The following is a 72,089-nucleotide window of genomic DNA, read 5'->3' as shown; positions in this document are numbered from 1 at the left end:
AACTTATTGATTATAGCAGGGGAGAACCTTACACACCTTCCTCTCACAAAGACCTTGCAGAATTCTTTGCTATTCTTGTCAGGAATATCCTCTGGGATATTCACCACAAACTCTTTCACTAAGCCTTCAAAACATTAGGGTAAAGCAACAATTGTTTTCATTAAACCTGCAGATTTGATCAACTCCATAACTTCCTTCACTTCCACAACATCTTTCCCTAGCTCCCTCTCAACAACAACTCTCCTTTGTATAACAAACTTCCACTTGGTAGCACCATCTTCCAGATGGAAGGAAATGTTGTTCAAATGTACAGCTGCAACCTTAGCTGGAGACTTTTTAACAGTCTTCCTTTTAGCAGGAGAGATGTCTGGGACATCGTCTTCGACATCATCTTCAGAGTCAGAACTCTCTCGGACCTTCCTCTTCTTGACCTCTACTTTACTTCATGATTTGGAGGGTCCTACACCAGCAACCTTCTTACTTGTTCTGGCTGTCAATATCTCAGCCACAGTCTTCCCTTTCCTGGTCTTCAGTTTCTTTGCAACACTTGGTTTCACATGATGGACCAAGGTGTCATCTTCCTCTTCTGAACTCTCTTCCTCCAAATCAATAACCTTCTCAGCAGTTTCATGAGACACATCTACTGGTTTCTTACTAGGCAAGGTTTTACCTAGAGAGCATAGTCCCTCAGCAGCCATGTCTTTCTCTGATCTAGATGAATCATCATCTTTCTCAGTTTGGGGTTCCACCTCAGGAGAGGGGTCCCTTCTAGACAGAGGGGTCGAAACACCCTTGACTGCATGCCCTTTATTTAGAATCCTAATTACCAGGTTCCTAATGACACGATCTGTATAGTGCATGTCATCCTTAGGAAGAGGGTTATCAGGAATGTTACCTTCATTGTTTCCAGCTGGGATTACAGAAAGTGGAATAACGTCCAACACGTCTTCATCTAGAAACTCCATGGAGGGAGTCCTTGCTTTGTGAGTGGGTTTTGAACCAGAGGATGAGGGATGTTAAGACTTTTTGTTGAACTTTTGAGAAAAATCTTGTTGCCCTAGCAAAGATGGTCTGAGCAGTTTGATGAAGATGGAAGTTGTTGTGATGAGGTAGCGTGTGGAAATGGTGTAGATACTAGTTCCAATACTAGGTAATGATTTATCATAAATGAGGCACTTTCTTTTAAGTGGGCAGACAATATTTTTATTACCTTTTCCAATCCACTTTAATTTCTATAAATTCTCATAAATACAAATCCTCAATTTCCCTCTTAAACATTCAAACTGATTAGCATCCAAAGCTTTTGTGAATATGTCAGCTAATTGCATTTTAGTAATAACATGCTCCAATGCTATGATTTTCTCTTCCACAACTTCTCTAATGAAGTGAAGATCAATATCAATGTGCTTAGTCCTGCTGTGCTGAATAGGATTCTTGGAAATGTTTATTGCACTCGGGTTGTCACAGTATAATGTCATGACATCTTGTGTGGCACTGTATTCAGTCAACATTTGTTTCATCCAAACCAGTTGAGAACAACTACTTCCAACTGCTATATATTCAGCTTTATATCCAGCACAAACACCTACATCAAGTGCAATGTCAGGTCTGCTTGCTGTAAGATATAGCAGACTTCCCATCATGCTTCTGTATAGACTTTGATCTTCATTAACTCCATTTTCATCTTTGGAGACTTTCAAATATGTAGGAGCAGGTGTCCTTTTATGACTTGCTTTCTCCATGCCAAACTTCTTAACATTGTTCTTGGCGTATTTGCTTTGAGATAGAAAGATAGAATCTTCTATCTGTTTGACTTGTAGCCCAGGGAAATAGGTCAGCTCTCCAACAAAGCTCATCTTAACCTTAGACTGCATCTGTCTAACAAAATATTCCACCATCTGATCTGACATCCCATCAAACACAATTATCATCCACGTATATTTGAGCCACCATGAGCTTTCCTCCTTCATTTTTCACAGAGAGGTTCTTGTCAATTCCTCCCCTCCTGTAGCCATTGTTAGTGAGGAACACTATGAGTCTCTCATACCAAGCCCTAGGAGCTTGCTTCAAACCATATATGGCTTTCTTCAATCTGTACCCATGCCTTTTAGGTTGTTCAACATATACTTCCTCTTTCAAGTAGCCATTTAAGAAGACATTCATTTGGAACAGTTTGAACTTTAGAGTACATGCCACTCCATGCAATAATCTAATGGACTCAAGACGAGCTATGACATTTATTCTTTCAGGTCTAGGAACCAGTTCCCACACTTCATTCCTCTTGAATTGACCTAACTCATCCTGTATGACATTGATCCAGAACTCATCGGTCAAGGCTTCCTTGACATTCCTAGGCTTAATCTTGGACACAAAGCAGCCATGTGAGATCACTTCCCTTGATCTAGTTGTGACCCCTTTGTTTGGATCTCCTATAATGAGATCTTTGGGATGATCCTTCTGAACCCTGATGGAGGGTCCCTTGTTGATTTTGTCATCTTCAAGTTCAGCTTGAGAGGGTTCACTCTCCTTATTTTTGTCTGAGAAGTCAGTTGGGGGATCATTCAGAGATGTCTCGACATCGTCTGTGACATCAGTCTGTTGGTCATCAACCACAACATTAATAGATTCCATCATTACTTTAGTTCTAGAATTAAAGACTCTATATGCTCTGCTGTTGCCCAGAAATAATCCTTCATTACTTTTGGGATCCATCTTCCTTCTTTGCTCATTTCTAATTTTGATAACTTGACTTTCCTTTTCTCCTTGAAGTTTTAGACAAAGATCTTTGAAGACTTCAGACACATCAGATTTGTTTCTTATAAAGTTGATCCAGGTGTATCTGGAGAAGTCATCTACCACTACATATGTATACTTCTTCCCACCAAGGCTTTCCACCTGCATGGGTCCCATCAAATCCATATGGAGGAGTTCCAAACCTTTGAAAGTGGTGTCATGTCTGAGTTTCTGGTGTGACATCCTTGTCTGACATTCCCTACAGACTTTTCTTTCATCAATCTTCCAGTTGGAAATTCCTCTAACAGCTTCAACAGATATAATCCTCCTCATACCTTGCAGATGGCTCAATCTTTGATGCCATGTCTTCACTTCTTCTTCTTTGACTAAGGTACACTTTGAAGAATCACCAATTTGAGAACTCCACATGTAACAGTTGTCTTTGGACCTGACTCCTGTCATGATCACTTCACTTTCTTTGTTAGTAATCAGACATTCATTTTTAGTGAAGTTAGCATTTAGACCTTGGTCACACAGTTGACTGATGCTTATTAGATTTGCAGTCAAGCCCTTAACAAGTAGGACATTGTCAAGATCAGGAACTCCAGGGCAATCAAGCTTACCAATCCCCTTGATTTCACCCTTTGCTCCATCACCAAAGGTTACATAGCCTGTGACATGAGGATGAAGGCCAGTTAGCAGGTTTTTGTTTCCAGTCATGTGTTTGGAGCATCCACTGTCAAAATACCAATCTTCTTTGGCTGAAACTCTGAAGGGAGTGTGAGCTATTAGACTTGTAACATTAGTCTTAGGAACCCATTTCTTTTTGTTGACAGGCCTGTGATGTTTGGGTCTAGGTTGATGGTGAGTCTGATGTTGAACAGGACTAGGATAACCATACAACTTATAGCAGAAGGGCTTTATGTGACCAAATTTTCCACAGTAATGACATCTCCATCTTTGGTGTTTCCCTTTATGCTGTCTTCCCTTACGATGTTGTGACATATGATGTGACATCTCAGGTTTGCTTTTAATATGGATGCACTGAGGTTTGGATTTAAGTTTGCCACCAGTGTAACTGCACTCAGGCTTAGATTCATTGAACCCAATGCCAGATTTGTCTCCTGTTATTTGTCCAGTTTGGAGAATCTTGTCTAAGGAGTCAGATCCATTGTTTAGCATTCTTACATACTTGGTCATCTCATCCAGTTTAGAATTCAAGAAAACAACTTCAGTCTTTAACTTGGATATGGTTTCCACATGTTCTGCCTTCTCATTCTCCAGTTGTGCTATCGCTTTCTTCTTGCTGTCAACTGGTTGACTTTTATCTAGTTTGGCATTCAGTAACACAGCTTCAGTTTTTAATTTAGAGATGGTTTCCAAGTGTTCTACCTTCTCATTCTCCAGTTGAGTTATCACCTTCTTCTGTCTTTCAACCTGTTTACACACTTCTGCACTTCTGTGACATAACTTTCTGTAGGTAGTGACCAACTCTTCAAAGGTTACTTCATCATCACTTGAGTCTTCATCAGAACCCCATCTTCCAGTCAAGGCAGTCACCAGATTTGCAGACTCTTCTGTTTCACTTTCATCAGACCAAGTGGCAGCAAGACTCCTCTTCTGTTTCTTGAGGTAGGTTCCACATTCAGTTCTAATGTTCCATACCCATCACATTCATGGCACTGAACTCCTTTTCCTTCCTTGGGCTTTTCATCTGACCTTGTTCTTCTTCCAGCATTGTTGGATTTACTGATGTCAGATGTGATGTTCTTGACATTTGCCTTAGATCTTGCATCCATCTTTTTCAGAATTCTGTTAAATTGTCTTCCCAACATTGCTACATTATTTGCCAGATCTTCATCAACATCCTGACCACTTTCCTCCTCTTCCTCCTCAGTGTTTGACATGAAGGCTATGCCTTTGGCTTTCTTTTCAGATCCGTCACACATTCCCATCTCAAATGTTTGGAGGGAACCAATTAGCTCATTAACTCTCATATTGGAGATGTCTTGAGACTCTTCTATGGCTGTCACCTTCATAGCAAATCTCTTAGGGAGTGACCTGAGTATTTTCCTTACTAATTTTTCATCTGACATCTTCTCTCCCAGGGCTCCTGAGGCATTAGCAATTTCAAGGATACTCATATGAAGTTCATGAATATTTTCATCTTCTTTCATCCTCAAGTTTTCAAACTTGGTGGTGAGCAGCTGCAGTCTAGACATCTTCACTCTAGAGGTGCCTTCATGAGTGGTTTTGAGAATGTCCCAAGCATCTTTAGCCACCTCACAGTTGTTTATCAATCTGAAGATATTCTTGTCTACTCCATTGAATATAGCATTCAATGCCTTAGAATTTCCAACGGCTAGATCATCTTCCTCCTTGGTCCATTGTTCTTCAGGCTTTTTATCAATTGTAGCTTCTCCTTCCTTAGTAACTACTGGATGTTCCCATCCTTTTAACACAGCCTTCCAAGCCTTATTATCCAGAGATTTTAGGAAGGCTACCATTCGAGGTTTCCAGTAGTCATAGTTTGATCCATCCAAAATAGGTGGCCTGTGAACAGATCCTCCATCTCTCTCCATAGTACCAAAAAAGTATCGTCTCTAGATCTCACCCAGAACCAGAGCAAGATGCCTGCTCTGATACCAATTGAAATTCTGGTATCAGATATGAGATGTCGAAGGTAATGTCGCGACACTAATATTTGAATAATACAAACAGGATAAAGATAAAGAACAATACTGCAAGAGACACAAGCAATTGTTAACCCAGTTCGGTGCAACTCACCTACGTCTAGGGGCTACCAGGCCAGGAAGGAAATCCACTAAAATAGAATCAGTTCAAAGACTCTTAGTAAACTACACAAGTTACAGTCTTTTTCACCTAATCTCTACCCGTGTGACTTCTACCTAAGAACTCTTAGATATGAGATCCCACTCACTCCCCCTCAATCACACCAGTGATATTAAACAAGAATTACAATGAAAAGAAGACACTCTTCAAAGACACACACTTGATCTTACTTAGCAGCTTCAATCAAGTAGACACACACTCATGCTTAAAAGCTTTGAGTGACAAATTACAATTCACAAATTAGACCAATTCAATCATCTATGGATGAATTGAATGGCTTACAAGTCACACGACCACACAAGACTTAAACCCTTATTCTCTCTGAATATTTCGCTCTGTATTTCTTGTGTATCAAATCAGGTTTTCCATGTCCTTTTTATAGAAGCATTTGGCTGGGCTTGGACATCATAAAACCCTAAAACTATTTTCCTTTTAAATATTCTCATGACATTTGGTTAGATCTCTTTGGAAAATAAGTTAAATCACGTTGTAATCATTGATTGGTTGCGTTTGCAATTAACTCATCAATCAAACATAGATTGCCATTAAAAGCGCAATCACATAACACATAACATTCAGACTAGATGTTCTGTGTACAGATGTCATGACATCGGGTCTGACATCCTGGAACAATCCTGCATAATTCCATTTTAAATATCCAGCAGGTACATTATATCAGATGTCATGACATCGGGTATGACATCCTGAAACAATCCTGCATAATTATATTTTCAACCTCCAGCAGGTACAAGATATCTTATTGTAAGACATCACATGTAACATCTTGTGAACACTCTTTGTTTTACCAAAATTGCTGCCAACACTTAGAACCAACAAAAATGAAGCCACTCATGAGGTAAAACTTAAAGGTAAGAGATTTAATAACATTTTCATGATTTCCTTAGATGGTTTATCTTTGAAACTAAAATGTCTCATGGTAAACAACAATGACTTATGGCCATGGTATAAAATAGTTTCTCATATTCATATGAAACATTTAAGAAAACTAGTCAAGCATGATCTTGTCATTGGTTTACCTAAGATAAAGTTTGTCAAAGATAAGTTATGTGATGCATGTAAAAAGAGAAAATAAACCAAATCAACTTTAAAAGCCAAGAATTTGGTGTCTACTTCAAAGCCACTACAATTGTTGCATATGGACTTGTTTTGTCCATCAAGAACGAAAAGCTTCAGAGGTAATGTATATGCTTTAGTTATTGTTGATGATTTTTCTAAATATTCTTGGACATTCTTTTTAGTACAGAAAAGTGACGCATTCAAGGCATTCAAGGAGTATGCAAAGAAAATGAAAAATGAAAAATCACTAAAAATTGTCTCTATAAGAAGCAATCATGGTGAAGAGTTGCAAGTGCACCTTTTGAAGAGTTTTGGGAAGAACATGAGATCTTTCACAAATTTTCAGCACCAAGGACTCCATAACAAAATGGAGTGGTGGAAAGAAAGAATCGGTCTCTAGTAGAACTTGTAAGAATAATTCTTAGTGATTCAAATCTACCAAAATATTTTTGTGCGGATGCGGTAAGCATGGTATGCTATGTAAGTAATCGAGTTATTATAAGACCAATTTTGAAAAAGACTCCATATGAACTCCATATAAATGTAACATATTATTAGTAGTATATACATTGTAATGTTTTATATGAATATAATAATTATAACGATATATAATTTGTTGGTGAGGTGGCCTTTGTGAAGTTGCTCCTTAATAGATTTGACAATTATGTCATCCATTATACTTTTACTATCTCGCTGATTTCACCATCAAAAAGTGGGTTCATCATCTTTTGGTATATTGCATTTTCATTTTTTCAATTCTAAGGGCATAGTGTTTTTATCAATAATTGGCGTGATTCATCATGAATGCAATCGTGTCCCTGTCTTTCTTATGCATGAGAATTTGATTATATCTGGAGTATGCATCCATGAAAAACAACAACTTGTATTATGCACATCTGTCAACCAGTTTATGAATGTTAGAAAATGGGTATGAATATTTGGGACACGCCTTGTTAAGGTATGTGTAGTCTACTCACATCTGTCAATCAGCCTACGTTTTCATCACTATAACCATGTTAGACAGCCACTCGGTGTATTTTAGCTTTAAAATAAGGCTTTCTTGAATAAGCCCTTTGTCAATGTTCCTGGTGGCATCAATATTCTCTTGTGACTAACATTGTCTTCTCCTAACAACATGTTAGGCACAAGGTCAATGTTCAATTGTGAAGAGGACATAATTATCAAGGATGCTAATGAAGAAATTCAAGGGCTAGGAGGATCAATGACAAGAGCACACGCCAAGAATCTAAATAGGGCTTAAAAAATAGTTACAACCATTATAGAAGTTAGACAAAATAAGAAGAGTCTAAGGGGGAAACGATCATTTGCATTATTGAAGGAGAATTGCCATCCAAGGCGCAGCGGAATTTAAAAATTTCTCCATTTAGTGATCCTTACGAATGGGCATGATCAGTGATAGAATCGTTACCTCTTGTGGCGATTCAAACCTTTGGGGCAGATCTCTTGTAACGATCAAAACCTTGGATACAAATCCACGGAGCGATCACGAACGTTGAACGATGACAACGTCTCTACTCAGTCCACACGAACGGGTTCCTTCAATCTCAGTGCTAGCTGGTACGAATGAAGGCTTTGAGTGAGGGAGAGAGAGAGGGAAACGAAATTTTAAGTCTTCACTTGAGTGTTAGTCTGAGTGACAATGCTTCTACCCAAGGGTTCTATTTATAGAACCACTTGTGTGGGCTTCAAGCTAAAAAGCCCACTTAAGTGTATTTTGGCCCATATCTCATAATATGCCGAAATCACTTAAGTATTTGGTACCTTACCATATTTCGTATTCCACTTAAGTGCACCGTACCTTACGGTGTTCCTTAGTTACTCTATTTCTCATCAATCCATCCTTTGTGTGTGACCTTGTAGGTTTTCACGACGTTGGCAATTATATTAAATCACGCATTTAACATAATAAACAATGAGCGGTATCTAGCAACACATCACTGCTACCCAAGTCACGAAAATGTCATGTGATCTGACAAGTCCTTCTGTGATAATAATTATGGGTATAATTACCCCTTTGCCCTTATGTCTATATTGAACACAAGGTATAGACCGTGTCATCCTTGTCCAGTTCAATATTGGGCCCATAGACATTTATCCTGTTACGCAGGATGGGCAAATTCCATCTAGGTCACTCATGTCCCTCAGCATGCTTCGTGGAGCACCCATCAACTGTCTTTATGGATATCCAGTTACGGACAACGTTGGATCAGCAACAAAGCACTCGACTCTACATCTAGGGTCCACAGTGGTTTCAGGTCGAAGAGTGGTATACACTATTATCACCATGAGAATAACTTATGACACTTTGCATAACTTTCTATATAGTATTCTCATAGCGGGTCAATCCGGTATAAATATTACTCTTAATATTCATACCTATGTTTAAGACTTGATAACTCTTTATCCATGATCCATGAGATGTGATCATCAGTCTACAAACATAATAGTCTTAATGCTTTAATGTTATCCCACTTCACAATAAAGCTCGACTACGGATACTTTAAGAATAGTGTCCTTATGTTTAATGTGATCTCATGATTAAGTCCTACTTGATACATTAAACGGACTAGCTATTCTAGGGACTTTATTAAACAACCATAATAAAGAAAAAGCCTTAAATAATTCGATACAAGTACCAAAAGTATTGGCCTCCAGGGCTTACACCAACAATTATTACATTGGAAGGTGGATTGGGAGCATACCATACTTCCCATACTTATGTGTGTTTTCTTTTGCAAGGCAATCACAAGCTTCCATCATAATGACTAGGCAAGTGATTTAAATTTCGTTTTTTATCAGTAAATAAAGTTAAAAGACACTAAAATAAATGAAGATAACAAGAAAAAGGAAAAAGGAGAAGCAAGTCAAAGAAAGGGAGAAAAGGAGAAAAGGAGAAAATGTCATTCAATACATTCTGTCCTCCTTGAATTTATAGTCTCCAATATGTAACTCCCACCATTCAAATCTACAATAATCAACCACCTCTCTCTTAATATTTCTTTTATTCCTTTGTGTTATAACCTAAGTAGTGATTAACTTTGCATTAGACGCTTTTGTTCTTTGACCTATCAATTTTTATTTTTTTATTGCTCTTGTTGACTTTCTACATGTATAGCAAGACAAGAATCCTATGTACAAGTCTATACATATTGCAGAAATAAATAAGTAAAAAAAAATGAATTTTAATAAAATAATTCTCTTTGAGAATAGTGAGTGAACCTCATATATGTTTTTGGATTTAACCAACATTGGTATTATCCAGAATTCACAATTATTATGGTGACCATCCTTCCATGAGGCTTATCTCCTTCTAATATTAAAAGAATGGTGCCTCCTTTGTCTAAAATTTCCATCCATTTATTCTTTTCATTTCCTTATTACAAAACTCACTAACACTTCTATTTACCATTAAAATTTTGAAATCCATTTAATTATTCATCCTAAACTATGAATGTATCTAAGGAAATCACAAAAACACATAAAAGAAGCTTTCATATTCGACCTTAATCAAAACAGATCAAAAAGTCTCAATTTAGGAGCCATGAAATTGATGGCATGCAACACTATGGTCGATTTCAGGCATCTCGTCATGAGAAATGGAGAATTCCAGCATTGTCCTTAAGACATTTGATAAGTTTCTCCTCTGCATAATTAGGAAGGTTGACTTTAATCTTAACTATTCTAGTTGGATTCTCGTCAAGTTAGATGGTTATAAAATCACCGACAGGGACTCGTGTTGGAATCTTAATTCTAGATTTGATCATAATGGGGGCTTCTGGATTGTGCGCGATGTCCGACGTGGCATTCTCTAGGTGCACGTCGAAATATGTGATGTTGATGTCTAGGGGGTGTTGTTTGGAAGAGTTGTCCCTTTTCCCCTTTTCTTCTAGTTGTCAAGTGTCGTGATTGGGTTCTTCTATAAAGCTTTCAGTATTCGAAGCTCATGTCAGGTTGGTGCATATAGTTATTGGTCCTCAAAATTTTGGGGGAAGTTTACCTTAGGAGTTAATTCAAAAAGAGTCTTGGAAATAAAGGAGTGATATAAGTTGGACAACATCATCTCCAACTATATGCCAAAATTATTTAAATAAAATACCTTGGTATCCAACTGACCCAAGCACTGTGAAAGGATGCATTTGATTCAATGCATAAGTAACTCCTTCCCTCGTCACCTGCTGAGTCAAAGAGTGTTGGGCTTCTTTAGTAAGGAGCATAGCCATAGTTGAGTCACTCATGCTAGCGGGGAGTATAGGAGATGTAGGGCAAAAAAGACCTTTAAATAAATTCAATGTTTTTTCCCTGAGAATAATGTCATCACTGCATCAAAAAAGACTGGGAAGATGAAGGCCATGGACTATTTCTCTTACGCTTGATTACCGTCTTAGTATGAAAATTTTGGTGTTACAATCTCCCAATTTAATCCAATCATCTCTTTCTTTTTTATATTAATGAGTTTCCTCTTGTGTAAGGATCTCATCATACTTATGTTGAAGCTCCTGTTAGAGATAAACTAGTCTTGTTGAATCTATTCTTTCAAAAGAGCGTTGGATACCCCTGAGTCTCTTATCAATGTTGTGCATATGTTTGCTGATATTGCCAAAAATTTCCTTATTAAAAAGGATAGAATCGTGTTAGACATTTTAGAGACAAGTTATAATACCATACGAGGATTTACCCCAAGCAATCTAGACTATATTGGAGTATTTCGGATGAGTGATCCAAGTTGCCTCAAACCTAAAATGACGCAGCCTATGGTATTGGAGGGGAAGGTCACACCTAAGGACAATGGAGTTGAGATCATAATGAAATTTACATAACACATCAACATATGCATCATGGAAGACCATGCGCCATGCAACGTCAATCAAAGCCCTATCCAACTTGCAATAGACCATTCAATTACTAGTACAAGGCCTATTCCATGTGGATTTCCCACCAATCATGTCGACCTAAACTAAATTATATATATATCAATGGCATTCGACAAAGTAGTTATCCTAGAATGATTAAAATTACCTCCTTTTTGTTCACTCGGATGAATGATGTCGTTAAAGTCTCTAATTAGCATCCAAGAACCATCAATAGTGTTCCTCCAGTCAATTAGGTGGAGCCACAACTCAAGGCGATGAGTGTACATGAGACTAACATAAATCCAGTTACATACCAAGAGGAAGTTCCCAATAATAATTTGACAATATTTGTATCCATAAAGACATCATACACGACAATTACAATGTTACTACCATTGTACTTTAACATCCACATGCCCTCAGATTGACCATGCACATCCATATAGTGAATACTCACATATCCAACTCTATCTCAGAAGGATTTGGTCTTATAAAAACCAATGTGTGTTTCCATAATGGTTAAAAACATTAGAGAGTGTTTTCTAATTACATTCATCATGTGTCTTTTAGCGTTATTAATAAATGCTCCCCAAATATTCCAAGAGAGCAAGTGACTTCTTTGGAACCTAACTAATATAGTTGGTGAAGGTGACAAAGAAAGTCCAGACACATGACGGTTTACATAGCCGAATCCCATACAATAGGAGTTTCACAAACAACTTCCTCTTCTTGAGTAGCACCCTTATCCATAACATATTGGTTATTTCCATTTGTATGAATTTTTGTCGGTTTAAACTACAGAATATTGTATTTTGTGATGGTCTCCAAACCTAAATTTATTATGGGAATAATGAATGTGTATTTAGTAGTGTTAGGAACATCCTTTTAGGTTGGGAAATAATTAAAAGTTGGCCTAGTTTGTGCGAAGGCTCAATAATAGCAAGATATGGTTCCAAAATGGAAGATCTTACCTTGGAGTGTGGGTCCCCTCTTCGTGTCGGCTGATGCACGTCTAGGGTGGGCTCACTCATATCAAATCGTTATTTCTTGGAGACTGTGTCAAATTGATTAGGTCCAACAGTTTTGTTGTTAGCGCTTATTCCTTTTAAGAAAACGTCAATCCCTTTGATTTTTGAACTCCCCAAATCTCTAGGCACATTGTTTGATAAAGATTTCCCTTGACCATAACTGACTCTTTTATTGTATTTTTTCCTCTGTACCACCAGCCAATCACCATGAACTTCATTTGTTTCTCTGTATTATTTTGCTACAATTTTGGTGCTAACATCGCCCACTTTCTAATGCAATTTCGTTAGTCTTTCCTCATGGACAACATTCTTTTTTGGCAGACCTCTTGGTTGCGTCACCGTAGAAATGGCCGACTGCGTCAAATTATCTGGTGTATTCTTGCACACAGGTGTGATGTCCATAACAACCACAACTGGAACAAATAATGTGAAGACCTTCATATTGCATTTTGTACCAGTGGCCATTAACATTGACCTTTCCAACAACCGGCAACGTCAGATCAATCTCCACACAAATTCTCGCAAACCTTCCCCCCTCTACATTCATGGTGTTAATATCTACCTTAACAAGAGTACCCACAACAAATGTCAAACCAAGAATGACACTTTCATCATAATACAATAAGTTAAGCCTTGTAAATCGAATTTAAACCAAATTCTTCTCCACCTTTGCGAGAGGAGATGTAAAGTCGGAAGTCCATCGAGCCATTGCCAAATAATGGTCAAACTGTTGAGAAAAAAACAAAGCATGAAGAAAAATAGGAACACAATCACAACACAAGAACATAACGTGGAAACTCCAAAACCGAAGAAAAAACACGGTAAATGTCAATAGACAACCAGAGAATAACACTATGTGAAAATTGTTACAACACATAATATACTCTCAACTAACCCAGACCCCCAGTACACCCACACTCTCCAAAATAAATATTTAACTACATCTCACAGCACTCTAATACAACAGTATAAGAGAACAAAGAAAGTCAAATACAAGCTTAAAGTGTTTTTGACTAGTGCATCTTGGAATGAAGAACTTGAATCCTATGTATAGCCTTGGACTCCCTCTTTCTTCACAAAACTAAGTGATGTGAGATTTCAAAGAACTTGTATCCTATATATAGCTTTGAACTCTCTCTTCATTTACAAAACTAAGTGATGCGGAACTTCTTCAACATGTATATTTTCAACCAACCCGAACAATCTCCACCTTGATTGAAAATAATACATAAGCTTTCATTGTCTTCACAAACAATCATACTTCACCATAAAGAGTATCAACATGTATATTTTCAACCAACCCCAATAATCTCCACCTTGATTAAAAATAATACATAAACTTTCATTGTCTTCACCGCCAATCATACTCCACCATAAAAAGTATAGTCACTTGAAGTTACACCACTCCAAGAATTTTCACATTATCTTCACCGACAATTATAATTTTAAAAACTATCATACTCTCTCATGATGAATATATTTCAATTGAAGATAAACCACTTCAAAAATTTCACATTGTCATCACCGACAATCATATACTTTATCATGAAGAATAAATTTCACTTGAAGATAAATCACTCCAAGAATTTCACATTGTCTTCACCGATAGTTATAGTTTTAAAAACTATCATACTACATCTAAAGAAGAGTATATTTCACTTGAAGCTAAACCACTTCAAGAATTTTCACATGTCAGAAACCAGGTTGAAACATTATGGTGCAACTTCCTTATTGGCAGGAAGTTCTTCAACCACCGACATAATCTTGCACCTTTTGTAATCTTGATTGTATTAACACATCTTTGACTTGAACTTTCCACAAGTAAAAAAAAGTCTTCCATCAACTTTCTCTAGCCCAAACTGCACAGCAGAATTTGTGACTGCATCTCAACAAGTCTTTCACAATACTACCCTTCTTTTCTGATGTGGAAGACCAGACAAAATTATAACCATATAGCATACTAAGAACAATTATCCCTGGATTGAACCAAAAACTATGATACCCGTTGTTGGGAAAAACAAACAAAGCATAGAGAAAAATAAGAACACATGAACATAACATGGAAACTCCAAAACCAAAGAAAAAAACCACGACCATTGTCAATAGACAACCAGAGAATAACAATATGTAAAAATTGTTACAACATATAATATACTCTCAACTAACCCAGACCCTCAGTACATCCACACCCTCTAAAACAAATATTTAACTACATCTCACAACACTATAATACAAAAGTATAAGAGAACAAAGAAAGTCAAATACAAGCTTAAAGTGCTTTTGACTGGTGCATATCCACCTTGATTAAAACTAATACATAAGCTTTCATTGTTTTCATCGACAATCATACTCCGCAATAAAGAGTATCAACATGTATATTTTCAACCAACCCCAACAATTATGTTGGGGAGTCCGGGAGAGTAGAGGAACACAAATGGGACTAATGCTCTAGGACCACAAGAGAGGGAGACACCACATCTAAATCCAAAATCTTAAGGTGTTAGTAAATTGGTCATTTCTCTTATAAATCCACATTCCACCCATTCATAGGCAATGTGGGACTTTAACCACTCACACTTGCACCCAACACAAACAACATCCATAATCATTTTGACACAATATTCTCTCTATTTGCGAGCAGTTCGCACTTGACCATAAAGAAATCATTTGTCAACATCCATGATCTCAAAGCCTTCGTGAAGTTTCCACATCTTCTTCAACCTATCATTCATTAAATGATAACCCACATTCTTCTCAAGGAGTTTTATGACTAACGCCTCCTTCCAAGAATTGCACAGTTCTTAAAAAAAACTTATCATTCATCGTGACCTTTAACAGCAACCGATTTTCTTCTTTAAGAGAGACTTTCATAAGTCCATTTTCAATTGGGTCCACTCTCTCTTTCACAATGGCTCTTTAGCCTTCAATGAGAATATCTCAATACGAAGATCTCGAAGGCTTAGATGCACCTTCATCCCGTGGCTTGATTGACGACTGCAGTGAAAACAAATAATTCGATGTATAAACTTCTTCGCTATTCAAAAATTATTTCTATTAACGTGGCTATTCAAAAGCTATTCTCTTTCCGTTTTAATTTTTAATTAATTAACATATTCAATTTGCATATAAATAAGATACGTAAAGTATTCAGTAAATTAAAGAACTTTTAATTTATAATAATAATAAAGGAAGTGCTTATATGATAGCATTAGCTCTCGGAACACTCAACATGCCTTGCAAGGTGCAGGCAGATCCAGCAGAGTCTTCCATTGACTATATCCGTCGGAAGACTTTCAGATGGACCCTAAAATCCAAAGCAAAATATATCACTATCAATATTTTTCCATTGACTCAGCCTAGGCAATGACTCGTGTGGCTATATGGCATTGACTCAACTTAGGCAAGGACCATAATGGCTATATGCAATTTAAAGCCTAACAAAAAATTAAAATTTCTCCTCTAAGAAAACATATTGACTTAAAAATAATAATTAAATTCTCAATTCTCATGAAACTTTCTATAGTTTAGCCTAGCAAAAGATATAGTATTTATCAACACATTGGTAACATATTCCACAATTTTAATATGTATTATGGAAAAAATGGACCCGTTTATTCTAATTTTAAAAAATAGTTTTTTAAAAAAATAATTTTTATAAAAATATCTTTTAAGATATTACATTTTTTTAAAATTTATTATTTATAAATATAAAAACTAATTTTGATATCATATAACATAAATATACATTATTAAAAAAATTAAATATAATTAAAATCATAATTTTTCAAAAAAAAATCTATGTCAACAATAATTTTTATTATGAAAAATCATTTGAAATAATTTTGAATTTAAGTAATTTTTTTAAAATTTTGATATAAAAAAATTACGGGAAAAAAATGAAATAATAAAATAGTAGTTTAAGAATAAATATTTAAATTAGTTTTTATTTAATTTTTTTAAAAAAAACTTATAAATTCTTGTTTTCAATAAAATACTATCTTTGTCCTAAATTATACTACCTTTATATTTAGAGATAGAAGTAGTATATAACACTAAAGATTATTAAGAAAAACTGAAACAAACCACATGGACAGCAGTGGTTAATTAATATTAAGAAAAATGTGGAGAGAAGTGGCCAGTTAATATGTCTTATGAAGAAGAAGAAAAAATATGCTTTCTTTTCATAATTTTTCTCGAAAATCAATTTCCTTTTCATAAAAGCATGTCCAATATGAACCGATACGACTCCTTGTCTAATCTAGTTAAAAGGATTCCCTCAAATTAAAAAGGACAATAAAAGGAAGTTTAATGGGAATTTTCTTTACCGTCTTTGTTGGACATGTTGGAAATATCCAAGTTGCTTCATTGTCAAGGTATACTAAGTCAAATTTAAATTAAAAAATTGAATCAAATCAAAGAAAATAATCATGTAGTATTTCTATAGTTTTGCTTTAGCCCAATGAGAACTATTGGTAGATAAAATTTATCATCGAATTCATCGATAGCAACTTCAACAAAAAATTTTTTGCCGTGTTGTGAAAGTTCTTAATAGAAAAACGACATATACTTGGAAACAAGGGTGGATAGGACTCTAGCATAATTGTGAACCATGTGTTAAAGAGTTGTTAATTTATGTGTAAGTGAACTTGTGTAAGTGAGAGATGTCAAAATGTGCCAATATATGTATATGTCAATACTTTGTTTATCTTCATATTTTAACCTAATTATACTATGATTTTGTTTTATTGCCTTGCATGCCAAGTATTTTATTGAGATTGTGTACCCTCCTTACTCTTACAAGTGACATCAAGGGTTAATTATTTTCTATGTGCCTTTTATTGGCATCTTTATTGTTGTGTTTTTTAAAAAGTTTGTGGATATGAGAGGTTGGTTCTACACGATTGAAGCAACATATCCTTTTTGAAAACTATCTTTATTATTTTATCATTTTAAGTAAGGGATAAGTCAGGTGTGTGATGTGAAATTGAAAGGTTCAATTATATCAATATTTTTTCATTGTGAAATATGATAATATATCAATCATATCAAAAATATTAATGTGGAGAACTAAGAACAAATGAGATCGCACTAGATGATTTCAAACAAAAAAAATTAACCTATCAAATAATGTATGCAAATCTATAATAAGAAAGATGAAGATAAAACACAAATACAATAAGAATTTATCTATCCAATTCTATCAAATTGATCCATTCTAGAGGAGAGACTAGCTAACTGACTCACTATACTTCACCAAAATTGATACAAGAGGTTATAAATGAGTTACAAGTAAATAGTCTTTTTTTACTATTTTTTTTACTAAAGTGCTTCTTAATATCTTAAATTCTCTATATATGAATCAATAATATGCTTAAAAGTGTTTCACAACCCCATTAAATACCTCCAAAGGTCTACCGAATTCAAAAGTACAATTCTAGGAACTTTTACCCTTGCGTTTTGGTATATTTGTGAAGGGCTTATAAGGGGTGATTGATGCCCACAACATCTTCCTGATCACCCGTTTATTAGATGGATCGCTTATTTATTGGATGTGATGACCATTCCTCAAATATGTCATTCATTCCTTGGATAAATCGTCTGGAGCATGAGAACGTGGGAGGTGACATGTTGCAATCCTCAACGATATAGAGAGGGAGTCAAGGGAAATTAATCACGTTCTTCTAAATAATAGAGATTTTAACTACCATAATATTCCTACACTTTTGAAAGAGGTTGTTACTTCCCGGGAGTCTACGGTCTAGGCCCATGAGATTTCTATATATACCTCAACGTACAAAGCTTATCACTTTCTTGCGCGAGCTAGCTATCAAAGCAAACGCTAAAAAGCATCTAACAACCCTTAATCATTAAGGATTGTCACATATTGTACTTTTAGCAAGTACATCTTTCCTCTCTAACTACGATTATCACATCTTCCTTTTATCTTTTTCTCTTGTCTAATAAAAGTGATAGAGAACCATATTTATAATATCCTAAAACCTAATGGGTAAGATATCCAAAATGGACCCAGAATCATGACTCATAATCGAAATGATCTTCAAACCTTACTAACCTGAATTGATACCCACCTGGACCGCCAACATCACCTGAGCGACAATGATCCTTCGTCTCCTGATGCCAGTTGACCACCGCCACTTGAATTTTCATCGTCACCATTAATCAGACTTCGAGCAACGCTGATCCACAAATGACTGTTGTTTTGACTGCCTGTCAAAAAGTCTTCCCCACTGAAAACCGATGTTCTGACCGCCTCGTCGAACCGCCACCCCACAACTTCATCTCTTCCACCGACCACAACCGTCGATTCTTGTCAGACCCCAAAAATATGCTTTATTTTTCTCTTCATCACTTGAGATTTTTAGGCATACTTTTACAATTCTACACCTTGACCTAAAATCTAAGTTGGTTCTAATTCACCTACAAATAACCTTGCCACTCTCTCTAAGTTGAATCACCATTCAACAACCTTGATCAAGTCCAATCCATACTTGAACCTTAATCTTACCACTTGCATCCACTGACATAAAACCTCCATTTTTTTGCTTAGGTAGTCAATAAATCTAATAAGTATGATTCTTCAACTATCTTTGACTTCATTTACTTTTGAATGCCTATATTAAATTGCTTAATTCTAAGTTTTGCAAGCCTTCGGCCAATTTCAAAGCATAACGACCAAGGCCAACAAAACAATATCCATGAGATAGCGCAGTCTCCCTCCTTAATTTATAACGAGTCAAATAATAAATAAATACCACTATAAAATTTCACTCACTAATACTAGTATCCCTGCTGAGAATCTCGATCTCAAACTAAGTCTTTTTACCATAGTTTCTGACCTTCGTCTCTATGTATTTACTCTTGATCCCCTTATGGAATCCAGTAAAAGTAATACATTGAAGACACAGTTCACAATCTTACCTTTAGGTCCCATTTCCCACAACTTATAACCCTTCCCACCTTTTGAGTAACCATTGAAGACACACTTCACAATCTTACCATCAAGATGTACTAACTTGATTTACGTAAATAGTAAAGCTTTGAAGTCTTTCAAGTTATAGTAATCTATACACTATTACAGAGTACATATCTTACCACGGTTGGGAGAAAGATTCTACTATGAACGATGGTCTGTGGTAAGGTAGCTTGCCGTTGTATGTGTCCTCTTTACAACCATGGGCTACTAAATATGGTAAAGAGACAGTAGCATATAACATACTGCTACGGTTGTTTAAAACAACTATAGTAAAAGATTGAGGCCAAGTGTTCGATTCCAAGAGCCTGGATTTTTTTTAGATTTCAACATATTTCACCACGGTTCTAGAAACCAACCATAGTGAAAGACTTAGCGCACAACATATCATCATGGTCCTTGATTACGACCATGGTGATATGCTTACTTGATTTTACTATAACTTATGTGGATGTTTATTTCACCAAATACTCACTAAACATATAACTTTTCAATCTGATTTAAAAAATTATAATATGAGATATGAAGTTATATTAGAAGAACAAGTTACACTAATCAATATTGTACAAGCATTATGTAGCCCATAATCCATATTTCCCTCTTTAACGATTAAATATTGTTTCAATGCTTCTAGTTCTTTAACTACCCATTCCTTCACCTCTAGTTCATTTTGCAAAATATTATTTATTTTGAAAATAAAATTAGAGGTGAATGAAGGGGTAGTTGAATAACTAGAAGCATTAAACCAATTTCTAACCGTTAAAGAGCAAAATACGGATAATGGGCTGAAGAAATCTAGTATAACATTGACTAGTGTAATTTGTTTTCTAATATAACTTAATATATCACATTATAATTTTATAATTCAATTCGAAATGTTATACATTTGGTAAGGGGTTGGAAAAACACTCAATCTACATGTGATATAATAAACTCATCATCTATGACATGTTGACTGAACATAATGAAGTTGCAATTTAGAAGGTATATCAATAAACAAATCTTACCAACACCATACATCAACAACAAACTTTAAACAACACATAACATAAAACATACAACTTTTATTAACAAAAAAACCCATTAACAATGTACCTTAAACAACATACAACATACAACTTTTATTATCAATAACATCCAACTTTTATCAAAAAGAACATACATTAACAATAACATACAACATATATCAACAAAAATAAAATCATCAACAACATACCTTAAGAAACATACAACATACATTATCAACAACGTACAACTTTTATCAACAACAATATACTTTAAACAACATACAACATATATCAACAAAAACAAAATCATCAACAATATATCTTAAACAACATACAACATACAACTTTTATTACCAACAACAACATACATTAACAATAACATACAAATATAAACAAAGCCAAAATCATCAACAACATACAACTTTTATCAACAACAACATACCTTAAACAACATACAACAATCAACAAAAACAAAATCAACTACAACATAAAATGTGGATACATCTCACATGCCTGAAATGTGACGAGGAAGTGAAAGAAATTAGTTTCGTGTAACACTGTTGGAATTTTGTGAAGAAGTGGTATGCAGTCGTTCATGGAGTTAGGATGAGGTGTTAGAGAGTGTTAGGGTTTCATTTTGAGAGAGATGATTGCGCTCTGTCTTGAATGCGCGAACTTTTGTTTAAATATATGTTATACTTTTCACCTCAGTTGATATAAACGACCGTGATAACATGCATGTACATTTTAAACTATTTGCTATTATAGATCGTAGTGAAAGGTATTTTAGTTTTAAAATAAATATTATGATTATAAGTGACATGCCCATTTTGTAACAAAAAAAAGGAAAATGACTGGTGTTAGGATTCGAAGTTGTATGCCTTAACATATCAGTACGATTACTAATATGGACCATAGTGAAATATCTTTTAATAAAAGAAAAAATTTACAGGTTCCTAAATAAGAGCTCTTACTGCGGTTGGATTAATGACCGAGGTAATAACATGTTACGTTAGGTGCTTTTTCTTGTAGTGGTAGATTTCCTACTTCAACCTCCTAAGTGTTTGGAAGTCTATTCATCTGAATGTACATCTGTGAATCAGGTTAGGTGCTTTGGCATAAGCCTTACCCCTTAGACTATATACCAACGCATCTTCTAGCACCATGATAAAAGTTGTCAAATATGTTTTTATCTTTTGTCTTCTGCAAAACTCATTAAATTTTCCTAATACAACCTCTAGGAATCTACCACTCCTTGATCTCAAATCCCATAGCTTGTTTCTATCATCAAATTCTTCACCAGTTAATGATGAATGGCCAATAACATTGGAAACATCTAAAATATATAACCTACATTTAGAGCTTTTAGCCAAGATCACATCACCATATGAAATCTTCAATACCCCATGTTCAACTTAAATGCAATAGCCTAGATCATCAAACATACTTATGGATAACAAATTCTTCCTAACCTCGGGAACATATCTCACATTACATAGAAGGAACTCACGATCATCGAACATTTTAAGTTTTACCTTACCAACACCATGAACCTTGCAAGCCTGATTATTAGGAAGTCAGACGAATCCACCATCTTCCAGCTTCAAAGTCTTAAAGTATTATTTTCTTGGGAACTTATGATAAGACCATCCGGAGTCCATGACTCAATTCTTTTCAGCCTTCAAACTCAACACCACTACTCCACCAGTACTCTCATAGTTATCCTTATATGAGGAAACTTCAATTTGAAAAAAATCTTCATTGTCCTCCCTATTGGGTTAACCTCGTGGACCTATGTGCTTTCATGTATGATGTCCTTAATTATCTATTTGGTTTTGATGGTGATAACACTCTAGAGTGAAGTCTTCCTCAAAAGTGTTAACCAAGTCCATATGATTTTATGATGAAAATATTATAAGGTGAAGTCTTCATCAGATGTGGTGATCAAGTTGTGGTGCTTGAAGATCAAGATATCAAAGCCTATATTTGGAGGACAACACCTAATGTCAAGCGGCATTCGATGGATTCAATAAATATTTTTAATCAAGCAGTATGTCTAATGATAATGTCTATTATGAAGACATATCTCTATCCTCATCATAGCAAATATTCAAGGTTCTAGTAAAGTGCTAAAGTTAAAGAAATTTATCAAGGAACCTAACCTAATAAGAGGTATACTTGAAGAGGCAACTGGTGGCCTTTTATAGGGAGCTTGGTTATGTTGGTGGCGTCATTCCTTCTGATGCATCATCAATGAAGCAACTGAAAGGTTTGTTGAGATCGCTTGTAGGTGAACGCTAGAGAGGAAGGATATCTTTGGTAAGTGGAATAGAAATCTTGCCCCTCTTAACTATCTTTTTGAATAATTCGGTTATGTTGGTGGCGTCATTCCTTCTAATGCATCATTAATGAAGCAGCTGAAAGGTTCGTTGAGATCGCTTGTAGGGGAACGCTAGAGAGGAAGGATATATTTGGTAAGTGGAATAGAAATCTTGCCCCTCTTAACTGTTTTTTTGAATAATTCCTTTTTTGGCACCTCTTTTATTAGTTACGCAAATGAGATGAAATGTGAGAAAGCAATGTAGCATATGCAAAATGTTTTCTGAGTTTTATCTCTCCTATCGGGTACCTCAAATACTCTATCTATTAATGGAGCTTTTAACTTAGGGGTATTGAAAAAAATCCTCTAATCGGACCATACCTTCCCCAACACAAATGGAAGTTTAGGGTTTTCTCGCCCGAGCCATGGTGGACAACGAAGAAATTTGAATGGATAAGTCATATATCAAACATCATTGGCTGATTTCCACCCAGAAGCATGTATCGACTCCAACTGGGTTGCCTCCTGTGTTAGTAGCTCGTTTTGGTCCAAGAAAGGTTAGGGGTTTATGGTCTTTCATCTTTGACATAGATTATTTTTTAGTTTTTAAACAAATCTGAAGAAGCTCGCTAGGGAGACTTATCAAAGTTGTCATACCACACATGTCGGGCATCTATCGTCCTAAAATTTGGATTTTTCGGAAGATGGGAAGTCTTCCTACTAGAGCGTCTTTAGAGAGATAATGAGATGCTTAAAGTGTGGGTTGATGCCCTTATTGTCAAGAAAAATTGGTGTTCGGAAGAGATCCAGGAAGCCTTTTAATCATTTCTAGACATTGAGGTTGTCTTGGAACCTTTTGGGTAACTCAACACTCTGATTGAGGAGGTGAAGTTGCTTTCTCAAGAGGTGAATAAGAAGAACGAGGTCTTAGTTTCTTCCCAAGAATCTTTATATAGTGTGATGGTCGCTCTTGGTGAAGCAAATTGATCCTTGTACCCTTCCTGGAAAATGGTAGAAGAGCTTGATGCATCTTTAAAGGAGTCTCAAGAAGGATGATGACGGTCTTCGTGAGATATGTTCCAAGAACCATGTCGTGTTCAAGGAGTGCACGAAGTTGTTCGAAGAGATCCTCGTTATCACTCATGACTCTTTGGAGAGTACTTTCTAGTAGGTGGAGAATTTTATCTGATCGTGCCTATCTCTCAAGAGTAAGTATGTCTTGACTAAGTGATTGAAGACGAGAAGGTGGGTTAATTGGTTATATGCCCCCCCTTTTGTTCTGACGTGCTTGTGGACAACATGTGTGTATTCAGTGAATATGTAAATTTTATGGTTCTTTTCCTGCAATATGTATTTTAGTTTTCGTTACTTACCATTGTTTCTACGTGTTTACACGATATTTCTTTTAGTCAAAAGTATGTTTCCCTAGGATATATTTTGTCCTTCGAGATCATGCTCGATGTTTTGTTGGATGTCTCTAGAGATTATGCTCGGAAAGGACCTTAATACCCTTCCCTTCCCTAAGATGAAAACTTTGTTCGAGGTCGATGTAATGTGAACTCACCACACTACCTTTGGAGTGGCTAGCTACCTAGAGGGGTGAGCCAATATTTATCACTTTGTGGTATATTCTCTTTATATGTGCATTAGTGTTATGGGGATTTGATTGCTTTAGTGTATGCCTTTGGCGTATGTGGCAACACCCTCGAGTCTCTCTAATGGGGTTTTGACCTCTTTGGTCATACGCCGATGGCGTTTTTTATAGCACCCTTGACTCATTGCTATGTTTAATGATCATAGGGAAAAGAGAGATTTTAGTCAAAATTTATTTATTCATTGATGTAATAATATTGTACATCATAATAGTGCATCATACTTATTTTTACATATTAACTAAATTTAAAATTAACTAAGTGGCATAGCCACGACTTATTAATCACTGGGGACATGATAATTTACTTCAACTTTCACCTTGATTGGTTATATGCACATACCCAGCCAGGGTGATCCTTGTTACCTTCTGGGGGCGTGATTAGACATGGCAACATAACCCGTACCATCAGATACCCACTTGAACTCGTTTGAATTTGACGGGGAAACTCTGCTTTGATTGGATTTGAATTCGGGTTTGAGTTTTTCCCGATTATAAAATATGGTGATGGATCAGGTAATGAGGATACTAGTACCCACCTCGAACCTGCCCCAAACCCGCCCCATTTATTTTATTATGTACTTTATTATTTAATTTTGATAATTTAGAATGTTAAATATGTGTCAATATTTTGATATTTTGATTTGTATCAATTATTTAAAATATTTGAAATGTATTTATGGAAATTTTTGAAATTTTATTATTTTATTATTTGTATTTTAATTTGATTTTGGAAAAAATAAATATTTCTATTAAAAATATTGATTTTACTAAATGGATGTTGGTGGGGTGGGGATACCCGAACTCAACCCGAACCTGTTTGGGTCGGATTTGAGTTTTATTTCCCCATCCCCGTTGGAGATCGGGTCAGTGAACGAGGACTGTTTGGAGATTCGGGTTTGCGTTTTGGGAAAGTAAAAATTGTCTCTGACCTGCCCGTTGCCATGTGTGGCGTGATGATAGTCTAATCGGTTGTCCACATGTTCAACGTGTTAGTCTGGGTCATCGATTCCATCATAACTTTAAAGCTTTAGAGGTTTATCTAATGACCTTTGAATCCTTTTATCAAGGATGTGAGTGGATATATGGTTTCTTTTATGCTCTGGGGCCGGAGCGTCTTTGTCATACCTCTCTCCTTCGAGGATGGCGAACCTCTAGGGGAGTATGGTTGTCACCTCCTATTTAGGATCGGGAGGGGAGAGTCACGTGTCTTTGGTGATTGTTGTGACTCAATGACTTCTAGATTTCTCCTCGTGGTGTTGTTGCCCTGATACAAGTCGACTCAAGAATGACATCTTGATTTCTTTTGGAGGTTGCCTCTCACATAATATTATTCTTTGTATTGACATGTTGCATACTCTATTCAATAATGAACAACCATTTTGCCAATAGTTGTGAGTTATGTTGTTGCATTAGATTGTAAACATTATTCAGCATATCAGTAGCTCCTGCACTTTGAGGATAACTTGTAACAGCTGAAGGTTGGGGAGCGTTACTTGTCCAGTTATCATAAATAATTACGGAGGTCAATGCGAAGATTCGCCTTGATGAAATTGAGGTGTGGATCCGAAGAATAGAAAAGTTTGAAATACTCCTTGACTGACTCTCGGTGGAGCAAGATCTTATTGTGAAGGATTGGAAGGACATGCTACTAAGACCGAATCACATTGTGTTTCAGGAAGAGGAAAGGGATCTTTGATAGCTTCAACAGCAACAGCTTGTCATTGAACGACGGGTCGAGTGGCTTTGGATGCCACCGTGGTTGATAAATCGGAAGGATCTATTGAAAAAGGAAGTTGGAATTTCGAGGAAGATCGAGAAATGGAGATATGAACTTCTAAGAGAGGAGATATGAATTTTTGGATCAGAAGATATTTGAACGAGGAAATATGCGGGAATCAAATTTCGATTCCCACAAACGTCGCCATTGTTTCGTGGTGGATGCAGAATCGTTCGATGAATGATGTAATAATGCTCGTTAAAATGGGCTTGAGCTTCTGGTTCGATGGAGAGGGGGGTTGGCCTACAAGATTAACACTCTAACACATAAGTCACTAAGAGAATGAAAAGTGATGTGAGAGTGATAATGAATTTAAATATCGGAGAATGATGCGTTTTTCCTATTAACATCGGATACAATTTAAAATAAAAAGCGTATAATGATACATATCATCCGGATGCAACGACATACACCAATCTTTCGAACTAAAAAGATTATAATAAACAAAACAAAACAAAAATCTTCATAATTTTTTTTTGACAATTTTTGAATTAGTTTGGAATCAGCACGACGAGTTAAGGTAGAAAAGAGCTTTTAGTATGTTATCCAATACATGTTGTTTTGATGTCTTATTTTGTATCATAAACCTTTATGAAACAAAAAAATATTACAATGTCATTGTCAGACGTGTTTCTATATGTGTAGTAGATCCCCTGACTCATTCCACCATCTCCCTCTTCCATTTTACCTATCTTTTCCCTCTCTTTACGTCACAGCTTGATTGTGAAACTCAAACCTCTCCACCTTATTCAAATAACTTAACGAAAAAACAAACTCCCTTCTCTCTCTACTCTCTCTCTCTCTTTATGTAAACTTTCCACTCGTAAACACCAAGACAATTACAAAATCTTTGAGCTACACCTCCTTCTACCTCTGTTTCCTAAACAATGAAACCCTCCACGCTTCATCTTTTTGTCTTGTTCTTTCTTCTAAGCTATGTTCAAGGTCGTTTTGTAGTGGAGAAAAACAGCATAACTGTTCTGTCACCACATAAATTACGAGGTAAAAAAGATGGTGCCATAGGAAACTTTGGAATTCCAAATTATGGAGGCTATATTCTTGGATCACTTGTTTATCCTGATAAAGGCTCTCATGGTTGTCAAGTCTTTGATGGTGATAAGCCCTTCAAGTTTCGGTCTAATCGTCCAACTATTGTTCTTCTTGATCGCGGAGGTATTGATTTTTTCTTCTTCTTTTTGGTCAAACTTTACCAACGTTGACCTTTTCAGTTTATCACGTGCTTCATGTTTCTTTTATCATCTATGCTAATTCAATGTTTTGCCTCTTTAATTCTATATTTTTACTGTTACATAAGTTTACATGTTTTGTTTGTCACCGGTTCGAACCCGCACTCTTGAATCAGATGTCATGCACAAGTGAGATGACTTAATAGAATTATAGGATTTAATTTATATACTAGATCTAAAAAGTAAAAAATCACTCAAATGAGAAAGAGTACCTTCAATCAAAAGTTTCAACCATCTTCAGATTATAATTCTTTGAATCCAAGTTTTATATAGCTTATTGATAAAGTTACTTGCACTTGTAGAGTGTTATTTTGCCTTAAAGGTATGGCATGCACAGCTGGCTGGAGCTGCAGCAGTGTTAGTTACTGACAGTATTGATGAGACACTGATAACTATGGATTCGCCTGAGGAGAGTACCGATGCCGACGGATACATAGAAAAGATTGTAATTCCGTCGGTTCTAGTTGAAAAATCCTTTGGCGATTCATTGAAGGATTCTCTAAGTAACAAAGACGAAGTTTTGCTGAGAATAGACTGGAGGGAATCTGTACCTCACCCTGACGATCGGGTCGAGTATGAGTTCTGGACCAACAGCAATGACGAATGTGGTCCTCGTTGTGATGAACAGATGGATTTTGTGAAGAATTTTAAGGGTCATGCTCAGATTCTTGAGAGAGGTGGGTATACATTGTTCACTCCGCATTATATAACATGGTTTTGTCCAAAGCCGTTTGTTGAAAGCAGCCAGTGCAAGTCTCAATGTATAAACCACGGACGATATTGTGCGCCGGATCCTGAGAAGGATTTTGGTGAGGGATATGAAGGGAAGGATGTAGTGTATGAGAATTTGAGGCAGCTTTGTGTTCATAGAGTAGCGAACGAGAGTAACCGTTCGTGGGTGTGGTGGGATTATGTGACAGATTTTCATGTTAGGTGTTCTATGAAGGAGAAAAAATACAGCAAAGATTGTGCTGAAGTTGTCATGAAATCATTAGGTAAATGCATAATTTTTATACTTCTGTTAATTAGATTATGCTGTTTTTGTTTATTTTTTAAGAGTTTGATCTTAATACTACAGATCTTCCTATTGAGAAAATTAAGAAATGTGTTGGTGACCCTGAAGCTGATGTAGAGAATGAAGTCCTAAAGATTGAACAAACAGCACAGGTTAATATTTAATACTTACTTATATGACTTGTGAAAATTAATCAATTTTCAAACTGTTATCAACAAATAAAGGCTACTATTATATGAAATAAAGCATCAATTGCATATATCTAATAACTTATATGCTTTTGATCAATTTGTGGTATAAAGATTGGTGGAGGATCTCGTGGCGATGTAACCATCTTGCCAACATTGATTTTAAACAATGTCCAATATAGAGGTTAGTTACTAAAATGGACACATATTTTGCTTCTTCGACTTCGATTTCAACTTTGACTATCCTTTTCTTTTCATGGACATGTTTTATATACCAAAATTCTAAATTTTTCGTTTCGTCTAAAGGAAAATTGGAGAGAACATCAGTTTTGAAGGCAATATGTGCAGGATTTAAGGAAACTACAGAACCTCAAGTTTGTTTAAGCGGAGGTCAGTGTGCTTAATATTTCATCATATGAAAATCGAACTAACGATTGGTTCTTTTAGTTCAAAACTTCTACTGTGAGAGTGAGTTTAACTTTATTCTGGTTTCGGTTTATCAGATATTGAAACTAACGAGTGTCTGCAAAGAAGAAATGGAGGATGCTGGCAAGACAGAAGTGCCAATGTAACTGCTTGCAAGGTATAGATAAGCAATTTCTGTTACCAATTTTTCTTACAAAATATAAGAACTATGGACATATATAACGGTCCATAGTGATTCTGTGAGCGGCTGCAAATTGAACATTTTGTTATCTCTTTCTCAGGATACTTTCAGGGGAAGAGTTTGCGAGTGTCCTGTTGTGGAAGGTGTTCAGTATAAGGGTGATGGTTATACCACATGTGAAGGTATCCCTTCTAGAATATAACAAAGTTTCATCTTCATTTTATTTTTCGAATATTAAAATATATGTTCTTGTCTGAGATCATGATTCACTGCAGTCACCGCTTGTTTACTGTAATCAAAATGATAAGCATTTTTCCATGTTGTCGATGATATGCTTACTCTTCCTATTTTTACAGCTTTTGGACCTGCAAGATGTTCTTTAAACAATGGAGGTTGTTGGTCAGAGACTAGAAATAAAATTACTTTCTCTGCTTGTTCAGTTAAGTACTGCTTAACTAAATCTTCATCTTTTCTTCTTTTTTTTCATCCTGATTGTAAAATTTCGGGTAAATAGAGCTTTTGATCCATGTAACATGAGTGCTTTCTGGTTTTAGCCTCTTTGGAAAAAATTATGTTCTCTCCTTATAATTCAAGTTATAGTATTGACGTTTCTTTCTGTCCAAGTTAGATGATATGGCCATATGACAATGCCACATGAATAATCAAACTTGGACGTAAAGATGGTGTCGGCGTCAGATACTAAACTTAAGGGAATCCTTAAATGCATGGACACAATCTTAAAAGCAAAAAATTGCAGCGATTAAAATCAGAAAGTGTTTATATTACAAGGATTGAAAATGCTATTTCGAACAAAATATTTATTGAACTACATTCTCGGACACGGCTGAAGGCTAACGGTTTATCTTTTTTTAATAAAGGAATCCAAGGTAAATGGCTGTCACTGCCCGGTTGGATTTGTTGGAGATGGTATTAAGTGTAAAGGTAATATTTGTTTCCGCAACAATCTCAGACGCTATTGCCTTTACATGATCGATTTTGCAAAACAAATATAACTATTGTAAATCTTTTTCAATCTGATTCAGATGTTGATGAATGTAAGGAAAAAAGTGCTTGTCAGTGTGATGGCTGCAGCTGCAAGGACACTTGGGGAGGTTATGATTGTAAATGCAAAGGAGATCTTCTTTATATCAAGGAACAAGATATTTGTATTGGTAAGACATTCAAATCTTAACTGTTACAAAAGATTTCACATCATAGTTCATAGTCCAAGATTATCATTTTTGTTTTAACATTTGCAGAAAGAAATGGATCTAAATTTGGAAAGATACTCGCGTTTGTGGTCATAGCAGTTGTTGCGATAGCTGGTCTAGCTGGTTACGTATTCTACAAATATAGACTCAGGGTAAGCCGATTTATTCTCAACTATATATAACAAAACAATGTATCGGTAATTTGATTACTTATATCGGTAATTTTATAGTCTTACATGGACTCGGAGATCATGGCTATCATGTCACAATACATGCCACTCGACCAGCAAAGCAATGTAGTTCATGCGGAATCAGAGCCTTTACGACAAGGCAATGTATAAGAAACACAAGGTATTCAATTATTCATGAATCTCTTCATCTTTGGACAATTTTGCATTTATGTTTATCAATGTTCTTATTATGTAACTACTTTCATATTCTGTCTGCAGACATAAAAAGTACAAGACAAGATTGAATGTATATTTGCTGAGTTCATTTCACGGCGCAAAGGAAAAAATTCAGTACTTTTACTATAGGATAATCATGTGAACGATTGTACACATATAGACAGTTCTTTTACAGAATAATATCAAGTTTTTCACAGATTGTAAATAGATATATTGAGTTAGATGTAAATGTACACTATGTTCAAATCTATGCTAATGATGATATTTCACAATCCACTTTTTATATATGGTCAAATCTGCAAAAGGATTTATCAGATAGTGTATTTTTTGACAGAAAATACACTACCAAATAAATTTTGGAGTGGATTTTAGGGGGTGGTTGAGAAATTTCCAATCTCTAACGACAGCTTAGTTTTTTCATCTTCTCAAAGATCCTGACCCTAACTTAACCATTTAAGAAAACATAATCAAATAAAAGATACAGTGTGTCTGTTTACAATTTTCACTCTAACAAAGGATGTGAAGAGAGTTTTAGTTCAAATCCAAGTATTTCTTCTTTCAAAAGAAAGTGTATATATTTTTTATCACTCCATGCTTTGAATAATTTTTTTTTCTTTTTAGTTGAATAAAGCTTGTTCTCTTAAAGTTGCTTTGTGAAATTTCTTTTCTTTTTTCCTTGAGTTCTCACTATCATTATGTCACACTTATTTTTAAGCGAGTCCAAGAATAAATATAACTTTCTTGATTGGTTTATTGGGTGTGGTAATCCTTAGGATTAGAGTTATTGTGGTCTAACATACTATTGCTTAGAAATTTCATACAACTTTGAATTAACTATGTGACTTGCCCCGTATCACTTGTTCCAATGTGTCACACACTACTTTTATTATTGTAATTGTGTACTATTTCAAGAACTTTCTTAAATTTGAATTCTTGAGAAAAATCATTAAATATGTTTTTTTTAGAGTAATTTTTCAAATATTTGTTAACTATATACTGAGGATCAAACTATATACAAAGGATCAAAGTATTGACTATCTATTATATATATATATATATATATATATATATATATATATATATATATATATATATATATATATATATATATATATATAGAGAGAGAGAGAGAGAGAGAGAGAGAGAGAGAGAGAGAGAGAGAGAGAGAGAGAGAGAGAGAGAGAGAGAGAGAGAGAGAGAGAGAGAGAGAGAGAGAGAGAGAGAGAGAGAGAGAGAGAGAGAGAGAGAGAGAGAGAGAGAGAGAGAGATCTCAAAAGGTATATATATATATATTAATTGGGATACAAACAACTAAATAAAAATAATAGAAGAACTGAAATTGTCTTCCAATAACCAGTTACAATTGCTTTTAAAACTAATTTTCAACACTATGGTAATCGGTTACCAAAACGTAGTAACCACTTACAATTGTTTCAAAAGCCAAAAAAAATACAATCTTAACCGATTACCAAAATACAGTAACTGGTTACAGCACTTGGATTATGTGAATTTCATAACATGCAACCTTAATTCAAGTGTTACAAGTCTCTCATGCACATATGATTTTTCAACCTTTTGAAGACTTTACTCGACAATCCTTTTGTCAGCAAATCGACCACTTGCTATTCATATATACAACATCTCAATCTCAATCTTCCTTCACTAACAAGTTCTCTCAAGTAGTGAAATCTCATCTCAATATGTTTGCTCCTCCCATGTGCAATTGGGTTCTTAGCAAGGTTTATAGTAGAAACATCATCAACCAAGAGTGTTGTAACGTCACCCTCTTCACTGCTCAGCTCCTTCAACGGATTCATTAACCACACGGCTTGGCACGCACACAACGGAGTTGTAATGTACTCGACCTCAGAAGAAGAAAGTTCTACTACTGTTTCCTTCTTCAAACACCATGAGATTGACGTTTTAGCGAACATAAAGATGTATCCAGTTGTTGTTAGCCTGAGTTTTTAGCTAAGTGAAAAGTCAACAAATTTATGGTCAAGATACATTGACATTACTAAATGTCTAAAAAGCTCAAGCTCAAAGCTTCAACATAGTGGTCGTATTGACCTGTTGGTTCAACTGAGCTGCAAGTGGAGTTGAGGGGAAAAGGTTTTGAAGGGTCTCTATAACAGATCCACAAGATTAAGATCACTCTCTCTTCCAAACATGTTAAGAATATTGAAATATCACAAAACCACCTTTCGATACGTAGTCGAAGTTGACGCGTTAAGTGTTGAAGACTTAGGATATTTTTAATTCCTAAGACTAAGTGATTTGGAGATACATCCACATTCAAAAAAGGCAAGTAATACTTTTAGAGACGGTTATTGCCAGTTATCGTCATATTTTGGTGGGTTTTCAGCAGTTACATCCTTGAAGACGGGCGGGGGCAAGTTAAAACACGAAAGTCTATATAGTGGGATACATGTCAAATTCATAAGATTCAACTGTGGTCGATGGTTTTCTTTGTAATAGTATATAATGCAAGTTTATGCATTGTTATAGAGGTCTCAAATTCTCACCATGTCTCTTTAGAACCAAAGTACCAGAGTCATAGAGTGAAACAGGTTGTGAGACATGTGAGTCTGCGTCCATCACTTTAACTTTTTGCAAAAAAAATTGTATTCAAAGCATTTACGTTAAATATCATTTAATTCATTTAATTTATTTAATTTATTTATCGTTTACTGCCTTTATTCAAAGTCTATCTTCTGCATTCAATTGGTCAATGTTCAAACTGTAAGACCCCAATTTTGACCCTAAGATCCCTCATGCAATTTCATCATAAGCATTAGCATTGGGATCATACCTTGGCATCCTCCTTACCACTTTTCATTGGGTTTGTTTTGGGAGAGATCACCAAGAACTATGTGATTGTATCATACTTGTATTTTATCATTTTCACTAACCAAAATACCAAAAATATGTCTTTGTATTTGCCTAACTCTTTTGTAGGTAGGGCATGATCCTATTGATCTATCAAGTTCACATCTAGGGTTTGAGACCCTCATGAACAAAGAGCACAACCATGAATTGATCTAAGAATGGTTATGAACATCATATGTGAGTTCCATTGATCCCTACATGTTATATTGATCAAGTGTTCTTCAAGAGTTTGGAAGTGATTTGCCTTGCAAACCCTAGTTTGATTGGGTATCTTGAGTAACTTCTCCAACAAGCTATCTTACCAATTGATCAAATTTCTAAAGGGACACTTCAAAATTCATCATCTTATGCATATATGATCTACCATGAGCCTAGAAAGTCAAGAGAATTGAAGATTAACAAGTTGGTTGATGGTGGTTGGCCAGATAAATTCATCTGATCAAAAACTGGGTCTCCCTAGACCCTATCTCCTACAATTTTCACCATATGAAAATGATTCTAATATAAAACTTACTCTAAATGACATTCCAAACAACTTTCATGTTGAGACCTAGAGCTAGTTTTGCTTGGAAAATCATTTTCTATGTTGAAACATTATAGGTCATTTTGTCTAAACCCTAATTTGAAAGACAACTTCTCAAGGCCATAACTTGCTCAATTTTTATGATATGAAAGATTTCCAAGTTTCACAATCCAATTCAAGATGTATAATTCAACTTTTATATTTTGAGTGAGAGCTAATTCAACTTTTATGAGCATGTGATATGAGGTTACATTATAGGTCACTTTTGACCTATACCATTGAACAAGTGATTTTTCTAAACTTCAAAAATGCATAACTCTATCATTTCAAATCCAAATGACATGAAATTGGTGACCATTTTGAAGGTATTTGAAATATATATAATTTTTATGAAGACATGTTTCTCATTTGAAGCTCACATAAAAAGTTAAGAAAGGTGGAATATGGAGATATATGGCTTGACACTTAGAAAAAATTTCAACATGTTGAAATTTCCAAACTTCCACTTCAAAATTCATCATTATACAAGCTTCAAATGGAAAAGTGTTGAACATGAAAGTTGTTCCTCTTGATCTAACCTTTCAAAAAAGTCCAATTTCATCCATTTTGGACAAGATTTGCTAGGGCTACGTATGGCTTGAACATGGTATCATCATTTGGCAAAGATCAAATTTCAAATCTTCATGTACACTTGCCTTGCAATCCAAGTTGATTTCAGACTCTCTCACACTCAATTGTGGACCTAAAGCAATGATCTCACGGGCCTAATCACGCCCATGCACCCATGTATCATCCATTGCCAATTTTGGAAAGTGATTTAGAAGGTGCAATTATCACTTGATCCAGCTATAAATAAAGCTCCATATGCTCAGAATTCAACACACATTCCCGCCAGCTTTGATCCTAGACCCCTAACCCTTCCATTTGAGAGGATAATCCTGAGAATTTCATCTTGAAATTGAGTTTGAATCTCACTGTTTTGAGATTCAAAACTCCAGGGATCCAAGACCTTTTGTGCATTTCATTCTACTTCTGCAAGCATTCTGAGTGAGATCAAGCACGAGCCAAGGCAAGAACTGTTGAATCCATACTTGCATTGAAGGTATTTTCCAGAAAATTTCATCTCTTCGATTCTCTCTCAATCTTGCTCAATTCTCTTGATTCTTTGGTTGTCTGAAGTCCTACCAATGTAGACAAGAATATTGAGTTGCTTAGAGGTCAAATCGAAGCAACTCAGTTGACATACCTAAAAATTCAACTCCTCATATCTTTCTATATGTGAGGAGTTAGTTAAAATTGAGGTCAGATTCGTGCTCTACGTCATTTTTCTTTCAGATCATGTCCTCCTTTTTCATTTTTTTATGGTGATGAGTGAACCAGTCCGGCCAGGGTCACCGGAGAAGATGATCGGCCTTTGGACGCCGGTGATGTGTTGGCACGGTTCAGAGCCATTGATCTCTTTTAAATTGTTTTAATCTCGTGCATTGTTTTTAATTACCATGTTTGTGCCGCGTTGACTCAAGTCTACCATGGAACGCGTGCTGGTGGCCACTTGATCTTCCACCTCAATTAATGAGGGAGATCAAGTGGTCCACGTTTTTTCTGATTATTTGAATTTCATTTTAATTGCTTTATTTTCATTAATTCATATTAATTTTAATATTGATCCAAAAAATATGAGAGTTTCACCCAAAATTTTCAAATAATTTCCTCTTTCATATTCTGAATTAAAATTATTTTTTGGATCATTATTAATATTTTTCATGATTTAATTGATTTTTCATTTGTTTTTAATTGTTTAAAAATACTTTTAAGTGTTTAAAAATTCTAAAAAATTTTCTTCAAGGTCCTTTGACCTTGTTTGACCTATGATAAATCTCATGGCCATTTATTTGGTGTTTTAATGAGGTTTTAGGAATTTGACAAACCATATTCAATTTAAATGTATTATTTTAGCATTTTTAATTTGAATATATGCCAAATAATTTTGTTTACCAATTGTGATGACTTGTTTGTGTTTGACTCTTGATGTTGGGCCTTGATCAAGGTTGATTTGACTTTGTCAAGTTAATATCATTGGATTTAGGGGATTGATGGAATGTACATTCCATCTCCCAAAATGAATGGATGATATTAATTTGGTAAAAATCCTCCTTTGATCAATTTGAGTTTTCATCTATTCCCCTCCCATTTCATCTCATTCCCTTTCTTTATGCATTCATTTCATTTGGCCTATGATATCTCAAAGTCCTAAAGTTAGTTGATTGAAAAATTAACATGAGTATGGATGAGATTAGGCCACACCTTTTGCACATTCTTTTTGTGTGTGGTATGTTTCATGAGCATAGTCCATAATATTATGTCTCTAACATGCATTAACACCAAAATTCTATTGCCCGACCTCAAATAGTTGTGACTTCTACATAAGTCCAATTATGATTGCTTAACATAGTGCTAAATTTGTGACATAAAAGGCATAACATTCTAGTTAGTGAGATTGTAAGTCTCCCCTCTTTCATGGTATTGTGTGGAAACTTGGCCTTTTTTCCTTCCTTTGGAAGATGCCTTGGCTCAAGGATCCATGCTTGTGATAAGTGGGTTGAGTGTTCTCCAAAGAATGTCTAAAAAATGGAAAGCAAAAACAAAACAATACTAACTTCTAACATATTAACAACTGACTTTTAATTTCAAGCAATTTACTTTAATGTCATTTAATTCTAGCTTTTATACATTTTGCCATTGTTCATATCATTCTAATTGTTTATGTTAATATAATTTTCACTTTGTCCACTTGGACCATATTGTGTGATATTCCTTATGTGTATATAATTTGCTTGTTTGTGTGGTCTTTGACCATTAATGTACATAATAACAACAAAAACCCTAAAAAACTTTTGTGTGGACTGTTGGCTTGATCTTGGACAAATGGACTTAGAACTTAGGCAACATTCCTATGCTAAAGAACTTGGCCAATGCCAACTTATTGAGAAACCAAGTGCTTGCAATTTGAAACTTCATCTGATACATCATTCCAGATCCCTTTGAGTTCATCTCCAACATGATCATTTTGAAGTTGTTATTTTGAACCTGTGACTTGTGGAATTCATCTGTTACATGGGTTATTTTGAATAAGATCATGGGATGGATAAGCTTGGATGTGGCTATCTTTATTTGATGCCTTTCTCTTCAAGATAATATAATTGTGCATTTGTATATTGCTTGATTCTAAAAGTCCAAGGGAATTCTGGGTTTCTATTGACATTCTTGTCTATTGGATTGCTACCCATTTGGTCAGATCTTTTCAACTCTCAACTTTTAATTTTGTGCATAGGATTAGTCCCTTCATTTTCTCCCCATTTCTTTAATTTCAAAATCTCTCCCTCCCTTTTCAAAAATCTTCTTTGATTAAACTTATTTTGTTCTAAACTTTGACCACTTTGCAAAAAGATAGAAACTTTGGCCTTATGCCATTGTATTTTCAAACTTCTTTTCTTAAATCAAACTTGTAAATAAACTTAACCATACTTGACTTAAACTTTCAAAAAGCCAAAAAGAACTAACTCATTCAACCATTTTTAGGCGTTTGTGCCTTTCAAACCTAATTTTTTTTAAAAGCAATGCATCCACTTTGAAATTTGTATCATGAACTACGAGGTTTTGATCCCTCATTTTTATGTTGGTACGTAGGCACAAGACTGAAGGTCTTGCCAAACACAAAAATATAATTAATGAATTCTTTTCTCATCCCCCCATTCTATTTTTTTGTAAACATCATTTTGTACCAAATACATATGCATACAAAAAGGGCTCCCTAGGAGTACCTAGGACACTTTGGGTGCTAACACCTTCCCTCGGTGTAACCAATCCCTTTACCTGTAATCTCTGACATTTTATTAGTTTTGATTTGAAAACTTCTTACTTTTGGGTTTTGTTCGTACTTTTTCCCTTTTCCCTTGGAAACAATAAAAGTGCGGTGGCGACTCTTGTTATTTGATCTTTAGCTTATCCATAGTTTGATGATCATGAATTTACCACTACACAAACGTTTAATTCTAAGTTACACACATTTTCACCGTAATTTATCTTTGCACAAAGTGTCTTTGAGATTTTTCGAGTTAATCTTTTAAGTTAATTAAACTCGTGATTGTTTGCTAAAAACACCAGTAAACAAATTAGCACACATGGTGGGACCCTTTTAAGTAAAGAGTTTAATTTTTAGAGAAAAGTAATGTCTCTTTTTTCTATAAATTTTGTTTTTTATTTATTAAATGGCTTCGGTTGTCGAGTATGTATGTGTCCGAGGAGTGGCAAGTCTCTTCCTGAAATGACACATACACAGTCTAGAAACCTTACCCCTCCTGAGAATAATTCTCCAAATTTATAAGAACAACGAGTCGAATGGAAGACGGGCAACATATGAACTTCAACTTCTGTTGGAGAAATGACTATCGTTATAAATCAGATAGCGGCGTCGATTGTATCACCAGAAATGGTGGTATCCTTACCACAAGTAACAAGTGTGCCATCTATATAGGGCTACGAAAAATGTGATAGGAGACCAAATGCCTCCTTTTCCTTTGAGTTTCACGCTACCTTTAAATGGTAGGGAATAACCTTATGACATTCCAAATGCGACGATGGAAAACATGTACCCTGGTGCATCTATCTATGTAGAGAATTCTTGACAGTTGTTTTATCAATGGTACGTATTTTTGTATCGTCTCCATGGGTATTAGTGTGATATCACTATCGTTAAAAAATTAATATGATTTTAAGCGAAATATTTCAAGATGTTTGGTTACGGAATGTAAATACACAAATGATAGATAAAGTTTCAGAGATATGAGAGCTTGTCGGGATTGGATTTCATTCACCGATTGAATAAGTAGTTTACTGATCAATTACACAAAACCTAGATATTCATCAATATCATCATGTATCGCTAAAAAACAAAGTTTATGTCTAAACTTCTGATGACAGTTCGACCTTATTGTTTAATTGACGATTTCTCAGCCTATTAAGCAATAAGGTAGCATTAAGAATCGATACTTACGATGAATGTTAAACCTAAATCGATGTCTAGCATTTAGAATCTAACAGATGATTATCTTAGATCAAGATTCGAACTGTATTTCTTAGTATCAATTCCAATCTATCAAGTTAAACAGTGAAACAAAGATAACATCGATATTAGTTCATAATTAGATTGTATATAACGCCATGATCAATAAACATACGTAATGTTTTGGTGAACTACATCCAATCCTAACAAGAAATGGATTTAGCTACTCATGGTAGCTTGATACAAACAAGAAGAATGAAGATGAATATGCATCAAATGTGATTTCCTGACGATTGATGTGTATCTAGCTCCTGATCTTCAAGAATCACCATTTCTTGTTGTTTAATGTGTTTATTCTTCCCAAAAAATGATATATCCCTAATTTTCTCACTTTGAAAGGTAATTATAGTGGTATGAAAAGTGGACTCACGCTTAGCCTAGGAAGGTTGTACTTAAGGTAGCTAACATACAAGAAACTTAAACTTCCATAACCTACATTGAGCCCAAGAAACGACGTTTAGTGCCCATGCGCTGCCAATTCACTCTCAGCGCGGAACTTTATGTTTTATTTTTCCTTGGAGCTGCGCTCAACACAGGTACAAGCATGGGAAGCTTTTCTTTAAAGATAATTAGTGAGCATTTCTTATATCATTTGATGACCAAAACTATTGTACATGCATGAATACCTACAAGTTGAGCTGACATAGAGTACTTTAAGCAAAATCTATTTACATAACTACCAAAACTATTATTTACAACAAAGTTGGTGTTGTAACACTTGAATCTTATAAAACAAACTAATAAATGTCAATTTTCCATGTACAATTTCATAAATATTTCGCACTTATAAACTCTCCCCAACTTAGAAATTTGTTTGTCCTCAAACAAATATCTTAAAAGCCTGCAAGAAAACAAGAGTAACTTCCAAGATTTTTCAAGAACAATCCATTTTAGAGAAACAAAATGACAAATGCATGGTTAAAATATTTAAAGTACAAGTAAGATTTATTCTTATCACATCCAGAATCAAACCATGATCGCGAAACAAGTCCTAAACACAAAAGTCATGTCATACATTCCAATACAACACAAGTTCAATCATGAATCATACCTAACTTTCTTTAAGTTGATAAAGAACATTATGAGGGACATGACTCACACCCAACAATCTTGCTAACATCTTGATCAACTTATGTATTCATCCAAGCAAATCATATTGAAAGCACAAAAGCACAAATCAAAAAGGTCTTTCAAGGGTTTTATTATGGTTTGATAAACAAAGAAAGGCCATATCAAAGGGTAATTGAAACAAAGTTGCCAAACTCTAGAAGAGCATTCACTTTTTCTAACATTATATCATTCACAACTTCGTTTATACTTATTTTTGTTCGAATGCTACACCCTTGATTCACGTTTGTTGGCACAATTCGTGTTTGCCACTTTTTCTTTCACACTTTTTCATTTCTTTTTCTTTTTTCTTTTTCTCAATTTTTATTTCTTTTTTGATTTCTAAGCAGCCCACCTTTTTCTCCCCAACTTTAATACAACCAACTTTTTAGTAAGAATGCTCTTCCATTTTATACGACAATAGACAAAATTTCAACCACAAATGAAGGATGATGGTTCAAGTATTTCAAGAAAACTTTCAGAATTCGTTCAAAAAAATAAATGATGAACTAATTCTTTAAGTGCAAAGGAAAAATTTCACAATTCAAAATTGATATAGATTCTGACATTAAGGCTTAAAGTGGTTAACAAATTCTCGCTCACTCATAAGGTATATCACTTTGGTAAAATGGTTGTGCTCAAATAAAAAAATATCTTGATCACTTTTATGCTTTCATTCAAGTTAACACAATTGCAAGATTAAGCATAAGCCAACCGAGTTAAAACAAATAATTGATGGTCTCCTGTGCATATAGTAAACAATGGAAAGCTTCTTCACATTTAGGTTTTATTCTAATGTGATTCAATCATGATACCAGTACTGCAAAAGAATGCATGAACACATTTTTGTAAAAATTGCAAGTTTTATATTCATACTATGCTCTAGAAAGCAATAAACACGTACCTTGACATTGCACCATCTTTCAAGCTTTTATCATTACCACTTGCATTTGCTTGTTGAATATTCAAACTTGAAACAATTACTCAAGGTTTCTTTAAGCCATCAAGAGATAAGCTTTGAGAACAAACTCAAAAAATATTTTTTCTAAAATTTAACAACTTGAAATTAAAACTAAACTACTACTACTCGAACCAAATTAAACAAAACAACAACTTAATTACCAAAATCCACCATAAAGCTATGTTGACATAAGATGCCAACCAAAAATCCCAAATCCAACAAAGATCAAAATAAGTTCATAACACCATAAATTAGTTCAACGAAAACATGATAAATAAATAAATGACTGAAAGCTTATAGATTTCACTAGTAATGACGAGCTTTTTAATCAAATAATCCATAATCCTCATCACATTCACTCATGTCTTATGTTTCCTATTCATCTTCTGCTTCACCTTTTTCATCAACCTCTAGATCAACTGCCTCTTCCTGAACAAATGGCCTGACCGCAAGCCAATTAATACAATTTTTCTTACTGATACAGCAGGTCGCGCTTAGCGCGAAATCTTGGGCTCAACGCTGGATCATGGGCATCAGGTTTTTGAAAATGCGTTATTGCTTTCAAAATGTCATTCATTTTCATCCTTAAAGACTTAAAATACAAAATCCAAAACTAAAATACTTACAAAGTTGGGTTGCCTCCCAACAAGCGCTTGTTTAATGTCGTTAGCTCGACTTTTTTTCAAGTGAATTCAAGGTGGTCTTTGTGATATGATCCAATCATCTGCATCACCATCATGTGGCTTTGTCTTGACATGTCTCTTTATTGGCTCGACCCTCTTGACAATATCATGAATGACTTTCTTGCAAGTTTTTCCTTTCTCACAAATTCTTATGATTCCTTTGCTTTTCTTTGAGAATGTGTTTATATTTATTTCCTTTTTTAGTATGAAAGCTTCCAATGATGTTTTAGGATTTTTTATACAGTCATCAATATTCTCTTCTTTTATTGTTTTGTCAAGAGCATACATTTGAAAACATATTCCTTTATTGGTTGGATGCTTGCTTGCTTCAAACAAACAAAAGTTGACTTCTTCATCATACACTCTTACTTTTATCACTCCCTCATCCACATATATCATCATTCTTGTTATTTTCATGAAAGGTCGGCCTAAAATCAAAGGTCCATCATCATCTTGTTCAATATCCATCACAATAAAATCAATTGGAAATAAGAACTTGTCCACCTTAACCAAAACATCTTCAGTTATTCCTGATGGACGGGTGATGGATTTATCTTTCAACTGCAATGTCATCTTTGCCTATTTAACTTCAAGGTTGCCTAACCTCCTAACCACCGACAACTGTATCAGGTTTAGGCTTGAACCCAAATTAACTAATGCTTTGCCAATGTTTACATTCCCTATAGTGTCATGCAATGTAACTCTCCCAAGGTCTATTTCTTTCTGTGGAATTGTTTTTTGAATGATGACACTACAAGTAGCATCTAGGTTTATAATCTCTTGATCCATATACCTCATTTTCTTCGCGAGAACATCCTTCATGAACTTAGCATAAGTTGGCAATTTTTCAATATCTTAAAAAAATGGAATATTTATCTGCAACCGACTAAATATATCCAAAAACCTTCCATAATGCCTTGCATTATCTTTCTTGGTAGGAGAATGCAAAAAACGTAAATGTTGTTGAAAAGTATATTTCCGGCAAATATTTTTGTATCGTATCCAGAGAGATTGGTTGTTATTACCGCCGTTCTATAATTCAAATTGTTATAAGTTTAAAATGTAACCAAGTTGTTTTGTTTGAATAGTTATCTTTTGAGTAAAATGACACTAAGACAATAAAAATAGTTTTAATCAAATATAAAAGGCTTGGCAAGATTGGAGTTCACTATCCAAATTTCTTATGTTTCCTTCTTGACAACTATATGGACTTAAAGTTATTGATGATATTCAAGTATCCTCTCAATATCATTTATTTCTAAATGATATTGTGATAATCACTATATTAATGATTAAATGATTTCTCTACCTAACTATCAATATAGCAATCTTTAATGTTTGATACAAAAAAAGAGTAGTGTATAAATCTATTTCTACAACTCATTCACTACTTGAAAGCATATTTTAAGTCAAGACTTGAATAATCTTTCTCAACAACAACTCAAATCTGAATATTCAAAATAGGGAAAAAATATCATTCATTACATCAATAGCCTTTTGTCACATACAAGAGTCAAATGGAATACATAAACAATAAGGAATAGCTACTACCTCCAATCTTGACAAAGTGGGGTTTAGCTCATCATTATCATTTTTTACAGCAAAATGAAATACCAAAGTAAGCTCTGTTTTTCTTCTACAACTTGTGAATAATAATTCCTTTTTTTTCCATTGTGTGCTTAAAAGAGTTCATCATTTCCTTAAATGTTCCATTTTGGTCTAAAACTGAGAAGCACTTTAAAAATGATACAAAACTGTCACACTTAAGTTGGGTTGAAAACAGAACAATTGGCCCAAACCAAATGTGAAGCTTACTGTTTTCGCAAGGTTCGCGGCGCCAACCCTGGTCACGGCGCGAACTGAAGCAATTTCAGCTTCTTTGCCTTGCAAGCTTCATTTAAACATTGCTCCCAAGTTTTGTTCTTCAAATGCTTTCAAAATGCCATTGAAACTTCTTCCAAATTATGCTTATGCACTCCAATGCTCTCTTGTCCAAAAACTCTACAAAACTAACAAATACGTGAAATATCTACTCAAAACATAATCAATTAAACTTAATTGCATTTTTACTAAATTGTGAGGATAAAAGTGTGTAATTCAATAAGAAAATGGTAAAAGGGACCAATAAAAATATTTGAAAAGTAGTGCTAATTGGTCCCTAACAGATGTTACACTAGAAAACTCTTCATTTTCCCTTTCTCCTCTTGAACTTTTTGAGCTTTTGTCTTCTTTTCATCACTCTTTTTCTTTTCTAACCCATCTTTTTCAATTTTTTAATTTTTAACTAATTCTTCCTTTTCATTTTATTGTTCTACTCCCCCCTCACCTTCTTCATTTTCTCCTTCTTATTTTTCTATCACAACTTTCTCTTTGCCAATATTATCGCCATTTCCTTTGCCAACTTCTTTGTCATTCTGTGTTAGAACGAACTTGTAATGTTCGTTCAAATTAGCTTAAGTGTGCACAGTAAATATCCCTCTTTGTTGATCATCCAATTGCTTACCTATTTGACCAACTTGATTTTCAAGGTTCTTTATGGTTGAATCAGTGCTCTTTTGATTTGCTATAGACATTTGCATAAACCGATTCAGAGTGTCCTCAATCTTTGAATTTCTATCTTGTAGTTGAGGATTCTGATTAATTCTGAAACGGATTTTGCTTATTAGATGGTCCTGCTTTTGGTCTCCACCCTTGGCCAAAATGTGCATTGTTCCCTCTTTTTTGATAACCAATATTACCTTGATATGGTGCTTGTCTCTATTGATATTGATTTTAATTTCCCATATAATTTAACTCTTCATTCGCCGAAGGATAATAAACTGTGGGATGATATCTACTGTAAAGTTCACAGTATGCAACCTGTTGATGTTTGTTCAGAACTTCTTGCATTTCTTTAAGCTATTGCGGAAGCTTGTACATTTGTTTTGTAAGTTCTTCCACTGTTTGATTTAACAGTTTGTTTTGAGCCAAAATTGCATCATTTGTTCCCAATTCAATTATGCCATCTTTCTTTTGTGAATGACCTCTATTGTGTTGAACTTGGTGACCATTGAGTGTCATTCTATCAATAGTTACAATTGCATCTTCTTCATTCTTAGACATTAAAGAACCACTTGCAGTTGCATCCAAAATAAGTTTTGGTTGCGGTTGAAGTCCATTGATGAAGATATGAATCTGAGTAAACTCATCAAAACCATGGTTAGGACATTGATGAAGATATGAATCTGAGAACCACTTGCAGTTGCATCCAAAATAAGTTTTGGTTGCGGTTGAAGTCCATTGATGAAGATATGAATCTGAGTAAACTCATCAATAAGTTTTGGTTGCGGTTGAAGTCCATCAATGTTATCTATGATTCATCAATATCATCACATATCGCTAACAAATAGAGTTTATGTTTAAACTTCTGATGAGAGCTCGACCTTATTATTTAATCGACGATTTCTCAGCCTATTAAGCAATAAGGTAGCATTAAGAATTGATAGTTACAACGAATGTTAAACCTAAACCTATGTCTAGCATTTAGAATCTAACTGATGATTATCTTAAATCAAGATTCAAACCGTATTTCTCAATATCAATTCCAATCTATAAAGTTAAACAATGAATCATAGATAACATTGATATTAATTCATGAATAGATTGTATATAACGCCATGATCAATAAACATGCATACTGTTACGGTGAACTACATCCAATCCCAACAAAAAATGGACATAGCTACTCATGGTAGCTAGGTACAAATAGGAAGAATGAAGATAAATATGCATCAAATGTGATTTCCCGATGATTCATGCGTATCCAGCTTTTGATCTTCAATAATCACTTTTTCATGTTGTTTAATGTGTTTCTTCTTCCAAAAAATTGATATATCCGTAATTTTCTCACTTTGAAAGGTATTTATAGTGGTCTGAAAAGTGGACTCGCGCTCAGCCCAGGAATGTTGCGCTAAGTGCAACTAACAGACAAGAAACTTAAACCGCCACAACCTGCACTAAGCCTAGGAAATGACACTCAGTTCCCTTGGCGCTTGGAGTTACGCTCAGCGCGGGTACAAGCATGGGAAGCTTTTCTTTAAAGATGAGTAATGAGCATTTCTTCTATCATTTGATGGCCAAAACTCTTGGGCATCCATGAATACCTATAAATTGAGTTGAGTTAGAGTACTTTAAGCAAAATCTATATACATAACTACCAAAACTATTATTTACAACAAAGTTGGTGTTTTGACACTTGAATCTTATAAAACAAGCTAATAAGTGCTAATTTTCCATGTACAATTTCACCAATATTTGGCACTTATAAAAAATGCAATGACTATTGCATCACCTGTTAATCCATACTTAGCATTGGGGTTTGCGATTAGAAACCTTGGTCGACTGGAACAACCACCAGGAGGACTAATGTATATTCCTCCAGGGATGCCATCCTTAACCAATAATTCTATTCAGTTTATAAGACAACAGGTGGAAGACAATAATCACAAAATGGTTAACATGTTGACACAACAAATATGCATAGTGTTCAATCATGTGATTCAGAACACAACCACAGTTACACGTAATTGGTATAAAAAAGGGTAGAATGGCTAATTTCTTTGGTGCTCCTCCATCACTTATTCAACAGGTTCATGATAACCAAATACCACAACAGGAGATACCTATCGAACCACCCATACCCAGGGTAGTCAAAGGAAATGCATGCCAAAATGGCCTTGAGGTAATAGTGGTAACAAGGAACCAAGATGTTGACCAAGTAGTTAGAAATGGCCAATAAAAAAATTTACGGGACAAAAAAAATATAACTAATGTGGTTGAACAAATTTTGGTCCATAATGACCTCAATATTAGTCTGCATAGGCTAAATTTTGTCTCTGCATTAACTGATCATGTATTGCAGACTGAATTATCAAGGGGTTGGAAAATCCCCATATTCATTAAGTTTGCAGAAGATACTAACGAGTCAACTATCAAGCATGTGGCGTGATATCTGTCAGAGGCATAATACATAGCCAATAATGAGAATTTGAAGATGAAATTCTTTCCAAATTCTCTCACAAAAAATGTTTTCACATGGTTTACCATCTTACCCCCACGTTCCATATGTAGTTAGAACTAATTAGAAAGGGTATTCCATGAACAATTTTACATGGGATAATCCAATATTAGCCTCAAAGAGCTAGCCAGTGTGAGGTGCAAATAGATGACTACCTAAACAAGTTCAGGATATTGAAAGCAAGGTACTTCACTCAAGTGCCTGAGCATGAATTAGTTGAACTGGAAGCATGAGGTATATAATATTCCACTAAGAAGAAATAAACACCATGTATTTAAGAAACATGGCCTAGTTAGCAGACAGGGTTCGACAAGTCGAACGCTTGAAGGCAGAAAAGGCCAGGTCAAGCAAATACCTTAAAAAAGAAAAGGTAGCCTATTTCGAAATAGACGAATTTGAACAAATATATGATATTAATTGTGTCGAAGAGAGTGAGGTTAATCTGACAGAGTTAAAGCCAGGGCCACCTTACGTGTGTAAGTTATTAAAACCTTCAAACGGGAAGAATTTTGTTAGAATTTTTGGTTTTTGGATATTCACTCAAGTTAGAATTTTCTTTAAATTGATACTCGATCAATTTTTTATATTATATAACACTTTTACATTTTCTAAACAAATAAATTATATTTTTTAAATATTTGTACAACTCTTCAAAAACTCTAAAATTGATCCACAATATACCCCACATTTATCAATTGACCCACTTAAGTATAATGTAGAAACGTAAATTTCTAACTTGAAAACCCCACATGAAAATTTTGAACAAATTTTTCCTTCATGTGGTAAACCTTCAAACGTGTATACAATTTTAAACAAATGTGCCATTGCGGTTTTCATGTGATTGTTGATTGCAATTTAAAATTTTGATTCTGCACCATATGATATAAACTTTGTATTCTTACGGTGATGCTAAGTTGATGTAAGCCAAGAATTTTTAATGTACAAATTTAACAAAGGAACTAGCTGAAATTTCTAAACAAACATATGGTAAGATTTGATGTCTTTTGATAATGGACATTAGGGGCAAAACATCAACTTTCGGCATTTGAAAGATTTGGTCTGATATTTAGCGAAAATTTTCAAAAGTTTGGTTATTCACCAATTCGACAGATTGAAGGAGATTTGACCAAAGCAAATTCAAAAATAAACTAAATAATTGTTTTTTGGTCTTATCAAACACCAAATACACATGGAGATCAATCGAAGGCAGACAAAGCATGCAGAGGTGATGTTTCGGATGGAAGACAGTTGAACGTTGAAAATAGTTAGTTCATAATACTATAAATAAGGATTATAGTGTTAGGACTCGGGGTGGAAAAATTATTATAAACTTCAATACAAACTCAAAATATCCATACACAAGCAAGAAACGAGTCTTTGAAGAAAATGTACTTGTGTACCAACTTTTACTTATACAAATAAAGTTTTCGTTTCATTTCATCTACATTTATTTATTTTTATTTTCATTCAAGTTACTATTTTGACTTAGTCGAAATTACTGATACATTTACGTCCAAACTTAACCATTTTTCCAAAAGTAATCAGCATTCAACGCAAATACTCGATAACATTGATGCACACTTCCTTTCCCCATAAATTTAGCACAACATGCCCCAGGATTTACTAATTTGGTCCTTCGAGCAATAAATTTAAAACTAAGTTATTGTTTACTAAAATCACCGGTGAACAAATTGGCACGTCTAGTGGGACCTGTTTGTGCAAAATTCTGAATTTTCGTCATTTAAAAAGTGTTGTATTATATTACTTTGCTGTTGGTCTTTTCTTGTGTTAAAAGATGTTTTATGCGTCTGGACTTTTATGCGCTTGAGGCGTGGTAGAACTCTAGCCGAAATGGTTTGCCCTAAGAACACTTCACTTCCTCGAAATGACATTCCAGACATTGAACAACCTGACGGATCAACGGTTAGAACAACAGGGAATTCAATTCCCATTGGAACCAATAAACCTATTATTACCCCCAATAACGAGTGCGACATCATTACCAGGAGTGGTGGTTTCCTTTCCTATGGCGAAGATTAGCCTCAAAGAACTAGCTAGTGTAAGGTGCAAAACGCCTGGGTCAATTGATGACTACATAAATAAGTTCAGGCGATTAAAGGCAAGGTGTTTTACCCAAGTTCCTGAACATAAATTGGTCCAAATGGACACTGAGGGTCTAGATAACTCTATAGAAATAAACTAGATACCCAATGTCTGAGAGGTATGGCTCAGTTGGCTGATAGGGTTCAACAGGTCAAACGCTTAAAGGCCGAGAAGGCCAGGACGAGCATATTCCATAAAAAAGAGAAGGCTGCCTATATAGAGGCAGATGAGAGAGGCCAGGGATATGACATATGATATGAGGAGGTCGAAGAGAATAACATAAACATGGCGGAACTAAAACCAGAACCTCTCTATATCTGTAAATTGTTAAAACCATCTGACGGAAAGAATCATGTTGAACCGAAAAACGAAAAATTTGTCACCAAAACGTACACCTTCAACATAACTAAGTGCGGCGAGATTTTTGACCTCGTACTCGCTGATGGACAATTTATAGTCCCTATGGACTAAAGACGCCACCTTTGGAGCAACGAAAGAAAAAAGGATTTTGCAAGTTTCATAATTTTCTGGATCATGAGACTTCTCATTCTGTCCTTTTCAGGGATTTGGTGCAAGGAGAATTGAACGAGAGAATATTGAAGTTTGCTGATAAGGCTAAAGCCCTAATGCAGGTGGACTCTGGCCCTCTGTAAATCAAAGATGCAAATTATGCTAAATCACTCAAATGTTTAATGGTCGAGGCTACCGAGAGCCCCGACGTGGCAATGGAAGTTTCTGAGTTAAAGTATCATAAGAAAGTCAAAATGGTTTACCCTAATGCTGAGAAGGAACTCATGGATTTTCTTAATAGATGAAAATTGAAAGGCTTAAAAGTTATAATATGCCACAAGTGCAGTGTTGTGTTTGGTAGAAAGGCTATTGAAGGCCTTGAGAAAACTAAGTCCCAACCTTCTAAGGGGGGCAAGTGGCCTCAGTCGAGGTCATATTCTGCGTTCAACAAGAGAGGTGTCCCCTATAGGACACATAATATGGTCGCATACTACAAAGAAGGCCGACATAAGACCTGCGCATCTCAGTCGAGGGCGCCAGTTGGTAAGTGGATACACCCCCACAACAGAACGAACACCAACCAAAAGAATGGAGAGGTGTTGGCACTAAGCATGACTTGGACATGCTATTAATCCAAATTATAAGGGGAAGAACCCCATGACTCGGACACAATGGCGAAGGTATCAACGCCAGAAAAAGGTGTTCCAAGAAATGTTGGTTCTAGTAGCAACCAAAAACAAGAAGCGGATGACAAAATGGAAAAAAGGGCAGTTAAAGAAAGAATCTTTCCTCTACTATCACCTATAGAACCTAAATTCGAAGTGGCAAAAAGGTGAGTGAAGGAGAGGGTGAACCTTCCTTTACCAACCGACAAGGAAGAGGGTAAAGACGAAGTTTGGGAAATGATAGTAGATAATTTCTCAGAGTCAGAGGGAAATTTTGATGTCCTGTGCAACGTAGTATCAGTGATGTCCGTTGAATACGACATGATGACTGAAGTAACTGACGCAAAAGAGGAATACTTTATAGAATATATGGTGCACACAAGCCAAATTACTATTATGTGATGAATTACGGTTGTGTCGAAGAGCTGAATGTCGTCTTTGAAAAACCATGAACGGGGATGAAGAGCCATCTAAAACCACTTTTGATCAAAGCAAAAGTTGACAATCATGGTGTCAACAAAGTCCTAGTCGATAGTGGCATAACCGTTAAATTGATGCCACATTCCCTGTTAAGAAAGATAGGGAAGTTCGACATCGACCTAAGGTCTCATAACATGGTGCTTTCCAATTATGACGACAACATTGACCATTTTCTAGGGGCAATACAGGTAGATTTTGTTGTCATAACCATTTTTCAACCTTCCAAAGCCAACTATAACTTATTGTCGGGGAGAGAAAGGATACACGGGGTTGGTGTCGTCCCTTCATATCTCCATTAGAGAATATCAATATGGAGAGAAGACGACATTGTCGAGAACGTGGAAGCCGATCAAAGCTACTACACGGCAGAAGTGAACCATGTTAGTAGAAAAACTTTTGATAGGAACCTGACAAACATTGCGCCATGCCCACCAAAGGATCAAGGGTTTAAACACACAATTCGTATCCTCTAAATAACAAGACTAATAAACAGTGTTGAGAATCAAAATAGCTTTAATCCATAAACAATACTCAATTAAATTACAAATACCAAAATGTTAAAAAAATTAATGATATCTTGAATGATAAATAAGTTATGTATAGGAGAGTAATGTAAAAGTGATTTTTTTTTCATGTCTTCACCAAGATACAAATGAACAAATGATTCACATCATTACATTTTTTTACCATGAATGAAATATCTCATTTTTGTGAAAGGGCAATGAATATTTTATTTCTTTTTTTTATTCATGTTTATAAATAATGATGCAACTTCTTAACTCTTTCATTTGTTAACTCTCGTGGTGTAGCCTTGTGGTACACAAACTTTCTAAATAGTCATGGTGACCATGGTTTGATTCCATAAATAAATGTCCTTTGAGCCAAATAGAGGACGAAAGAAATTCTATATCGTTGTTTCAACAATAAAAAGATTCAATTAACCCATACCTTTTAAAATTAAGGGACTAAAAAGGGATAAAATGTAATTTTAAATGAAAAATTCATTAAAAAAATACATAGAAATATAGATGATGATAAGATATTTATGTTCCCATATTTGAAGGTCGTTGACATGTCCTCTCTCCACCAACAACCGTTACTCCTCCCTTATCCTTCTTCCCTCACTCCCAACAAACACCTTCCTCCACCCTCCGCCGCCACAGAATCCCGTTCTCCTTCCTCATGGATCGACCACCTTCGCTCTCAAGCCCAATCCCCCTCCTCCTTTCACCAAGCCATCTCTACATACGCCAACATGGTCGCCGCTGGCGTACCCCCAGACAACTTCGCATTTCCCGCCGTCCTAAAAGCCACCGCCGGCATCCAAGACCTTAACCTCGGCAAACAAATCCATGCCCATGTCTTCAAATTCGGTCAAGCCCTCCCTTCATCGGTAGCCACCGTCCCCAACTCCCTCGTCAACATGTATGGTAAGTGCGGTGATATCCACGCCGCACGCCGCGTGTTTGACGAAATCCCCAAACGAGACGACGTCTCCTGGAACTCCATGATCGCTGCTGCGTGTCGGTTTGAGGAGTGGGAGCTATCACTTCACCTCTTCCGGTTAATGTTATTGGAGAATGTGAAACCAACTTCGTTTACGTTAGTCAGTGTAGCTCACGCGTGTTCCAATCTGCGTAACGGGTTGTTACTTGGAAAGCAAGTTCACGCTTTTATGTTGAGGAATGGTGATTGGAGAACTTTCACTAACAATGCTTTGGTAGCAATGTATGCTAAGTTAGGTAGAATTCATGAGGCAAAGGCTTTGTTTGATGTTTTTGATGACAAAGATTTGGTATCTTGGAACACTATTATTAGTTCACTTTCTCAGAATGATAGATTTGAGGAAGCATTGTTGTATTTACATGCTATGCTTCAAAGGGGAATTAGGCCTGATGGGGTTACTTTGGCAAGTGCTTTGCCTGCATGTTCTCATTTAGAGATGTTGAGTTGGGGAAAGGAGATACATTCCTTTGTATTGAAGAACAATGATTTGGTTGAGAATTCTTTTGTTGGCAGTGCTTTGGTTGACATGTATTGTAATTGCAAGCAAGCTGAAAAGGGTAGGTTGGTTTTTGAAGGGATCGTTAGGAGGAAGGTTGCAGTTTGGAATGCCATGATTTCTGGTTATGCACGCAATGAGTTTGATTATGAGGCTATTGAACTTTTTGTTGAGATGGTTTTTGAGTTGGGTTTGAGTCCGAATTCCGTGACTTTATCGAGTGTTTTGCCTGCTTGTGTAAGGTGCGAAGAATTTTTGGACAAAGAAGGGATCCATGGTTGTGTAGTGAAATGGGGTTTCGAGAAGGATAAGTATGTGCAAAATGCACTAATGGACATGCATTCAAGAATTGGAAGGATAGAGATTTCAAGGAGTATATTTGGAAGCATGAATAGGAGAGATATAGTGTCATGGAATACAATGATTACTGGATATGTTGTTTGTGGGCGCCACGAGGATGCACTTAATCTTCTGCATGACATGCAGAGAGGTCAAGAAGAACATAGGAGTAACACGTTTGATGATTATGAAGATAATGAAAGTGTTCCCCTTAAGCCGAATTCGGTGACTCTAATGACTGTGCTTCCTGGCTGTGCTGCCTTAGCTGCACTTGGAAAAGGGAAAGAGATTCATGCGTATGCTATTAAACAAAAGCTGTCAAAGGATGTTGCTGTTGGAAGTGCACTAGTTGACATGTATGCAAAATGTGGTTGCTTGAACTTATCTAGGATAGTATTTGAGCAAATGTCTGTAAGAAATGTTATTACTTGGAATGTTCTTATCATGGCTTATGGGATGCATGGGAAAGGGGAACAAGCTTTGGAGCTTTTTAGAAGAATGGTTGCAGAAGGAGACAATAATGGGGAAATAGGGCCTAATGAAGTGACCTATATTGCTATTTTTGCTTCTCTTAGTCACTCTGGAATGGTGGATGAAGGCCTTAATTTATTCCATACAATGGAAGCTAAACATGGGATTCAACCCACATCTGACCATTATGCCTGTCTTGTAGACTTGCTCGGCCGGTCAGGCCGGATTGAAGAGGCATATAAGCTGATAATGACAATGCCATCCAATATGAACAAAGTAGATGCGTGGAGTAGCTTGCTTGGTGGCTGCAAGATCCACCAGAATTTAGAAATTGGCAAAATTGCAGCAAAGCAACTATTTGTGTTGGAGCCAAATGTGGCTAGCCACTATGTTCTATTGTCTAACATTTACTCTTCAGCTGGACTTTGGGACCAAGCAATGGATGTTAGGAAGAAAATGAAAGAACTGGGAGTAAGAAAAGAACCTGGATGCAGTTGGATTGAGCATGGTGATGAGGTTCATAAGTTTGTGGCAGGGGATATTTCACATCCACAAAGTAAAGAGCTTCATGAATATCTTGAAACCCTGTCACAAAGAATGAAAAAGGAGGGATATGTACCAGATACTTCTTGTGTACTTCACAATGTTGATGAGGAAGAGAAAGAAACTATGCTTTGTGGGCATAGTGAGAGATTGGCAATTGCTTTTGGCCTTTTAAATACTTCTCATGGAACTACTATTAGAGTTGCTAAAAACCTTAGGGTTTGCAATGACTGCCATGTTGCTACTAAATTCATATCAAAGATTGTGGGAAGGGAAATCATTCTTAGAGATGTTAGAAGGTTCCATCATTTCAGAAGTGGTACTTGCTCTTGTGGGGATTATTGGTAACAATTGAATTGTAAAAGAAGTTGATTCAAATTTGGACAACTAAGATTTTGTTGTATATGCTGAAACCGTATTAAGTTGTCATTTCCCTTTGTTCTTTTTGACACAACCTGTGATCCAAATTAGTAGGACATCAATAGTGGCCTGAGTAGGTTGTTGATGGCAGAGCAACGACGGAGCTTTGTTTTGATGAGGCGTTGGCCGGTATTTAAAACTGCATAACACTCAAATACTCAAGTTAACGTGTGAATAAGACAAGTAAGAGGTAGAACGATGCCTCCCTTTATGGAGGGATAGATCTCTATTAATAGGTGCAGCATGGGGATGTTTTTGACAGGAACACACAGATTGAATGGACTTGAGGAATTGTCCTGTCGTTGGATTAATATGGATTGGATCTTAGTCCAGTTCGAAATAAATACTAACATTTTGGAAAAACGCCCAAACATGAACCGATTTAGAAAAACTGCTCAAACAGGAACAGAAGAATTAGAGTGTGAATATTATATATAACTATCTTCGACTCTGATTCTCAAATAACATGGGCTTTTCTGGTGACCGGAACAGACATAATGAAAAACTTAGGGGCTAAATATAAAATCGAACCAATTCAATAACAAGTAGTTTTTCTCCACTCAGAACAATTTCTACCGAGTCAAAAACTAATTTGCATGTGAAACTATTGTAGTTTTCTCTAATTCTTTTTACAAATACTTTAGTTGCTAAAATTAAATTGTTTGAATAACCAAAAACGTAAAAAATGAGAATTTTAATTTTGTATTTAAAATAATAAAAAATTGCCTTTACCTTTGATGTTTAAAAGATATATGAGTGTTACAACAAAATCAACAACATTTGTATATCCCTTGAAATATGCACCTTTAGTCCATCCCTCCTTCAAATACATTGTATATATTTATTTCATTTTAAAGAAAAAAACCTCTACTCATAGATTTGAGTTGGTGTATTCAATTAAAATGTTTACCAAAAACAACAAACAATAATATTAAAAAAAATATTAAATCGCATAAAAAAAATCAACAAAGTCGTCGACCTAACAAAGACATTGCAATTTGCTAAGCAGTTAAAGATCAGTATATATATTACAATATTAATTGTATCATTAGAGTGAGCAGATTGAACATACAGCCTGGATAAGAGTAAACAAAAGCAGCAACACAGCCGTTACAGTTGATGCTATTTTCCATGGAGTGTTGAAGTACTCATGTACAAATATAGCTTTATACTTATTTCTAGGGTTTTCATAGAAACCATTTAACTTTTTACATACAGACATGTATTTTGAACTGAGTCTAGGCGCTATAACATTTTTGCAAAGATTGTTAACCATTCTAGCCACTTCATTAGCATCACCCATAAAATTCATAATAATTTTCTTATCAACCAAGATACTGACATCCTTTTCTGTGTTAATAAGAAAATCTAAGATACTCAAGTACTGAGAAATGTAACGTGAATCTTGATCTGAAATGTGACATTCTTCAAATGCTAATATATTCCTCATGTATGACTCCGTTGCATCATGGATATGAAAACATGGCATTTTCAACACACCTTTATCATCAAAATTCAAGTCAAGTAAGCATTTACTTTCACTTACTTCAAACACTAATCCTGCTTCTGATAGTTGACTCACACTGTATACATGTTCAATTATATCTCCTTCTTCTTGTGCAATATCGAATGATGACGGCATCAAAAATGTTCTTAGAAGATCTGTGAAGTGTTTTGGACACTGTACTGTTTCTGGATTTAGGATTTGCAGGTTGAGGTTCAATGGTTTAAAATAATGTATAGTAATTGCAAGAAATGATGGAAATTCACGGGTTATACTAGCTAATTTGTACATATCTTCAAGAACAAAAAATGGTAGCTGATTTTCAAGGAGGGTTAAGTCACGTGCAATGTCGCCGTGTAACCAAGGTTTTAGTAATATAGGATCATTTTCCACCCAATTTCTGTATTCAGAAAACCTAAGAAAATGTTCAACTATGAAGCATGCATCAACTATAATGATTTTTAAGAAATCATTGCTGTTAAAGCTAAAAATCTCTGCATAACAACTTCTGATTCTATTCTCCCACTCTTGAAATTTGAAAACTAAATCATCCACGGATAGTTTTGTTCTATTTAGAAATCCTTTGAGATATTGGAGTTTGAGTTGTTCCATTTTATGCAGAATGTTGTCACTATTTGAACCAAGTGGACTGTGAAAAGGACCAATGGAAATAATTTGTGGTGCATAAGCTTGTGGATTAGCTTGGTGAATTCTTGGTGGTACTCTGTAGATGCATTGCTCATGGATTCCAGACCTTTCTGGAACAACCACTCCTTTAAGCATTTCATTCAATTCATTCTTCAGTTCACCCGCACAACCATTTGGTTGTGCCTCCATTTCTTAAAAACAACTTATAAATTCTTTCAGATAGTCTTACAAATACTTATGGCATCAAATAAATTCAAAAATTAAATCTAAATTATTAATAATTCTTATATGGAATTGAAAGAGACAAAAAAAATGATAAGAAGAAACAAATAACCTGAATGTTGAAATAGTGAAGTATTAATAATCTTGAGTAGGTTTGGTTAACTTGTAGCTGATCTCTATTCCACTCAGTATTGCCTTTTGAATTTGTCTATTTTGAAAGGACGGTCTTGCCTTATACTTTCATGATAAAATGGGTTAGATGTAATGTAACATGTGGCTATGAGTTAACCAATCAATAGGTAAGTCAACCCTGAATCTAGGTAATGCCAGTCCACCGATAGCTGGCATGCCATACAAGGTATTTCTTTAGAATATCAATATACTCTTCGGCTCATACAAAATATTTCATTTGCATTTTTTCGTCTTAAAATAATTATCTATTTATATTATAAATGCAGTATATATTATTATATTTCCACTACTATCCTCCTATTTATTAGTTTTTATTTTTTTCAACAACTCTATTAACTATATTTAATAAGGATATTCTAGAAAATAATATTAATTTTTTTATTAAAATCAACACATCTAATCATTTTTTTAAGAACTGCACATTGCTCAAATATGACACTTTTTATGAGACGAAAAGAGTATTAGGAATGTTGGTGCACAAGGTTAAAGATGAAAATGATGAAGATGGAAAGAAAAGAGAGAGAAAATAGATCTAACTAACTTTTGAGAGAAACTCTATTGATTTTATTATGAAATTCGGTTACACGTTTTGTTTATATACACGAACAATAATGTCACGTAAGCGAAAAAATACTAACCTACACTAGCTAGGTTAAGCTTAACAAAACTAATACTACAACTAGAAGCTAAACACCGCTTCTGGAAGAACCTCATCAGACACTTCTACTTCTGATTAACAATACTACTTTTGAATATAAATTACTTATAACACCATCTCTTAATTCACATTCAGCTAACTAAACTCTACAACACCAATTCCATCCCTCAAGTGGATAAAGTGTTTAGTCTTCACAGCTTTAGTCAGCACATATGCAAGTTGCTTCTGAGTACTACAGTGTACAACTTCTAGTACTCCATTCTGAACCTGATTCCTTAGAAAATGAAACTTCGTGTCAATATGCTTGCTTCTTTCATGCAACACTGGATTTTTGACAAGGTTTATGCCTGATTTGTTGTCAATCATCAACTTCACAGGCTTGTTCACTTTGATCTTCAGATCCTGCAACAAATTCATAAGTCAAATAGCTTGACACGCAGACAAAGCACCTGCAATGTACTCAGCTTCATAGATTGACAATGCAACCACTGGTTACTTCTTGGAGCACCAATATGACCTTCCAGATACTTGAAAAAAATATCCATAAGTACTTCTTCTGTCAACTCTGTCTCCACACCAATCAGAATCTAAATAACACATCAGTTCTGATTTAGAATTTACACCAGAAGGGAATAACACTTCATACTTCAGAGTCCCTTTAATATACCTCAGAATCCTAACAACAGCTTGATAATGTGACCACTTTTGTTTGCTCATAAACCTACTTACCACTTCAACTGCATAAAAATGCCAGGTCTGATGCTACAGAGATGTCTCAATGAGCCAACCAATTGTTTAAAAGATGTAGCATCTACATCATCATCCTTAACATCAGAATCCAACTTGTGGTTCGTTTCAGCAGGTGTGTGTCGCATCCGCGAAAAAACAACCGGCGGGCTAAAGCAAAAACAACACAGAGCCGCCACTGTGCGTTATTTATCCCAAAATAGGGAAAGGAAACGCTCAGAGAAACCTGGAAAAAGCATGGTCTCGCGACCAAAGAGAAAGGGTAAGGGAGTCGGTTACGCAAGGGGAAGGTATTAGCACCCCTCACGTCCGTCGTACTCGACGAGATCCACGTTCTAAAAGAAAGAATAGGTTGCTAAAATAAACAGACAAACATCATACACACACGCTAAGACAACACAGGTGGGGTTAAGAAGAAGAGAGCTCGATAGGACGTCGCATCCTATGCCTACGTATCTCGTCTGGAACGAGAATCAGAGCTGCCGTAGTTCGGCTCACGCACGCCAAACAAGCAAACAAACACACAGGCAAACATGGAGCCTGAATGCCAATCACTGGGCTTACATCAGCATCCGAACCAAAACACACACAAAAGGGCAAACGTGGAGCCCGACCGCCAATCACTGGACTTACGTCGGCATCCGAACCAAACACACGCACACTGGAACCCGAATGCCACTCGATGGACTTACATCAGCTTCCAAGCACACAACAACCAAACAAGTTAATAGGGAGTCAGGAACTCGAGCCTATAACTGTCAAGCACAAACACAAAAAGAAAAAAAAGTGCCCGGAGAGACCTCGCACGGTCTCCTGCCTACATACCTCGTCTGGAACGAGGATCAGGGCGATGTAGTTACCCTGAACGGGAAAGGAAGAACATGCAAACTAGTAGGGAGTCGGGAACTCGAGCCTACAAGTCATCAAGCAAGCCAGAAGAGACGCTGAGACGTCAGAAGAAACGGCACACACAGACTAACAGGGAGTCGGGAACTCGAGCCTGATAGCTGCCAAACAAAACACACGCGAAAAAGAAAAGGGTGCCCGGAGAGACCTCGCACGGTCTCCTGCCTACATACCTCGTCTGGAACGAGGATCAGGGCGATGTAGTTCCCCTGAAAGGGAAAGAAAATCTAGCCAGAAACCAAGGGAAGACACACTACCAGGGAGCTGTACTCGAGCCTAGTGTTGTCATGCATCATTGCCATACGTTGAGGTTTCTACCTACTTGCACAACTGCAAGCTAATCCTATCCAGGAAGAAAGCAAGCATACAAGCATACAAGCAAACAGAGCAAACAAATATTCACAAAGCACACACTATAACCAGTCAAGTGAGGCTCAAACAATGGGTTTAACTGCCGAAGCAAGTCATCTGTACATGGGTAGTATTCGCTCTTAACCTTGCCATTGCGGGGCTAAGGTGAAGCAGATGAAAGGTGAGTGAAGATTAGACTTCACAGCTCTTATCCCTGACCAGGGAGAGCTTCAGACAAAGGAGCGTGGGTCCAGAATGGAGGGACCCTTCTACGCTCAAGACTCTGACTCGATTGTGCAACAGCACAAGATCTTGGGTTTGTGTCCCAATGCATCAACACACAGCCGTGTGAGCAGAGGGACGACTCAACAGAATAGCGGGGGATAGATTGCATATCCCTATGATCCGCCAATTGCCTCATAGAGGTCTTTACCTGCTTGGGCACAAATGTAAACAACCACAAACATCGCCTCTTAAGGAGGACTTCAGACAGTTGCCTGGCTAAATAACAAGCCAGGTCTTCCAGACTACATGAAGAATAGAAGTCCTACCTCAACTGGTTTAAAAACCAAGCAGCAGCAAGCAAGTTCTTAAAGAACTGTAAGCGACTAAATGTACCTGAAATCAATCAAGTATCATCAGTACTCAGACAAACCAACAATAAACAGCAAAAGTCAATCTATACAGACAACACAAGTTAATGCACATAAGTGCAAGCCATGAGCTCAAGCTCAAGCATCAAACCCTACAACACAAAATCAATGTTAGTTTACAACATCAACCAAACTCAATTCAAATTGCCTTGAAGCAATCTCCTTAAGCATTATGCATTTCATCCTGAAAATCCAAACCAAATGTGAGAAACAAGACCACTAGGCCAAGCCTAGGGTCCAAAAGGGATAAAAAATTCTAAACAGCAAGTGCAATTCAACCAAAATCACATTAAAACCATTCAAAAGCAAATGCAATTGGTCCCATGCTCATACCATTCACCATTATCATTTCATGCACAATTTAACATCAATCATGCAATTTGCAACACCAAAAGACCAAACAGAACTATTTCACTCAAAAGCATACCAAATCAATTCAATTAATTCCATAAAAATTCACACCTAAACAGGACATATTCAATGTATGGAATGTCAATTTTCAGCTCAATTGGACAAAAGAAAGTAGGTCAATGAAAATCAAGAAATCCAGACACAATTATTCAAACCAATTCAAGACATCCACATAAGCATCATCTTCCATAATTCATAAAACAGTGACAACATATTAGAAATGAATGGGATCAAAACCATGATTTCCTACAATGTCTCTAGAATGCTCATGTCAAATTCCATCTTCATCCAATACCATATGAGAATTTCACAAAAGAAATACAAACATGTGTTACACAATGTTGCAAAATGAACCAACAGTGAAGAAAATTATCAATCAAATTGAAAACTCCATCAAAAATCCCAGCAAAATTCACATGTTATCTTGACATATCAATTATCATTCACACAAAATTTCAGCTCAAATCAACATCCCTAAGCATTTTAAATAAAATCAGAAAGTTGACCTAGTTTGGTGTGACACAAATTGTCACACCTTCATTCAAAAAATCATATCTAATCAACCAGGTATCCAAAATTCACAAACTCTACATAGAAATCACCATCAATGAGTCCAGAACAAGCACAAAAATTTTCATTCATTTCTTCAAAGGCATGAGCATTTCATGTTAAAAATGGCAAAGTGTACAAAAATATGACACATCAAACAATCCCTAAGCATTTTACTTTTTCCATACATGCAAAAAACTCACAAAAAATATCATTAAATTCTACACATTCTCATGAGAATAATGCAAAAAATTGCACTCAATTTGGATAAAAAATGAATCCTATAGGAATTTTCTAAGTTCAAGCAATTAAATGAAAAATGAAATGAAAAAGAAAATAGAATTAATTATTTAATTAAAACGCCAGTGGCATTTTTGAAAATAAGCTGAAATACGCCAAAACGACGTCGTATCAGGCGCGGCAACGAAATGTTGTGATTGGCTGACAAAGGCGCCAAACACCTTATTCAAACAGCCAGGCGAAAACGAAGATCTAACGCGCCTTGTTCATCACTTTCACTCCAGAAAATTTCCAGAAAACGCATGAACACATGAACATCAAATTCTCACCAAAATCAACATGCTTATAACCGTTAGAACCGTCCTTTCATGTACATGACAAATATGTGCTTAATTTATCCTAACTCTAACTACAACTCACGGATCGATCAAAAACCTAAATGACATCCAAACTAAAAATCACAATATCTCTCTCTACAATCAATCATCTCAAAAACTACACCTAGCATGTTAATCTACATTGGATGAACTACAATAAGCATGTAACAATTTAAAGAATGATGAAATTCGAGATTTATGCACCTTGCAATGACAGTTGTGATTCGTGATGTATTTGGCTCCAATGATCCAAAACAGATGAAGAAGAAGCTTTAGGAAGATGACTGGAGGAGTTAGAACAGCTCGAGGATGCTTGAACCAAAAGAAATCTCAAATCACCATTGTTGGACACACTTTGAACAGTTGCGATTTGGAAGCTTTTGGCAATGGAGAAGTCAAAACAGATGGAGATCTTGATCCAAGGAAGGTGAAGCAACAAGAATTTCGTGAAATGATCAAGAATTGATGAAGTTTCAATGAATTTGGTTGATGAAGGTTCTTGATGAATTTTCACTTTTGGAGGGAAAAACAGTTACAAGCTTTTGTGAATTGTGATTCTGATCCAAATTCAGTTACAATTAAAGCTTTATACTCTTGCTTAATCACCTTCTAATCACCAATTAACCAAAAATGCACTTGATTAGCTTAATGTGGAATTTTCAATGCAAGGGCAAAATTGGTATTTCACATAAGGGCTCATGACAGCTGTATGACAGCTCAGACATCTTCCAAATATCATTTGTGATGTGTTGGCTTTGATCCCATGTTGATTGGCATTGTATTTTTCATTTTCACTATGTCATGCCAAATTTTGCATTTTAAGTGCAAGTTCCAAAATGGCCTAGCCAAATATTGAACCTTGAAAACTTATGACAATTGAAACAAGTCACATTTGGCATTTGTGATGTGTTGCAAAAACTCCCATTCCAAAATTCCCATTATTTCTCAAGTTGGACCATTTTGCCCTTGGATTCAATTAGTGCACTTGAAAATTGACCTTTTGCATTGACCATTTTTGAAGAATTTTGATTATGCACCATGAAAGTACATGTTAAATGGAGTTTGCTCATAAAAAGATCACTCATTTTGGACACTCCATGTGAAAGTTATGCCACTTTGATTATAGGTCTTTTTTTGAAATTGAATGGACCATAACTTGTCAACCATACATGGGATTTTCAAGTTCTTGGACTTTTTGGAAAGGTAAGAACAAGATCTACAACTTTCATGTTGAACAAATTTTCATTTGAAGCTTTCTTGGACATGTAATTTTGTGGTCAAAAACTTTCCATTTTTGGAAACTTCCATTACAAGTCACTTTCTATTTTTGGCAATTTTTGTCCTGACTTTATTTTCTTCATTCTTGAGCTTTGACATGTCAAATAACACTTGTTCCAACATGAATGAAGTGTATCCAACTCTCTCCCACCTCCAAATCCATAAAATCAAGCACAGTAGACCACAGTTGACTTTTTCAGCTGATAGATGAATTTGGCAATGCACTGATCAATCTGAGCCCCAATCCTCTAATGAAATGGCTCAAGGATGAAACCCTAGCCTCCATAAGCTCAATACAATCATGAAATGATCCTCATATCCATCATAGACCCCATCTCCTAGCCATGCCCTGATTGGCCCAATGCAACTAATTAGGGTTGACCAATGGTCAAAACCCTAATCTCAAGGTATATGATCAATCTTCTGGAATCTCTGGATGATATCAAGACCATGATGATGATGATGTATCACTTCAAACAAGACCAAGATCAATCTCCTTGAGAACCACAAAACCCTAATTTGGACCTCCATCCTCAGATGATTAATGATCAGTCCAATGAAACCTTAGCTTGCACATAATCTCTTCATCTTCTGATCAAGACTTGTGAGGATGACTTGCACAATGTAACCACATGATATGCAATATGCAATGCCTAATGACCTAAAATGATATGCAATCTGATATGCTAGTCCCAAGAGAGGAGGGCAAATTTTGAGGTGTTACAGCTGCCCCTATTCAATCCACTGTGAACCTGTCCATATGAACAGCCTCGACTTTCAGATGATCAGGATGAAGAGTGATTGAATACCAAGAACAGACGAACAATTTGCACTCTGATGGGAAAATAATTAACAACGCCTGTCAGAATCAGCGAATAAACAATCTCTGAAACAAAAATCCGTCTGGAACGGAGAAAGTCGACCTGAATACCGAAACAAAAATGTCGACCTGGATACCAAAATAAATGGTAACGCAGGGATAACTATGGCCTGAACACCACATCCGCTCGGGATTATTATTCTCTCTTCCTTTTATGCTTTTCTTGAACCCCGAAATTTTTCTGCGCAAATGATCCTCGGATCTCTGCATTCGAACCCCGCTCTCCTGTTTCCTTATGATAATCCCGCTGGCAACGTCGGAAATAACACCAAACACCACTCTGATGGCGACATGTCAGAGGGTACACCTTCAACCAGACACGGACTGATGACTGGGAAGAAACTCGACGTTTACTGGACATCGAACGATGTTGTTTTACAGGACACCAAAGAAAACTCGACCAAACATTAAACAATGACTGGGAGAAAACTCGATGTTTACTGGACATCGGACAATGATGTTGACGGGACATCGAACAAGGATGTTGACATGACATCGAACAATGATGTTTACAGGCATCACGCAATGATGTTTACAGGCATCAAACAATGATGTTTACAGGCATCAAACAATGATGTTGACAGGACATCGAACAATGATGTTGACAGGCATCAAACAATGATGTTTACAGGCATCAAACAATGATGTTTACAGGCATCAAACAATGATGTTGACAGGCATCAAACAATGATGTTTACAGGTATCAAACAATGATGTTGACAGGCATCAAACAATGATTTTTACAGGCATCAAACAATGATGTTTACAGGCATCAAACAATGATGTTGACAGGCATCAAACAATGATTGGGAAATAACTTGACGTTGACTGGACATCGAATGATGATGTTTACTGACACCAAAGAAAGCTCGACCAGACACTAAACAATGACTGGGAAATACTGCTGCTCCAAAATCCTGCTGCTGAACTCCTCGGAGTATCGTCTTCACTGTCTGGCAAAACCAATCCTCAAGCGGTAACCACGGCTTGAATCGCGCTGATCGCGTAACGTCCTCTGATTTTATTTCCATCTCTGTCCGACGGAAACATTTCCTCCAATATCGCACTACTGGGGAACATTGCTGATCTGACGTCATGATCCTAAACTCCACAGAGTAACATCTTCGCTTTCTGGCACAACCACCTCTCAAACGGTAACCACGGCTTGAGACTAGCTCTATGCTTGCAACAATGATGCATGATCTTTTTCTGCGTAATGCTCCATAATTATGGAAATGCTACGCGATTTATTATTTTTTCTATGCAATATGCTATGCTTATTTACATGATGAATGTATAAAAAAGTATCCCTCTCAGGGACTCTTCTGAAGAGCTCGAGACACTCTGCTGAGGAACTCGACATTGCTCCAACTCCACCCTGCTGGGGAATAGCACTGCTGTTGGGAAAAGGCCACCCTTGCTGGGGAATAGCACTGCTGTTGGGAAAAGGCCACCCTTGTTGGGGAAAACCTCCTTTGCACCCAATCTACCCGGGGAATGCTGGGGATAGGAACCACCAACACTCTGTGGGGATACATCGGTCTTTGACTTGCTGAGGATATCAATCCCGAACCTGCTTTGGGGAACCCTCACAGATACCTGCCGACTTCACCGGGGAAATGCTCACAGATAGCTCTGCTGGGAAACAGCAACCTCCAGGCCTGGCGACTGGGGAAACATCGATCTGACACCTGCTGGGGATAACCATCCAAACCCTGCTAGGGAAAACGAATGCTGCTCCCCTGGGGACAACCCATGCAATCCACACGTAGGATACACTCAGCTGAGGATGCAGATATCGGCCTGCTACGGAAACTTGTCCAATCCACTGGTAGGATGAACACTGCTGGAGATATATTTCCTTGAAACCCGCTCCACTCGGGGAATAGCAACCTTCAGGCCTGGCTGCTGAGGAAACACCGTTTTAAACCTGCCGGGGATAACCGTCCTGACTCAGCTAGGGGAACCATAGACCTTGGATCTGCTGGGGAGTTAGCCCTCACAACTCTGCTTGGGGATATAGCTGGGGAAATGAGAAAAGTTGGTACAGAACACCCGTCGACTCATCGAACCACGGTATCCGCCTCCCAATCTCGTATCAGCTTTCCACTTTTGAGAACTCCCAAACTCGTCTGGACCTTTTCTGCTCCATCATCTTGTATTCCCAATCGCTCCGCGCTCGACGAAATGCGAACTCCTAGGGATTATACAGAAATTTCAATTTTCCGACTTTGAAGAGTCTTCTTGATTAATTCCAAAGGTCGTCGGACGTCTCTCGTCGTCTATTCACCGTTCTTTCATTCGTTCGTTCCTGAGCGAACTCTCTGGGGATCTGTTACAAAGCTTCCACATCACAACCTGCAAGTGAGGGAACATACCTAACAGTACCTGCAAAACAGACAGTTAGATAAAACCATGCCCCAGGCGTGCCAAGATTTCAACACTTGGGTCACTCGACCTTCCAAATAAGATTTCAAGCTTTCAATCTTATAAACATGCATTGGAAGGAACCTGTATGTCTTAAAATGCAAGATTCTTTATCAAAATAATCAGATGTTTTTGCAATCAAAGCGGTAATGAAAAACAAAAAACAAAATTATTTGACTGAATATGCATTTTATTGATTGGAAAAGTGTGGCTCAAATTGAGCAATACAAAGGAAGCAATTCCTGAAAAGAGGTAATTGCGCACAAAAGGAAAAATCTATCCTAATGGCAATGCGAAACCCGTGATCTCATCGAGTTCCAACTCAGTTACACCTCATATGTCCTCAGACTCTCCGTGCTTTCTGCCTTCTGAACAAGACGATTCTGATCAATCCCTACCGGATATTATCCATGATGCCTTAACCAAAGCACTAACGATCATGCTGGACGCAGTTATTCGTTTCAATCCCTCTTTTGCCTGGACCTCCCTTTCAGGTTTTCAGTCCACCGGGATACCCCTTTTTGCCCAAGTCGCCTTTTCAGGTTTTCGACTTGCCGGGCGTACAGTTTTTCTTTTTATCCCTAATTTTTGCCCGAACCTCTTTCTGTTTTTGGTTCGCCGGGATGCCCATTTTTGCCTGGACTATTTTATTCTTTTCGTCCAGCGGGTCTCTTTTACACGAAGTATTTTTTAACAGCGTCCGCATTCACAGGGGATGGAAAATCTTCACCATCCATGGTCGTTAACAACAAGGCTCCACCAGAGAAAACCTTCTTGACCACGAATGGACCTTCATAATTGGGTGTCCATTTGCCCCTTCGATCGTTTTGAGGAGGAAGGATCCTTTTCAGCACCATATCACCTACGTGATATACCCGAGGTCGTACCTTTTTGTCAAAAGCACGCTTCATCCTTTGCTGGTACAACTGCCCATGACAGATGGCTGCCAGCCTCTTTTCCTCAATTAGGCTCAGCTCTTCGTACCGGGTCCTTACCCATTCCGCCTCTTGCAATTTCGCGTCCATCAGGACTCTCAAAGAGGGAATTTGGACCTCAACCGGTAGCACGGCTTCATTCCATACACCAACGAGAAAGGCGTTGCCCCAGTAGGCGCACCGAGGTTCGATACCCGGTATACAAGCTTCGTACTTGCCACATTGTCGGTGCATTCAAATGCTATCCGGGCAACAAAAGCTTATTCACCTTAACCTCCCCATCAAACATCAGAATCCGTTCGGATTCAGGGTCAGACCCCTCCTCCGGGATCGGTTACTCTCAATCTTTCGATTAGAGCACCTCGAGATGTCCTCATCAGGGAACTCAAACTTCATCGGTTGATAATCCTCCACGGGTTGTTGGGAGAGGTAATCAGGCAATACACTCCCCTCGATTGCTTTCTGGGAGATGTACTGAATATCGTATTCAATCAAAATCATTTGCCCTTTCGCAACCCGTCCGGTCATTGCTGGCTTCTCAGATATGTACTTGATCAGATCCATCTCGAAATCCACAAAGTGGTATGAACCAGCATATACTGTCTCAGTCGGCGAGCAGCCTATGCCAAAGTACATCAAGTTTTCTCGAACAGTGAATGTATTGTTTCACAGTCGGTAAACTTTTTGCTAAGGTAAATTGCATGCTCTTTTCGACAAGACTCGTCATACTGCCCCAATACACACCCCATAGACCCCTCGAAGGCCGTCAAGTACCTGATTAACAATCGCTCCTTCCACAGGAGGTATCAGAATCAGAGGTTCCTGCAACTTATTCTTTTATTTTTTCAATGCCCCTTGGCAATCATTATTCCACCTGACCGTTTGATCTTTTCTCAACAATTTGACAATTGGTTCACATGTGGCTGTTAGATGAGATGTGAACCATGACATGTAGTTCAACCTACCTAGAAAACCACGAACCTCTTTTCCTGTTCTCGGTTCAGGCACTTCTCTTATTTTTTTTTTAATTTTTTTTTTTTTTGCAGGATCGACCTCGATTCCTCTCTTACAATGAACCCCAACATCTTACCGGACTGCACTCTGATAGTGCACTTATCTGAATTCAACCTCCGTTTGAATTGTCTCAACTGGTCCACTCAGCTTGGCCAGATCTACCAGATGCCCCTCTTCCGTTTGGGACTTTGCTATCATGTCATCAACATAGCATTCAATTTCATGATGAATCCTATCATGAAACAAAGTCACCATGGCTCTCTGATAAGTAGCACCGGCGTTCTGCTTCTCTAGAGGACAGTCCTCTCTCCATGGTAGCTTGCGCGCAACGACATTGGTACCTGACCTGGCATATCCTGACACGACCAGGCGAAGGTATCCACATGTCCCTTCAACAGGACTACCATTCTGCTCTCGACTCGCCTCTGAAGCGGCCCCAATTTTTTTCCTTCCTGACCTCGGTGGTGCTTGGAATAACAACCTCAACCCGCTCCTCGTGAGGCTGAATCACTTTCTCCTCTTGTTTTGACAACCTGGCTAATTCCAGCAGATCACAATCTTCTTCGCCTTCTTCTTCGGCATGATAGATCGGTTTGTCGAAGTCATATGAGGTGTAACCAAATTGTTGTCAATGAGATCCGGCGAATTATTTTTCGAAATCGGAACGAGACCAACCAAAAAAAGAAAAATGAAAATAAACATTGCCATTTTTATTTGTTTTTAAACTGCCAAAATAAATGAAAAACAGGGAACACCGCTTTTTTGACTGAAAAACATCCATTTATTAATGATGCAAAATGTTGCAAAATGAAACATGAGGTGGCCCTTACAATGGACCAATACGTGTCGGGCAACACGTATGGCTTTCATGCAAATAAAACTGAAAACAGAAATTATTACTCTTCCAGCAGAGTGACCGTGCAGATCTTTTCAGGCCTTCCAGTTTCCTGGTACGCACGCTTTTATCCACGACTCCAGCTCACAGTCACTGTCAGTCTCTTCCCCCATTGCACAGACGCGATCTGAATTTTCAGCAATTGCACCCACCATCGCCTGTCCATGCGCCGGCATGGGATTGGCATTAACATTCAACAACAGTGAAAAATGGAGGGCCTTGGACTCCACCAGGTCTTGGACAGTATGCTTAAAAGCTCTACAACCCTCAATGTTATGCCCAGGCGCACCAGAATGGAATTCACACCTGGCATTCTCATTATAGTTAGGTGGCCTCTGATCTGATCTCAATGGAGCTAACATCCTGGGCTGAACCATCCCAAGATCCCTCAACTTTTTAAACAGAGCAGCATACGGCATAGGTGGCTTGTCAAAATGGCGATCAACCCCCTTTCCTTTCACTTGACTCCCAGCTCCAAGTGCCTTCTGTGGAGTTGGCTGAGGTTGCTGTCGGACTGACTGATTACCAGCAGGGATGGTTACTGCAGCAGTGTGCTGGTAGTAACGACCCCTACCGCGTCCTCTCTGGGCATACACAGCACTTGATTCACCCTCATCCTTGCGCTGGTCATTACCAAGGGATTTCTTCGGTCCAGACGACGAAGCGTTTCCTTGCATGTTCCCCATCTTCAGCCAATCTTCAATCCTTCCCACCTTCTCGGCAATTTCCTTCTGCCCTAAGGCGAACTCTTGCATGACACTGATCAGCTCTCCCATCTTCTCTTTCAGCTCGAGAATGTCTGTGTTGGGCGGATTCATCATTCCTGTGTCAATCAAACAAGTTAGAAACTGACACCTGCAAAACAAAAAACCAGTTATTATGATCATGCATGAATGCAATGTTTATCCACATGAGGGACACTTTGTCTCTTGATCCTGGCTTCATCGAGACATATAATAATTCGGCGGCAACATTTTGACATTTAGCATTTGATTCCCTCATACAGATCAGAGATACATGATTTAGCAAAATACCCCCAACCATGTGTGTGCTTGTGTGAGTGCATACGGTAAAGCAAATAAAGCTTGAAGATCAATCACTGAATGAAAATAACCATCACATAGCAAAGTGCACAATAAGTGCCATAGTCCTACATCAAATCAGATACAAATCTCCAGAATCAGGAAAGAAATACAAGCAAGTAAATTCCGTCAACAAGCCTGACGGTAATCCACACAAATAAGAAAGGCTACCCTGATGAGGGTCCCACAGACGGCCCTACATCATCAACCATCTTCGCGAACTCTGCGGCGAACCTGAGCTCGGTGTTCTCCTGCTGTAATCTCCCCACCTCTTTCTGGTGAATCTTCATCTGCCTGAAGTAATGATCTCTCTCAGCCATGTAATGATCTCTCTCAGCAGTGATCTTCATGTTCTCTGATTCCTTAACCTTCAGCTTGGCCTCCCACTCAGCAATGAGAACTCTGACTCTGTCGTCTCTCTGATCCTTCACGAGAATCTGCCTCCGCTTCTGATCCTCAATAACCTTTGCAGCTCTGGCTAGCTTCTCCTTAGTGATGTCATGCTCCTTTGCTGAAGATGCCAAGGCTTGACTGATCTTCCCATAATAGGCAGTGTCTATCTCAAAGCGCTTTGCTTCCACGGCATGTCGCTTGTCTTGATCTTCCATCTTCACTTTGATCTCCTGATTGGCTATCTGAACCCGAGCCACAGTCATCTCCAATTCCGCTTTCTCTGCAAGCAACTGATCTCTGGCCCTCTTCATTTCGAGGAATTCTTCCATACTGACAGAAGAACTTGGACCCTCGATCATAGGACACCAAGGATCACCTCCTGGAAATGGTAGATGTGTGATCTCAATCCTCTTCCGCAACCAATCCTCAAATAATGGAAAATACCGACAGTTGACCTTGCCAAACGGAACCTTGCCCTTTCTCTGAATGTTACGCCATGACCCAGACACTTGCACCAACTTGGCCTGATCGCCCTCAGCTGAGAAGTAAAAGGACTCCTGAATCTCTCGCTCGAGAGGAGGAACCTCCATAGCAAATCCCATCTGTCTCCTAAGAAGCGTTGGGTTGTAGTTAATGCAACCCTGAACACCTATGAGAGGCACATTGGGAAATCTCCCACAGCTATATATGAAATCCCGTCCAGCCATACCATTATGAGTCCACACAATATCATCAGCCCGCAAACCCATCAATCTGACAGACCACTTGACCGAAGGATCAAGATGAGCAAAAGCACCTCTGGAAGGCAAATACCCCATAAACCACTTGAACAGCAGCTGAGCACAACACCTGATCAAACCACCACGT

At 36.7% G+C, this 72,089-nt stretch overlaps 3 protein-coding genes across 3 annotated transcripts; 2 read left to right on the top strand and 1 right to left on the bottom strand.

Annotated features, from left to right (window-relative positions):
* The first annotated feature begins 26,970 nt into the window (after nucleotides 1–26,970).
* On the top strand, nucleotides 26,971–31,258 carry LOC127138187 (vacuolar-sorting receptor 6). Its single transcript, XM_051064581.1, has 13 exons — nucleotides 26,971–27,484; nucleotides 27,861–28,553; nucleotides 28,637–28,725; nucleotides 28,876–28,945; nucleotides 29,068–29,151; nucleotides 29,265–29,344; nucleotides 29,469–29,550; nucleotides 29,725–29,807; nucleotides 30,247–30,310; nucleotides 30,412–30,540; nucleotides 30,628–30,731; nucleotides 30,810–30,930; nucleotides 31,029–31,258. Exons 1-12 carry the CDS (start codon nucleotides 27,199–27,201, stop codon nucleotides 30,918–30,920), a joined length of 1,875 nt encoding a protein of 624 aa, XP_050920538.1. The 5' UTR covers nucleotides 26,971–27,198; the 3' UTR covers nucleotides 30,921–30,930; nucleotides 31,029–31,258.
* Nucleotides 31,259–52,108: 20,850 nt separating this feature from the next.
* LOC127138181 (pentatricopeptide repeat-containing protein At3g57430, chloroplastic) lies at nucleotides 52,109–54,894 on the top strand. Its single transcript, XM_051064578.1, has one exon. It carries the CDS (start codon nucleotides 52,131–52,133, stop codon nucleotides 54,786–54,788), a length of 2,658 nt encoding a protein of 885 aa, XP_050920535.1. The 5' UTR covers nucleotides 52,109–52,130; the 3' UTR covers nucleotides 54,789–54,894.
* A 968-nt stretch (nucleotides 54,895–55,862) lies between these two features.
* On the bottom strand, nucleotides 55,863–57,550 carry LOC127138177 (UPF0481 protein At3g47200). Its single transcript, XM_051064573.1, has 2 exons — nucleotides 57,347–57,550; nucleotides 55,863–57,203 (listed from the first exon to the last, which is right to left on the bottom strand). The coding sequence occupies exon 2, from the start codon at nucleotides 57,199–57,201 to the stop codon at nucleotides 55,909–55,911; it is 1,293 nt and encodes a 430-aa protein (XP_050920530.1). The 5' UTR covers nucleotides 57,202–57,203; nucleotides 57,347–57,550; the 3' UTR covers nucleotides 55,863–55,908.
* Between the last annotated feature and the right edge of the window lie 14,539 nt (nucleotides 57,551–72,089).

This window comes from Lathyrus oleraceus, chromosome 1, assembly GCF_024323335.1.
Source record: "Lathyrus oleraceus cultivar Zhongwan6 chromosome 1, CAAS_Psat_ZW6_1.0, whole genome shotgun sequence".
Taxonomy (NCBI): domain Eukaryota; kingdom Viridiplantae; phylum Streptophyta; class Magnoliopsida; order Fabales; family Fabaceae; genus Lathyrus; species Lathyrus oleraceus.
Note: the sequence above shows the minus strand (reverse complement) of the source record. Positions and strands in the feature narration are given on the sequence as shown.

Bases quoted from the DNA above. Each gene is read 5' to 3' on its own strand.
- LOC127138177 (XM_051064573.1), bottom strand. From the start codon at position 57,201: ATGGAGGCACAACCAAATGGTTGTGCGGGTGAACTGAAGAATGAATTG.
- LOC127138187 (XM_051064581.1), top strand. From the start codon at position 27,199: ATGAAACCCTCCACGCTTCATCTTTTTGTCTTGTTCTTTCTTCTAAGC. The intron at 27,485-27,860 runs GTATTGATTTTT...TTGCACTTGTAG, and splicing joins TGTTCTTCTTGATCGCGGAG to AGTGTTATTTTGCCTTAAAG. The intron at 28,726-28,875 runs GTTAATATTTAA...TGTGGTATAAAG, and splicing joins AGATTGAACAAACAGCACAG to ATTGGTGGAGGATCTCGTGG.
- LOC127138181 (XM_051064578.1), top strand. From the start codon at position 52,131: ATGTTCCCATATTTGAAGGTCGTTGACATGTCCTCTCTCCACCAACAA.